We start from the raw sequence: 57326 nt of genomic DNA, 5'->3' as shown, positions 1-57326 counted from the left end.
ACTTTTATTGTTTCCTGTTGACAATATAATATTGTATTAGGACATGTCACAAAATGAAGAAAAAAGAAAGAAAAAGCAAAGAAAACATTGACATAATTTAACATAAAGATAACATAACATAACTTAAAACCTTGAGCACTTACTTACTTCTAAAAACTCGTCGACAGTGTAAAAAGCATTTTCGCTTAGAATATTTTTATTGATCTTTTAAAATCTTTGAGCGTATGCAGGTTTTTAATTGAGGTTGGGAGGTGGTTGAATAGTTTGATTCCTACAGAGTTTGGAGATTGTTTTGAGATTTTTAACCTTGCCATGGGTATACTAAGGTCTCCTTTATTTCGGGTGTTATAAGAGTGAAATTCATTGTTGCGCCTAAGTTGGTGTTTATTTTTGTAGATATGAGTTAATACTTCCAATATATATAGCGATGGAAGGGTGAGGATGTTATATTTGATGAAATATGGTCGGCAAGACTCCCGCTGCTTTATGCCCAATAAACATCGTATTATACGTTTTTGTACAATAAAAACTTTAGCGGCCAGTGTAGATGATCCCCAGAAAAGAACACCGTAACATAACCTTGACTGAACCTCCGCATAATAGAAGGACAATGTGAAATATACACCAATCAACTGTCTGATACTACGGATTTGAAAGCAACAAACATTAAGCTTTTTTATCAAGCATAAGCAGTGGCATTTCCAGTTTAATTTTGTATCCAAGCACATTCCCAGGTATTTCCCTGATTGTTGCACTGGAACATTAGCAAGAAGGGATACATCGGTGGTGGGAGAAATAGAAGAAAATAAAGTGCAGTACGTTTTGCTATTGTTTAAATGAAGTTTGTTAAAATTAAACCACCCTTGAAGCGTCGATAGAATTCCACTTGCCCGTTGATGTAGGTCAAGAATAGTTTTACAGGAAACTATTGCAGTAGTGTCATCCGCATACATGATTACAGGGTTCAAAATGAAAACAATATCGTTGAGAAATAAAAGAAACAGGATTGGCCCTAAAATCGAGCCCTGTGGTACGCCAATGTTCATCGGCAATAGGCACGATGAGAACTTTGTGATCTTGGAATTGGATTTGCACTTTATTTCTACATACTGAGATCTTCCCGATAAGTAGGATAGGAACCATTCCGAGACTACACCCCGGATTCCATAAAACTCTAATTTTTCAATCAAGACTTTATGGTTGACACAGTCAAAAGCTTTGTTAGGTCACAAAAAATTCCTATTACATGTCGCTTATTTTCAAGGTGAGAAATTACGTCGCTGAGAAATGAGTTTATGGCGGACATAGTAGAATATCCGGTACGAAATCCGTGTTGTCGGTTTGTTATGATATTATTTTTATGTAAATGACCGGTTAATCTATCGAGCATAGCATACTCGAAGACTTTTGACAGCACCGGACTGACAGATATAGGTCTATAGTTGTTACCATCATGCGTTGAACCTTTCTTGTGGATTGGATGAACTATAGACATTTTTAATTGAGCGGGAAAAATACCTTGAGCAAAAGATAGATTAATTAGAAACGTTAACGGAAAAATTATTATTGGTGCGATAGATTTCAACAAATTTGTAGGGATATCATCTGGTCCTGATGTTTTCTTTGATTTTATTTTATTTAGGACGAGTAATAGTTCATCGGTGGTGAAAGGAAGAGCACACATACTATTTGTGACAGATTTTATGTTGTTGAATTTACATCCGGTATAACTTAGATTATTGGATTGCATGGAGTTTACAATTTCCTGAGGACCATTTACGAATCTTTTATTGAATTTATCGGCTATTTCTTTAGGATCGTCTAACATATTACCTTCCTCAAGAAGAGTAATATTTTTGCTACACGCGTAGCACACGCGAGTTACCTTGAGAGAATGAAATGATATTCCAGGCTGCTTTAGTTTTATTATGGGAAGTATTAATTAGATTCTGATAGGTATCTGTGGGGATTTACGATAATGCACCCGTTTCAACCGGGTTGGTAGAAATCACCATAGAAACAATTGTCGCAATAATTGTAGCCATAGCAAAATCTACCAACCCGGTTAAACCGATTGAATTATCGTAAATCCCCTGTATGAAATCCGCATGTTCCAATGTTTGAGACATTCACCTTTCCTTGTGCAACCTATGGTTTGGTTTGGGGCAAGATGAATGTTCGTTTTCTTGCTTTGTGTGTTACAAAGTGTGGATTTTCTGGCCCACTAGTAGTTTTTTACGGTGGACTGCTGTATCCTTTAAATAAGTATCCTATATCTTTCCCGTCTTCTTCACACTTCCTTCTTTATGATTTCTTCACACCTATTCACCCCTCTGTACGCCACATTCACAGCACATTTACGTTTTCTTACTGGCTTTTGCACAGTTCCTTCCTCCACCCATTCTATACAGCTTCATGACTCGTGCTGACATGGTTTTCCCACTTCTTCCCGCCTACACGTTATCTTCGAGATTACTTCCAAGTTACAACTCCGGCATTTACCCCTCCTTTCTTCTCGACCATTTCGCCACGCTTCATTTATTCACGCCTCGTTACTCCTTTCGGTGTCTCTCACGCCTCTGCCATTGCATCCTTCCTTCGCATGTACTCATTCGTTTCCCCTTTTCCTTTTCTTTACACCACCTTGGCGCTTGGTTTCTCTCAACTTCAACAACGCTTCACACTCTCTTTTCTTGTCAGGTTGACATCTTCTTTACAGTTTCTCTGTCATTCCTTTCTTCATTGAGGCTCTTTTCTTTACTTCTATTCCACTTTCTTTTGAAGCCTTACTATTTTTTTATTTTTTATCCGTTTCTCTTCTTTCAGCCTTTTCACACTCTCTTGGCACTCTACCCCATTTAATTCTTGATTTACAGTTGACTCTTTAGATTTGATAAGGCGGTTTTTAATAAGAACTCTGAGTAATCTAAAATAAAGGTATCAGCAGGGTAAATTAAACATAATTTATTGTTTGCGTCTTAATTAATTAATTAATTAGAATAAATTGACTCAAGTGTGATGAACCTGCTGGCGCAAAAAATTCAGAGGTTAGCAAGTCAGCTGTGACAAACTTGTTAAAAGCAAATCTTTTCGTTACTACATTTATGCTGGCAATTGAATAATTTGCTTAAGACTAATAACTTACAGCTAATACTGTATAAAAATTTGTTTTGTAAACAATGCTTTTGTTCAATTTATAGCAAATATATTTGCTGGATCATAACACTACGGTTATAATTTGGAGAAAATATAACGTGGAAAACATTAGAGCGTATAAACATTGTATTTGCAGTACCTAATTTGGTTTTCTGGTTTTCAACGGAAGTGCTGGTGTTTTTATGCTCTAAAGCGTTGGAGGTAGTCATTTCTGTGCATTTAAAATATTATTTCGCTAGGAAGGTGTCGTATAAACAGAAAAATGTTATGTTTGCATTGCTGGTACTGCTGATTTATTTATGTATTAATCATCCCCTTCATTTCTTGATCCAATAATTTTATTGATCCTTAAAATTTTTAAGGCTAATTTTGCTGGTTCCGCACTTTCGAGTGCAGTAATATTGCATTATACGAAGATGGTAACGTTACCAGCAGGTGGCGGATTATATTAGTTTATTTAAGAGCGTCTCTAACCGAATTTAACATTATGAAACGAGCTTTCAACGAATCTTCTGTTTCCAACTTGTAAATAACTTATTTCTAAGGTACAGTTGACCTTATCTTGCAAACCCTGACTCGAAACACAATTGTGTGTGTGGACTCGAATTATAAACGAGGTACTGCATAATTTACAATTGATTGCATAAGAGACTGCCAATTCAGTACGCTTTTTTTTCAATCAGCTGCTGCTTGCATTAATGTATTGGATTACCGTAAAAAAAGTCATTCTCGATATATTCGGATAGGAGGTATTAATGTTAAAGTGGAATGAATACACCGGAAAACAGTGTAAATAATTTATTTAATCTACTATGTAGTTTAGGCACTGGTGAGAGTTGAACAAAAATTTGTATAAACTTCATAACAACTTGTTAGGCATAAGAAACTCATTAGAATTTCTAATGCACCTTACATTATTCTGCACATCTTAAACATCACAGTTTGTAGTTTTTCACAAATATCAAATGCATTTGCGATCTTAACTTTATACACTAGTAAGTGTATCAGATATATATGTAAAAACAATAACGACTGAGGTGCAATTCCTAATCACGTCGCTACCTTCTAACTGGTGATAGTTATCACATTATCTTGAAAATATTCCAATGAAATCAATACAATTATATGTGAAAGGCACAACAATAGTTTTAGATATAAAACGATTTATTTAATATTTGTCATACGTTTCATTTTGAGCCGAGCTAACTGTGCTAATATTTTTCTGTGTATCTTTCTCCATCGGTTTTACGGCTTTGGTGACAGACATAGAATCTCTATTCTTGTAATGTAAGAATGCGCCGACACCAATTCCTACCAGTGACAGGATCAGTATTAAAACCTTGACAATTTTAACGATCTTCAGCATTTTAAAAATTCCAACCAGTTGCTTGGCGAAATCGTCCGGTAGGTCTGCACCCTGTACACATCTATTAGTAAAAGAAATCTGTCAGTGGAAGTATACCTCTTCAACCCATAAGAGCGGTAGCAGAGCGGTTGGAACTTTTTTCATTACGGCGACCTTTTCAATGGGCTCTAAGGGCAAATTGAACTGCAATCGTTTTTTACCCGAAACTGGGGTCCCCGTCATCTGAAAATGACGTGTTTAACTAATACACTTGGTTGAAAAAACGTTACCAATTCAAAAACCAAAGAGATGCCGTGATCGGGTTCGTTTGGATGTAATCCGCGTACCATATTTACGTACATGGGATCGGCGTCGTAAAAGTGGGGCATGGATGCAACAATTGGGGCGCCTACGCACTTGGTTAAATCGTGCAACCCTTGTTTCCAACAAGACGCATTCGCGGGGCAGTAACACTTGAAACGCTCGTCTGTGGACATATCCCCAAACGTAGCTATGTATCGATTTACTTTAATACCACGATACATTTGCTCTTTTTCGAAAGTAGCAATAAGTGATCTGGAAAGTTAAGATGAAATACTAGGATGTTAATTTTTACAGCCATACCTGCATAAGTCTGGTGCATAAGCTGCGACACCTTCTTCTCTTGTCATCAAAGGTGGGAAAATAGTGGAATCTGTACCCACGTATTGGTTGCATTCTTTCGTAGGCCAAACGGACATCTCCTTAGCGCCATTATAAGCTGTAACCTTACCAACGTCGTGCGATTTTTTTATTCCTCTTTTAACAGTGAGTGTATTCTGGTCAATTGTTCCATTACGCTGCGAAAACACGATTAAAGCTATTCCCACCTATACCGTTACTTACCATTCCAAAGAATGAGAATTTAAAAATCGTGTCTGATACGTGATGCAAATCTTTCGCCTCCGTACGAAGCTGTGTACAAACGGCTTTTCCCGAAAAATCGGTTACGGAGCAATTGATTACCACTCCTCTAAAAAGAATGTCCATTACTGGCGCAGTAACAAACGGATACGGTGGATTTCGGAAAATCGCATTAATGGCCTTGTTAATCAAGTTCAGCATTGCGGGTTTCTCTCTGGCGAGTAGTACCGGCATCGCCTGAAATACATACTTAACGACTGGTTGGTGGAACAGATGAAGCTTACAATCATCATCGGGTGTCCCATTGTAACAATCTCCTCTCCGGTCAGTCCTGGCTTTGATAGGTCTTTTCTGAATACCCATGTAATCCTTTGTTTGTAAGTTAGTTCATCTTCAGCTTCGTTGTCAATTAATTCAACCTTCTCCTTCCATTCTCTAAAAACATAGTTACTGTATAATAGTTTAAGCTTCTTTATTATTGACAACTGTGTTTTAAGTGCTAAAAATCTATTTTGGTACCTATGTAGTTCGCTGTTAGCAAGTACTCGTGAAATGTATATAATAATGCATTTAGGGAATACTAACATGTCGCTTAGTATGCGTGAAGTATTCATTGCAGTAATGTCGTATTCGGTCAAGGACAGATTAACTAAACGCGCTGCGTTATTTTTGGGTATAGATATATCGTCGTTAGTGAACAAAAGGTGATTAAACTTTATTGTTGGAATACATATCTCCAAAATTAGTATAAGTGCCCGCAGTTAGTAACGACCCTCGATATCGTTTATAATTTATCCGTCCGTCCGTCTGTACGTATGTCTGTCCGTGTGCACGATAACTTTGTTTAACAACACATTTAGGACAATGTGTAAAAACGAACCCCAATAGAAATTTAGTGGAAGAGTTTTGCAGTGCAATAATTAGCACTCGAGAAAAAGACGGGCGAAGCTAAACGGCGCACCAGAGCGAAACGGAAGAATACAGCTGTGATACCCGCGCCGCGCCGCCTCTATTCAGAAAAGGAGAAGGGGTTTAGTGGGTGCAAGTCCCACACTATCTCCACACTAGACCCATGTGGGGAGTGAGGGTGCAGATGCATTCCCCAATTCCTTCATAATGAATTAAAAAAATAATAATACTCAAAATACTAGAAATCAGCTTGGGAGTCCTAAAAATCTTCTTGAAAAACATATCCTCATTGAAACCTTGTTTGGATTTCAGAAATCTTACAAACTTTTTTAGAAATATTCTTAGGAGGAATATGTCCAGGAAACTCCTTAAAATTAATCTTTTTGAAACTTGAGAAGAAGGTTTACTTTACTTTATTGGTAGTCTACAAAACTGAATAAAAACCTTCCTTGTAAACTTTTTTAGAAATAGAATTCTTCTATCAACATTCTAGAAACTTTGCAGCACTTTCTCGAAACCGTGCCTCCAGAAAAATTATTACTGTTACATTTTTGTAGGAAGGGTATTGCAGGTAACATTTTTGCATTACATAAAGTTATAACACTGTTCAGTTTTAACAATAGTTTTGATGGAGTAGAGTAGCATTACCAGAGATAATGATACAGCTCCGAATTATTAGCTTGTCTAAAATATAAAATGTGTCGCCATTTTGACACAAGTGGTATCTTCGAAATTAATATTCAATTTTGCGCAAATCGCCACCTATTACTGACCTATTTGTCTAGGTAAAGAGCCTCAGAAATATTGGTTCATGAGGCTTTCTAATTCATATTCTTAGCTTTTTGGTTGTTAAGTGAAAGTCCCGGAATTATCTCCGTTATTTATGAAGCAATTTTTTTAATGGTTAATGTTGTATATAACAAATAATATTAATGCATTTAATAATCGGAATGTCTTCTTCTATCGTCTTCCAGTTTATCCGGAAATATCCTTAACTTTTGTTTTTAAACGCAACGCCTTGTATATTTTAGTATTATCGGACACAGGATAAAATAGTATATTAAGTATGGAAACGGTAAGGGACTTTACCGTTCGAAGACAATTATTGTCTGAGAACGGTAACCCTTAACGTTCGACGTGCTTATAACATTTTTTGCGCGATCGAAATTAAAATTATCCAACCAATATAAATATGCACTAAGAAATTAACGAGCAGAATAAATCGAAATGATCAAAGTGGTATGGTGTACATCACTAGGTAACCAGTTTAAATGTCAAAATTGAAATAATTTCATAAAAATGTGCATGTGTCTGATGTAGTTTATGACTTTATGAGCGTCTTGCTATAGGAAACAACAGCACAAATTGTACGTTTAATGTACCTAACAATAATTAAAGATTAAATGTAATGTAAGACTGTTGATTTTTAAAAAGGCGTCGGTAAGTATTTTTGCTGTTCTGTTTTTAGATCGGTAAGTAATTTTGGCGTCGTCGGAATCATAGCAACTGGTAAATTCTACGTACTGTCATGGAAACACCCATGGTAAATAGTCAGAAATGACCGATCGCGCAAACTACATAAGAACAACTACTACTAGAGATAAAAAATTAAAAAAATACTTGCGATTTGCTGCAAGTAAACCGGAAGTCCAAAAAAAGATGGCTATTAAATGTATTTAATATTTGTTATATATAAGCACACCAACTATTAAAAAAATTGCTTCATAAATAACGCAGATAATCGATTGTTCAGGAACTTTTTAATTGCTTTGTATACAATTAACACTTTTCTTTTAGGTAAGTAATCTGAACTGCCGCAGAGCTAATGAATTTTAAAAGGCGTATTTATTCTGTTATAAAAAAACATGAAAAACTCAATAAGTTATGAATAATTTGGTAACTACAATGAAAGTTATAAGTTTTTTTTATTTGTTCTGGGAACGAAAGTGTGTACTTAATGATACTTAAATGATATCTCTCGTGAAAAAGAGGGAAATGTTTATGTGTGGTAGCAATCTTAGTAAACGACCATAATTTTTCTTTTAGGTTAAATGAACTAATATCCCGCAGAGTTAATAAGTTTCATTCTAATATAATTAATGAACCTGAAAAATTCAATAAGCTATGAATAATTTGGTAAGTAGATACAATTGAAAGGCTATAACTTTTTGTTGGTTCTGAAAAAAAGTGGACTTAATGTTACCTAAATCATACCTCTTGGAAAAAGTTGGAAAAAGAAGAATCTTATTTATGTATGGTAATTGCCACTAAATAGAGTGCTCAGTTTCATTGGAGTCTTTTATTGTCTCGTACAACTTATAATTCATAACAAAATTGAACCGAAAGTAAATTATACGATTACATGTAAAGTTAAAACGCTTTTGGACAAATCAGATATCAAATCAATTAGGTATAAGTACATTTTTATGAAATATTTGCTGGCTGCTCAACTTGTATTACAATCATGCTCCGTTTTAGTAATTCCTTATAAGTTGGCACGATTTCAAAACGTCCCGATTCCGCAAGGTACAATATAAAACGACTTTTTTGTATTTTGAATGCAAACTCGATGATCGATGAACTGTTTTATTTTGCAACATGAAAGCACCGCAACATTATCATAAATTTAAACTAACTCACATTTCCCTTGTAAACTCGTGATGCTACGCTAGCTCCAAATTGTGATTTAAACAGACAACATTTCTTTCATCTCCAAATTTTCAATAAGACATGAATAAAAGTGCACAGTCCAATCCACCATGACAAAAAAGTGACGAATCAATTAAATTACAAAAATCAAAAGCGAATATTTTCAATTGATTCTGGTAAGCACCCAACGAGAAGCCTCTAAAACCCCACTTTACCGATGGTGTGTCCTCCCTCATTTCATAATTCGTTTGCGTGTACTTCTTAAAACGTGATGAAAATCACAATGAGTTCGATAGTATAAAAAATCGGTTCTGTTATGGTAACTAATTATGTATCATAATTTCAGTTGTATACCACTTGTGGTTTTACCGGAAGTTGTCCGACACTACGCTTTTATAATGGGGATGCCCCAGATTTTTTTAGGTTGTGCGTAGTATGACCTTAAAATTGTATCATGTCAGTCTGTTCGTCCTGTCGGTGTCCACGATTACGGGAAAAACGACCTTTTTTCAAATCTGTTTTCGCTATCTTGTAATAAAGCTATCGAGGATTACTAGTTTGAGCGTGATTGCATGCCTGAAGCGAAGTCAAAGGATAAAATCAAACATGTTTCACTAACAGTCCATAGCACAATGTTAGTATCGTATGTCTTAGGCTCGGTTGTAATGGGCGATCAAAAATGAGCTGCTGTCGAGTCGCCTTTGGAAGTTAAAGTTAAATACGAATTCCCATGTAAACAAAAATTCGAAAGGTGACTCGACAGCAACTCATTTTTGATCGCATAGTATAATGTCAGTTTAAACTTCAGTTAATAATTGAATTGTGTGTTAAAGGATTTGATTGGCTAATACTCACAAGTTGGCCAATCGTATTTCTCCAAATCTGTCGGTTAAACCAAACTGAAGTTTAACCTGACATGGTACAACCGGACCATGGAGAGTTGAAATATGTATCTTTTTCATTTCAAAGGATCAACTATGTGAAAAAAAAAGATTAAAATATGTCAACGTCGTTACTTATTCGCAAATTTGAATGTAGGAAAACTCTGCATCGATGTCTAACTCATAGCGAAAGCTTGCTTGAGCGAGTTTATTCTCCTTCTCTCCGTAGCAATCGATGGATGCAGAAAAATTTTAATCCTAAACAAGCAGTGCGACATTTTCTCATAACCTGATATATTGTTGCGAGGATTCATACATATTGTTTTTCCGATTTTTTTACCTGGTGCAATGTGCTATACGTCTTTCGCTATAAAAACCGGTGCACGTCATTGATTTATGAATCAATTTCAGACAAGTTTTCTATAGATTTCGCACACTTGTTTTTTTTTGTACATGTTGCAGTGTTGCAGCATATGTCTAAAATTGATACACAAATCAATGACGTGCAACGGTTTCTATAGCGAAAGACGTATAATTAAAAGTTCGTGTAGACAATTTGGGAAAAAAGTGTCAGATTAATATAACAAAACACACTTCTCAGTTATGAAAAACTTTTAATGTGAAAGTTATTCATAGCGATAAGACAAACCCAAAAATAATATCAAATAAATATCAATATTGAAGAAGGGGGTTGCATATGACTTTACATTTACATTGAATTTCTTTAGGTAAATAGTTGCAATTTAAGATTTTTTGTTCGTTTACATCAACGAATAATGAATTATCAAGTTGAATAAAAAAGTTCCATGAGCCTATTTGATTAAAATGCAAAAATAATTAATTTTACTAATATTCTTGCTTCAATTATGGGTTGTCTTCCATCGTTGAGACAAATTAAGTCATACTAATTAATTTAAATATTGTTGCTTTGGCTTCACAAAAAATAAATCTCTTACGCCACTTATGACTGTTTTCACCGACAACTTTAACCCGAGCATAGCTTAAGCGTAGCTTAAGATCCATGGGAACGATTATTGAAACAATGGTATCATATTAGTTTATTTTTTTATTTGCACGTTATAACCTAATGTAATGCTATTTGGTATGGTTGGAAAGCATTTTTTCAGAGCTTTCCAACGACGTATCACACATGGGGGGTCAGGGGTTGGAGGGGGTGCGTCGCCAACTATGTCATGGTGATTCCCCCTCCGAATTACCGAAACGGATTTTGATTTTTTAAAATATCTCTTTTATTTAGTAAGACATGGGGGTGGTTAGTTTTCAAATTGTCACAACTAAGGTACACAGTTCATTTATTATTTGAGTTATGACATAGGTTTCAAGCCCCTTTGTAGAAATTTTAAATTTCTCCAAACCAAAGGCGCACAAAACTTGAGTATCGGCGCACAAATGAACACAATACTTTAGCGGTGTAACAAATTCGGGTGCCGATTTAGGGGTGCTAACTTAATCCACCTAAAAACGATGACAATTACAGTAAAATATGTTTCATTTAAAACAACGTGTTCTACGTTTATTTATTGCGATACTTAAAGTTTTTGATGACTGAATTAAGACATCCACCCTACAAAGCCCTGCGACTACTACCTTTTCTCCAAGTTTAAAGAACCCATTTTTTTCCTTAAGTTCCTTTTCTTTCATATCCCGATAGAATGCTTAAATATTTTCCCTCGTACGTAAATGTCAACGTACTCTTTGAATGAAAATGTTACCCCCAATTCGCTATCTTGGTGTCTATTTGCATTTAAAAAAAATGAATCTATAAACGTTTTGTCAGTCCGCCGGTTTATCCTTACAATTAATTAATTTTTTTTTAAATAATAATAATAATGTTTATTGAGCATACATACGAAACAAAACAATAAAAATAATAATGTTGTACAGCTCAAAAGGTAATGAATTCGGCCTAAAGCGGTTTTTCAATTCATCCTGTAAGACACTTGGGCAAAAGATTCATTCGTCGAGGAAACAACAGAGCACATAACGTATAAATTTCTTTTTCTTAGTTGCCCTAATTGACTTTCACATGATTTTTAGTTAAGTGCTCTATAAACTTTGTGTAAAAATTGTGTGCGTCTGTCGTCGTCTGTGGACGTATTTTTGTATTGAAAACGAACATAATTAAAGAACAATTTTTGAGTCTTTCAACGTTAGAGAGATTCGTTTAATATAAATGTTTTGCAAGGCAATTTTCTTGGGCCGCACAATTCCCAGGAAACGGACTCAAAAAAAGTAGAATCGCCCCCATTAAACCAAGAAAAGTGCCTAGTTGTTTAAGTGAATTCGCATAACACAAAGCTATAGTTCGTTATTAAAGCTCAAGAAACAAAAATGTGTGCAACTCGTTACTGACTGCCAGGAAATTTGGAAAAGTTTGGGATGATTTTTCTGTTAAGGTATTTGATAATTAACGCTGAAACCGACCAATAAATTTTCGTTAACATAACAAGGGTGCTAACTCTTGCTTTTACTTTTAGCTTTTACTTTTTAGAGTGCTAGATGTACGACAAAAAATTCACAAACACATAGGTGTACTTACTCAAAGTAATAAGGTCCAATTTCATCCAAAACTGGTGTATCGCCATTGGCAACATCTACTGGATTTGTAATGTTAAACATGTAAACTTTAAAGTCAATTGCAAAAGGCACTTTAGTATACAACCCCCTTACGTCGCCTCCTGGTTTTAACGTTAGATTCTAAAAAATTTCAATTTAGTGTATTGACGTCTCCACAGATGTCAAACTTACAGATTTAATTTTACTCTTCAGCAAGATTGGCATTAGTATAAACCCAAAAATTACAATTATAACAAACACAGAACCGCAACCTATCATAATTTTGGCGGGGTACTTCATCTTGCCCATTTTTCTGGATGTTTTCAATAGCGATTGTAAGAAAATTTGAATTAGGCGTAATTTTGGAAAGAGTACAAATGCGAGATTTTGTGTTCGACTACGAATCGACATTCACTAGCAAAGCATTGTGCAGGTGTTTGCTTCATAGACGAGTTGATTGCTACTGATATGGTACTTTATAGTAATGAATGACAACCTTTAAAGAGAGAAGAGTGGGGATAGGTCATCTGGTAAGGATTAAATTTTCAGAGCGCTTTTCAGATTAAATATTTACCATTTAATAGCAATCAAATATTTACTATTAGAACAGAATATTTCTAACCAGTAGGGAACAGTTTTATGTTACCTTGAATGTTAGAAAACGAGAAGGGGTGGTGTCGAACGGGAGAAATAACACGTTGATGATTTTAATTGGAGTGTTACTTCTTCACACGTCACGCATTTACTGTCACAATTTTTGAGAGTATGTAACAAATTCACGTCGCGTTTTAGTAAATGTAAATGTTTAATTTACCAACCAAGAAATGCTAAGTCATAATAACGTATTTCCATTCATGAAATTATATAGATATCTACGCAGAAAAAAGCACGGGAATATTATTTAGCTTGTTCAACATGCTATTCTAGTAAATCCTCTCTAATTCCAGTTGAAGAACAGAATATTTCCTTTAACTCCGTGTCGTACGAGTTCATGCCCTTCAATAAAAACGCACCCTAAACAATGTTGTAAATTCAACTTAGGCAAAATTTTCTGATATAGATCCATTTGTTTATTTGCGCCGTTCGCTAAAACATTATATAAGCGTCGGAGTATACATATACATGTTGGACAAACGTAAAAAAAAACTAGATAATATTCCACTTATCTATCTTTTCCTCTTTCCGGAAATCCTGAATCGTGCTCCTACCCCCATCTCGCTGTTCCCGTTGGCTCCTTTCCTTTTCTGTTTTTTTTTAACTCAATTTCGACATCATGTTTTATGTGCATTCTTCTGAAACGCTTACTCGAAAACTGCGGTACCTAGAGATTCCGGATTTTCGTAGGTTGGTTCCTTAGAACTCGCTTGTTTATGCAATCGGCGCTCCCCCAGGCTCCCTCAATCGAAATCCCCCTCTGACACTATCGGGTTTTATTGTATAATTTCTTAATACATTCTTCATCCTCTCGTGTTTCTTTCCTGTTTCTTTCGTTTTTTTCTACGTCTCGGCTTTCTTGCATGAAATGGTTTATATTCTCCTCTTTTTCACCACATAGCCTGCATTTTCTTGTTCTTCTCTCTCTTTCATTTCCACCTCATTCATTTTCACATCTGAACTTTGCTATTATTCGGTATCAACTTCGCTATCAGATCGTTTGTTTTCCTATGAATTTCTCCAGGTATGTCTCAGTTCTTCTCATCATTTTCTTTCTCTGTTTTTCCTCTATTGCTAACGTCCGCGCATGAATGTTGGATTGTTTCTGCTTTCTTCATGCTACCATTTCGCGCTTTCCAAATTTTGCCATCCTTTATGAGGATTAGGATTCTTTGGTTTTTCCCAGCATCCTGTTGCCAGTATGGTTCGCGTATGCCACGGATCTAAATTATCTTATCGTATTCTTTCACATTTAAAATCCCAACTATTTTCGGTTTCTCAACATTTATTTCATCGTCTTTCTCATCATTCTCTTCATCTGTTTTCCTATGTTAGCATTACTTTTTCGTCTGTTCCTTCACTTTTTCCTTTTCATGCACATTGTCTCTTCGAGATGTTTAGACAAACATAATAAATAAAAATAGACATTTTTCCCTCTTGGAACATTTTCTAAATTTTTTCTTTACTAACATGAAACGCTGACAGTCAAGTCAAATCACGCCCATGACTTGTTCTTTTTCTTCTTCTCCTCTCGCTCTTCTAATTCCCATTTGAGTTTTCTACAGTATACCACTTCCACTTCCTTTATTCGCCTCTTCTCACAACTACCTTTCGATATTCCATTTAGTTATTCAATTTCTTCCTTGCCGTATCTATAGCGTATATCCATAGCTCTTGTTCTCGGTTTTGACCACCTCCTGTCCGCTAATTTCTCCCCCATCTACTTTCTCTCTTCGTTATATCGTATAGATAACTCCTTTTTCATGTAACTTTTTTCCAACCGTTCCTCTTGTTTTTTCTCCTTTTTCCATGTATTATCTCCACTTCTTTTATTGTTTGCTCCTCACTCACTTCCTTTTATTTTATCGTTTTCTTCTTTTTGTTTTGCGATCTTTGCCATCATTCCTTCTTTTTCCTTTTGCCACTGCTCTTCCATCTTGTCTTTTCTCCCATTTCATCCCTCAACTTCTTATTTCTCCTTTCGCCTCTTCTGTAACCTTCTTTAAAGGATTGCTGGTTTTGGTGATTGATTTACTTCGCAGAATACTATATTATGGCTTATTGAAAAATCGAGAAGATAAGATTACTATAATTTAAGGTTTTGAATATACAGTAGTTCTGTACGGTACTAAGGTTGGGCTGCAAAGCATCTACGGACCCCTTAATTAATCAGTTTCTTCAAGATGTATGCAAATAAGCGCTGGAGAAGATGTAATGAATGACTGGTAAATGACATTACTTCTATTTTTGATACAAAATTGATTTAGTGTAGTTGATTTGCGAAGGTCCTTACATATGAAATTAGCGTTTTATACGGACAATTCAACTCATGTATAAAAAATCGCATAAGCCGCAGTGAAATTGTCACTTTGACAGCGGCAAAAGTTACCTGCAACTTTTCCAGCGACAAATGCACTAGTGGTTTTTTCACTTATTCATTTTCGAACCAATTATCGCATTACCCTTTCCCATATGACTAGTTTGACGTCTGTCAATAATTGATTAATTTGGTGAATTTCTTGTTCGTTAAATTGTCCTGCCGAATTACACTCGAGGTTTGTATTTAAACCGAGTAAATTTGGGTTGTGGCAATTCAAATCTGTTTCCTTTTAGCAATTGGACTCGAAAAACTGTCAACCTAAAAATGCTCCACCTGCGGTGTCGCATTTTTATTAGTTGACAGTTTTTCTCGTCTAATTACTAGGCAACAGATTTTTATTACCTAAACAACCCAAATTTACTCGGTAAAATACAAACCTCTTGTGCAATTATAAGTGAAAATGTAAAACGAAAAAAAAAATATCTATGCACTTTCGCCATTTTTATTGATTCCATTGCTCAAAAAATGGTGGGAGTGCAACCTCAACAAATAGAATGATGGAACGTGTGACTTCACCTAGATAGATATTAGGATATCATTTTTCGATTTTGTAGAACTATTTCCAAAACTCCTCCGGGCTAGAAAAATTCTGATCTTGAGTGACATAGGTATCTGGGGGATTTTCAACATTAAATAACGAACCCAAATTCGTTTTTCCAAAGATTATTAAATTATAAATATTCATTACTTCGTGAAGGAGTATTATAAAGACACGGCGGTCAAGATGACAACGCGGGCGTTTTACTTTATAATTATTGATCTATTACGTAATATTACAAATTATGTCGGACATAAAGACATTAAAATAAAATAAATAAAAAATACATCGCGATAATGTAGTCTTCATCAATGCAAGTCACGAATTACTTACTATTTCTAATGAACTCGTAAGCCATGATATAAAAAACACGAATAAAACCACTTAAATTAAATTGATTTACAAACGAACTAGGTACGCAAACTGCGTGACCTGCTGCACTTAATAAGAGAGAAGGAAGGCGGATATCCAAGGATTCGAGGGATGGTAATTATACAAATCTGTAAGAACAACACCAAAAAAAGCTCCTACTCCTAAAGTTCTTCTAACATTTCGACATTTCGGTCCAGCTAAAAGAAAATGCCCAAGTTGGGAATGTACCAACCAAACAGTTGATCTTAAGAACTTAACGTTAACGTAGGCCACCCTTATTGAACGACACTCAAAAGTACACTCTGAAATATCATTTGCTAAGAAAAGATCTAATTGTACTTCCTTCATTTTTAATCGCAGCTATAGCGTGTGAATATTGGAGTTACAATTCCAAGAGTACCTACCCGCGCGGTTTTCCTTTGTCTGGAGGGTTGGAATTTCATCAGATATTAATATGTTAAAAAATCGATTGTCTATCGCAGCGGTGCCCTGTCGAAACTTTCGAAATGAGTAACTTTCGGGGCGTACTAATTGGAAATAATCCCTTCCTTAGATTGGAGTTTTCAAATCGTGATGAGCAAGGGTAAATCCGTTAACTATTTTGGTAATAAACGTACCTCGGTTTTCAAATGTGTTGCATTTGTTCCCACGTTGATTTATTCACGAGTGCAATGTAATCAATAAATTAACGCTGGCATATCGGTACCGTGTGGTTTGCATCTTTTTATCAGAACATGTAATTATATTGAAAATGACATGAAGTTATCAGAGCACGCGCCTTCCGATATAGACCACGTCACATGTAAATGGATGTCAAGAATAAACGTTCTCAATAAACCATATTATTTAAATAGGTTGGAAAAGTAGTAAGGTACAGGTACATTCTCATGACTTATTGATGTTTAATTGGAAAAATTATTAAGGACAACGATTTAACTTACTTCATAAATGAGTAATGTTTAAATAATGACTTTGGCACGTTTAATCGTTTTGTTGAATAGTGAAATACCACCCTGTCCCATTTTTTGTCTGTAATTGTGCCACAGACTCTTCAAAGGCTCGAAAAGTGCCGTACTATAAATTTATAAAAGGCGACCTTGGAAATGGTTGATATAATCTCGTAAAATTAAACACGTGAACTTCGGTTCGTGTAATTATCAGTAATTAATTGCAAATAACATGTTTCAAATACGTTCCACTGAATAGGTAATTCTAGCTTTGCAGCTTAATTTTTATAATCACAAGTTCAACTTGCAAAAAAAGTTGTCTGGAAAATTGTTCGAGGCACGCAAAGGGATAACCATCAGGTTTTAAAGCGTGGTTAGAAACATTAATTGGCCAGGGGAGACGTTTCTTAGACGCAGTTGATCAATAGGTCGCTCTGAATGGTTAGGTGACTTCCCGTCGATCTAGGGCAATTTTTTTCGATCAATTTTAGAGGCGAGGCTTATAGTTTGTCCTTTTTTTTACAAATGCGTATCAGAGCTTATCTTGTTTGTTGTATGATGCACATGAACTAGATTTTGTGTTTTTTGCGACTCTCTGCTCTGTTTCTAGAACAAAAATCTTCATTTATTCAATAATTTCATCGTGGAAACTGCAAAATTCATTGCCTTCATGCAAAATAACAAACTATGTGTTCTTTCGGTCATGGTTAATTTTTGGTCAATTTCGTTGAGACCGCAACAAAAAGGGCAAGATACTATAATCCACGTATGAACAAGATAGGAAGAATCGCATACATTTTCACTAGGGGAATTTTTCGACACTCGGACTCATATTCAATAGCACTGATCCTTGAACTCGTAGAGATCGATTGGCGAACGGTTGATATGGCTGTTTCTTTTCATTCTCGAGTTAGACGAGGAAGAGACAGGAAATTACTTTTGAAAAATTCACGTAAAATTGTAAGATCTTAACAATTATTACCTTTTTAATTCTACAGAGGAAAATTCATTCTAAACTGCCTTCTTTCGTCGATCGAAGTAAAAAAAATATATTTTTCTCGTCTGTTAATTAATTTTAAACTTTCTCTCTGGTGTTTATCCAAGTCATTTAAGAACGGCAATTTTGGAACCATTGTTAAAAAAGGCGATCCTAGTGAAATATGTAATTACAGGCCGATCAGTTTGTTTTCCAGTTTTCTAAAGTAGTCGAATTTGTAATGATTGTATTGTACATTACTAGAACAATCTGTAGTACGCAATATTTATCATCGCATGTTATATGTTATTCCTTTTGGGACACATACTCTCCCGAGACGACATCTGAAACGACGAACGCAAAGTGCAGGCTTTCGACCCCATCCATAAAAGAAGAAAGACGAAGCATGTTGGGTCTTGGTAACAAGTCACTTTGACGAGCAAGATACACCTGGAGGCCAGTTGCAGTTCTTCAAATTCAACGGAACGACGCGCACGCACTGCCAAGATTTGATAAACAAACCCACTCAAAACCATTCGATGAGCACAGCGAAAGGCACATACGAACCCTTATCTCAACAACAATCGGGTCAAGGTTGTTCGAATTTGTCAAGTATTCAGAGCAGTGAAGGAAGCAGGAACGAACATTTCGAACCCCTATTTCCCATTTCGGATGGAGCTAGGAGTCCGGTCCTGGTGTGGAAACACAAATACAGAGTGTGAATACGTACCTCGAGATCATAAATTAACGGGTTTAGGAAACCAAATTAAATGACATAGTTAAGTTTAAAGGGACATTACGTGGAGGAAGATCAAAATTAAGGTAAGATCCATCACAATATTAACTAATTAAAAAGTAAAATAGACCCCGAGATCGGCGGGACTTTTCGAGAAGTTGATTCGAAGTCAGTCGATAACGCGGCAATTTCTTAACACGGGCCGGCGAGAATTATCTTATCGTCCCGCACGCAGTCAATATACGCAATAGTTATTTACGTTATAAGTCCGGTAGGTTACTTGTAACAGTACGAGTTAGACATTATGGACGAGGCGACGTCAGGAGCCGAGTCAAGAATGTCTTAAACGAGTACTGTTACAAGTACTACCGGACATATATCGTAACGTATTTTATTTCATACTGTAAGTCTGTTTTGTATCATTATTTCATTTCAAAGATTACAAAATTTCATCATATTGTAAAAATCGCATTACCTTGTTTCTGTGACAACGGCCGTTGCTATAGTTTGTAGTTTGTTGACAATTGAATTTTTTTCACTGAAAAATTGACGTTATAAACGTTGTGGGATGTTGCAATGTTCCCGATACAATCCTGCGAAATCTCATGAAGCAACCGAAAAGTTGGTTCCTAAGAAGTCGGCAGCAAGGTATGAAAAAGAGTACTAAGTGTTTTGCCAATTGAGGAACGAACATGGGGCGAAACAAGTAGAGGAAAAAGTCATGTTGGCATACTTTTTGGACGCAGTAAGTTTTTGAATTGAGATTTTTTTGCCTGGGTTTCGGTGTTAAAGCGTCATGGAGCATGGAAAAGCTCATCGACGGCAGAAAAATACATCGAAGGCTCGGTAGAAGGAAAAGTTAAGATTGCCCGTATGATACAACTGATACAAGGCGGCGAAAATTTCATTGAAGTTTTACAGCAGAAGGAATCAAACATTACTAACTCGACATTCAGTAATAACCCAGGCGTAGTGTTGAGGGCAATACAAATTGTTTCATTACAATCAATGTTAATGTTTGAAATAAAGAATTACAGCCAAATTTATGTTGGGGTTTTTAATTAATTGTGTGAAGATGTCAAATTTGATGTATACAAATAACAGTCCTGTAAGTGTTGCTTAGCGACACTTACCGGCTCGGATGCTGTAATAACTCACCTACCGGACTCAAAATGATAGTGTAATCGAACATCTACCGGACAGTATGAAATAAAAGTAAACAACAAACTGTGATGAAACTAATATCCATATTCCAGCAAAAATACAAACAAATAAAAATAATACCAGATGATAAAACGTGACATCCCGATCTCGTACGAACCAGTGGCGTAACGTCACAAAACAGAACCGGCCTAAGGAAAGTCTCTCAACAAAGAAAGGAATTCACAGATTGAGGTAGAAAAATTAAAGAATAATGAAATGGATAAAATGAAGGAAGTGCTAAGGGAAATAAAAGAGAAGCTAGACATAATGGAGGAAAGAGACCAACGTACGGAAAACAAAAGGAAATACCAGGAAGCAAAGCAGTGAATGAGCCACTCACGAAAGAAAACTAATACCTGAAACTAAAGAATACACAACTCGAGAGGCAGAGAGAAGAGAAATGGTAAAAGAATCAGTAGAAACGGGTAAATACCGTACAGGAAAAACTACACCATTCTACAAGTGGAATTTGGAAAATGGGAAAAGAAAATGGAAATATTGAAAGGAACCAAAAAGCTGAGAATTTCGTGGAATTCTCTCCATTTTCATTTTCCGGCCAAGAATTGTAGGGGATTTTTTTTTCGAATTTTCAAAAACTAATTTCAGATTCGTGATTTACATGTTCAAAAAACCCCAGATACCAAATTTCCACCCTTTCGTTGTAGGAATTTTAAAAAAATCGGAGCGGGCATATTCAAAAACGTACCATCGGTCTTTGTAACTCTAATGGTTGCTGAGAAAAAAAATTAAAAAAGAAATGCAAATTTCACCACTGTTATGGGGGTGGCTCCCAAACGAAACCCTCGGTTCATTTGGAAAAAGTGCTTGTACATATTTATATGTAACATCCGCTAAGTCTATCTACTTGAAGCATTAAATTAATTAAAGACCTTAAATCAACCGACTTGGGAACATTAGAGAGAAAATGTAATTTTATCGCTACGCACAACCCTCCTCAATGCGGTCTATGAGAAAGTGAACTGAATGCGTTAAAACACATTTAAAGAACCCTCACGCACCTGGACATTTCTTAATTTCCCGCTCCTTATTATACTGAAAATATTATTATACTATTATTATAAAAGCTACAAGCAACTAAGGCAGCACTTTTGGAGAATATGGAGCTGCGAGGTAGTTCCAGAACTACAAAAAACAAATCGGTTCAGACGATTGTCTGAGCTAATCCAGCAAGGTACCCTCGTTCTCTCAAAGAATCACAACGCCCATGCAGTGGAGACTGGGAAGAGTAGTCGAAGTACTCAAGTACATTGAGCCTTGCCCGGGGTACATAGTCAATAGTGCATTGATACGATTCGTCGATTCGTTTTGGTCGGTGCAGTGCGTGGTGCATTCGCTCTATACATTATGCATAATAATTAATAATGATGCGACGATTTGATTCGAGTGCGATGCACAAACGAAGCCTAGATCTAATAGACTGGGAGGCAGCGTACGTAGTAACTAAACCATAAGCTACAAAATATTCGACAATACAGGCTGAAAGTACGTTGAAAACTAATTATAAAATCACTCGTCTGCCAGTCGTAAGTGGCAGCATTAACTTGGGGTGGCGCTGAATAGGTGACTTCTTTAGGTGATCAACTAAATTACCAAACTATAAGGGTCACGGAAAAGATTTGTATAATGAAATCCCATTTTTTCCATAGTTTTCAAATATGCTATGGCAGACGATTTCAAGTGCAGCGTTGATTGCGAAAGACGCCCTTCAATGTAGGGAAAAACACCCCTGAACTAAACCATGAGGACCGTATAAAAATTATACATAAAAAATTCCTCTTTTTGTCACTACTTTAAAATATAACCTGGCAGACAATGTTAAGTGTAGCTTTAATAGTGGCAGACGTCTTAGAAGTTAAAAAATTTAGGTATAGTAAATTCCAGCGAGTGCGAGCGTGTGAGAGATAAGCGCGCGAGACGTCATCGTTCTTACTAGCAAATGAGAAATTTGTGAAAGTATTACACGATTGTGTAAGGTCAATTTCCCCATCCCATCTAACGTTCTGGTTCTTTATGATTTCATTTTTTATTTATTGTTACGTAAGTTTGAAGCATAAATGTAAGCAGTTCACACCTCATGAGCCGGTAAAGATCACCAAATGTGAAAGTCCCGTTACTTTCGTCGCGCAAAATTTAACACTACTTCTCTTCATCTCAAAGCTATTCCTCCAACCCGTTCAGCCAAACAATTAAACACGGCTACCAAAAATTGTTGAACCTACCCACACTCCGTTCACTTCGTATGCTAAAGAGAGAGCCGACCTACGGCATACAAAATTTAGTTCAAGAAGCATAGGTTTTACGCTTGCAAGTATGTCGCTCCCAAGTTTCGCCTGCTGACGTAGTCCGGCAATAATCCGGTGCAACCAAATGTGACGCTGTTTCACCAGTTCGTATAATTTTTTCAAATAACACGGATTGGTTTATTTTGCAAAGGTAAAGTTTCCATTTGATTTATCGTAAACAATCGACTTTTGCTTTTTTTTTAAGCTTCGAAATGGTGGTCGAATTTCCAGATTTTTGCTGCGGCATTAGTTTGAAAACGGGAACGATCATTATTGGGGTGATCCAGAGCATTTTATCGTTTATGTTTATGGTTCTTTGTGCCGCGTATGCAGAAAATCCTCACGAACTGGTAGATATGACGGATAAATCTCTACTTCCGGATACGCTAAGTACCACTCTTATCTAATAACTTTCACATATTAATGACAGACGATTTTAGCGTTGCGGTGCCTCCTGATTGTTATTGCAGTTGCAAGCGCTCTACAATGCATTTTTTCAATTTGTCTAATTTTTGGTGCAGAAACGGTGAGGAAATTTGTTATTAACGATGTCAAGGTGAAAGTAACGGGTTATTATGAAATCATTGCTTTGTCTTGGTGGCTGGCACGCAAGTTGCAATAAAACTTGGGCTTAGTGTAAATATTACCTTGATTTGACTATGGCTATAGGACTAAAGTGGGGTGGTGTAACGAATTTGGTGGCATTGTTTGAAAGTAACACAATTTCCTTTATAAAAAGCAATCAATTTGTAAATACATTGATTAGTAAAATTAAAAAAGTCATTGCCTGAACCCACGCACCCTTGAAATTGTAATTACTTTTTACTTCGTTATTTTAATCGCACATGTTTCAGAACCGACCGCTGCTATTTTTGCCATGGTTAATTTTTAATCCCATTTCAATTGTGGCATACGTTATCACAACAATAATAGGAATGGTACAACATTCGACCATTAATAATACATATTTCATCGTTGGACACTTAATGGTTGGACTGGGAGTATGTCGTAAGTATTTCAAGATACTCTTCAGAAAATAATCTGTTTCCGGTTTCCGTTGCATTATATGTTCGTGAGAAGATCGCATTACTTGGATATTTTGTACAAAATGCCCCGAAGTAAATGCAAATTCACTTAATTCCAAGAAGTCTTGAGTGTTATGACAATGCAAATCAAAACTAAAAATTAAACGGAGTGGGTGAATGAACCAAGACAATTCTTTGAGATTTTTGCCAAGTGACTACACTTTAAAACTACTCTTAACCTCCTCAGGTGCTTAATCACCTTCCTCTTTGCCAATTTTGGTTTTATTTTGCACATGAGTCCCCACGCAACGTAAAGGTTGAATAAAATCTCGCAAAATTAGGTATGCGAGGGGTGCGTTTATGTTATCTGGCTAGATATGAAAATAATTAGCGAGAGAATATTCTCACGCCAAATGTCTGTCAGATTTTACAATACCACCTCCAATTTTGATTTTCGCCGGCCGTCAACTTCTCCTCTCGCCAGTAAAAACTCACTCACTTATTGGGGTAGCTAATGCCAAATCCAATTTTTTACTTTTTGATAATAATAATAATAATATTTAATAAACAATAATATTTAATAAATAATATTTAATAAATAATAATATTTAATAAATGTCCAACAGAAAATCTTTCCAATTAAACGACAAACTTAAACCATTCATTAAGCACGTAGTGTTTCTTATAGCTAAAGTAATAACTAAATTTTATTTAACATAAAAGAACTCTAATAAAAAAATTAACATTAGAAAAGTAGACAAAGATTTACTTTACAACATGCCGGTTACCCACAGTAAAAACGAAACAAAAATACTGACAAAACAATGCATTTCCGTATTGTGTATGTAACATAAAAAAAATTAACGGATTTCGCAATCCTTGCAACCATCAGAGACATTGGGCTTATAAAAAATATGTTAATGATAGTGAAGCAAGCATCAATGCTGATCCAAATCTATTCTGGGCGTTTGTCAAATCTACCAAGAAAAACCTAAATTCGGGTAATCGTGTTATGAAGTTCAATAACCAAGAGTATTCCACTAGCAAAGACATTGCGAATGGATTTGCGGATTACTTCTCGGGCGTGTACGACCAGATAGCATCCTCATACAACATTGAAACGGCTATCGAGCAGTCGCATTATGAAAGGTTGCATCTATCTAGTATCACTGTTGCTGATGTCTCCGAAGCGTTAAAACGACTAAAGCCCAAAAAATCAGTTGGCCCCGATAGGGTGCCTCCGTATGTATATAAAGCTTGTGCGGAACATTTAACTTATCCTCTCTTGGTGATCTTTAATTTGATGATCAAAACTGGCACATTTCCGGAGGCATGGAAGGTAACAAAAGTTTGCCTAGTATTGAAAAGCGGGGATAGTTCTCATATCACTAATTACAGACCCATTGCGTTGTTATCGACACCGAGTAAGATATTTGAAGCAATCATCTACAAATATTTATATTCTCATATGACTCCTTATATAACCCCGATCCAACACGGTTTTGTGCGCAGTAGATCAACAGTCACTAATTTACTTAATTTTACACAAGATGCTGCCGAGACTTTCAAATTGTCATTTAACGTAGACAAGTGTGTTGTCGTCAAATATAGCCGAAAACACAAAATATTTGACTATAAATATAAACTGAACGGTAGCGAACTGACAATAACGCATTCATTTAAAGACCTTGGAGTCATATTTGATGAATATCTTACATTTGGTAACCACATCACTCATATTGTCAATAAGAGTCTTAAAATGCTGGGATTTATTTTACGAAATTCATGGTCATTCACAAACATTAATACATACACAAATTTGTATAATGTGTATGTAAGGTCTCATTTGGAGTACGCTGCCGTAATTTGGTCGCCATATTACAAAACACACATCGATCTAATAGAAAAAGTACAAAAAAAATTTTTAAGATTTCTATACCTCAGGAAACATGGCATTTACCCAACATATTACCCAACATATGTACCATCATCATCTCTGAGAAATGAATTTGGTTTTATAGAATTAGAAAAACGCAGAACTTTAGCGCTATCGCTTTTTGTACATAAACTGGTTCATAATTTAATAGATTCTCCTAACTTCCTACAGAAACTTAAATTCTATGTACCACAATACTCGCGCCGTCATGTTCCTCTTTTCGTAACAACTAGAGCAAGAACAAATTACCTCATAAATTCTCCTCTGCACAAAATTTCCCACACTTTTAATAAGTTATCCGAAATAGACATATTTTCAACATCTCTCCCGAAATTAAAAATCAAAATCAAGGATATATTACGACAGCAGCTCTGATATTAATTACAAGCTACCCACAGTAGCATCCCACAATTGATATTGGTATTATTCTAACCTAAACCTAGTCATACAGGCATGTTACGCAGACGCAGATCTTAAACCAATACTAATAACTCTATGTATAGTATGCATAACTATGTAGGTATATAAGTGCGTACTTAGTTTATAATGTCTTTATATTTAATTTATAATGTCTTTATATTTTTCGCAACCAATCATTGGCCTAAACAGCTGTAGGTTGCGTTTATTATTAAATAAATAAATTAAATTGGAAATGATAACCGTATAACATAAAGCCATAAATAACCCTTATTCCACGGAATAAGCACACTTTCTGAATAATAAGCGGCGTAACATGCTTGTAAGTAATGTGCAAGAATTTTAAATTTAAAATGCTCATTAAGTCATTAATGTCACGTTGGATAATATTGATATTAACATCTAAAATTATTTCAGTAAGAAAGAATTTTGACTAACAATTTCGAAATGACATCAAAGTGTCTTTATTATACCAAATTTCATCAAGGGAACGATAAAACACATTGCAATGATGTGTAGCAATTCAACTCTTCTGCATTTATACAACAACTTCTCTAGGATCCCAGCAAATTGTGCGATAATAGGAAAAAAATTATGTGCGCTTCCAATCCTATTACTCTTTGACAATTGGCTAATAACTATCAATGTCGCATTTTACGCATACGTGATTGGTGGGCCTTAGCAATGAAACAGTTGAATAGGAATTTAACACACTAAACCTTCCCCATACTTCTTTATTAAAAATTGTGAATAAAATCACATAGCGACTATAGTTTCGACCTAAGTCATTTTCAAGCTGTAGGAAAATTGTAACTAATAACGAGTAACAATCTTGAACTATACATACCTTAAAATTTTTAACATCAACAACAGAAAATAGGAACTTGAAAGTACAAAAGTTACATTTTTTATCAGTATGCTGGAAAGAACATGTGTTAACCACTAGTTGAACATAATTAATACTTACAGGAAAAAATTTTTATCCAATATAAAACAGTTGGTGTTAGGACATAGAAAAGTGGAACAAAATTAACATAGTCATGATACAACGACGATTAATTAATTAATTCATGCCATTAGAAAATGGACGCAGCCATCTTGTACAAATATAGTCAACGACTTAACTCGAAAAGTAACGAAAAGGGAAAGGTTAAAGAAGGAAATAAAAAGCGGGAAATTTATTTCCTTCTTTAACCTTTCCCTTTTCGTTACTTTTCGAGTTAAGTCGTTGACTATATTTGTACAAGATGGCTGCGTCCATTTTCTAATGGCATGAATTAATTAATTAATCGTCGTTGTATCATGACTATGTTAATTTTGTTCCACTTTTCTATGTCCTAACACCAACTGTTTTATATTGGATAAAAATTTTTTCCTGTAAGTATTAATTATGTTCAACTAGTGGTTAACACATGTTCTTTCCAGCATACTGATAAAAAATGTAACTTTTGTACTTTCAATTTCCTATTTTCTGTTGTTGATGTTAAAAATTTTAAGGTATGTATAGTTCAAGATTGTTACTCGTTATTAGTTACAATTTTCCTACAGCTTGAAAATGACTTAGGTCGAAACTATAGTCGCTATGTGATTTTATTCACAATTTTTTAATAAAGAAGTATGGGGAAGGTTTAGTGTGTTAAATTCCTATTCAACTGTAACTGTAACCCCGTTTTGAGCTTTACCACCATGGATTCCCACCAAGACTTAGCAATGAAGACGTAACGGTCCATGTAAACTTGAAATGAACTTGGGAGGGACATGAGAAACATGTAATGAGAACTTTACGAAACGTTGAGGGAAATTTGATGGGAAATTGGGGGAAGTGTAAAATGTTGTTTTACACACAATTGCTACGACAATGGATCTGCATCACAACCTACAAAATGAATGAAGTTAAGTATCGTAAAAGAAGACCATTTTAAGAAATATAACATGGTTACCACCTATGAAATGTCATTCTCGTTCCTTCTGTAGGTTTTGACTTATATTACACGATTGACAGCTAACCGTTGTGTTTGACTTTACCGTAAATGTCAATTAATTGTCAAAGTAGTCCTATTGTTCTGACAGGGAATTAGATTTTATGTCTTACTAACCTATCACAGCACATTTTATATCTGTGATACGCGGGCATAAAGTACCACTTTATGCCCTAGGGCATTAAGATTCACCATAGTAACTCATTTATACTGAATGACAAAACAAACACATATTTGCGACATTGAAAATTAGAAACGTCAATTATTAATTGTCAATACCTACTAAATCACAAGATTTAAAATTGCGTTTGACGTTTGGATGGTTTCTATCACATAAACAAATTCGAACCACGCATACTCGATCAAACATAATGAATTATTTTGTAAACGAATTTTGACGAAGAAAACTATTTGTAAAACATAAAATTGTGTATGTACCACGGGCATAAACTGATGTTTATACTCTCGGGCGACTAAAACATAAAATTGTGTATGTACCACGGGCATAAACTGATGTTTATACTCTCGGGCGACTAAAAAGCTCGCGGGCCATAGGCCCTCGAGCTTTTTAACTCGGCGCCTTCGGAATATAAACATCACTATTATGCCCTTAATACATAAATAACTATTATAACTCCCGTTGTTATGACAGCGGGAATTATGGGTCTGTTTATGTGGCTATAGACTAGTATTTTAACCACCATGTAAATTATCAATAAAAAATAATTGTCATTAATGTCCTATCGACCGACGCATTCCTTAAGGAACTACGTTTTAAATATATGGATTATTAAGGAAATGGGCCGATTATACGAGCACTACAATTTGGCGTTTGAAACATTAAAATTTTATTGAGAACCGCTGACTTTTAGTTAAATGGGGGCTATTGTCCTATTGTTTCAAATGTCGCAGTGGGAATTCCCGCTACTTAACGACCTAATGAGAAATGTTAAATTATTGGTGAAACGAACTATATGTAGTGATTTACCAAAACTATACCTTACGTTTGACAATGCGTGTAACAAGCATCTTTGCGATCGTCTCGTAAAATATAATGCACAACGGAACCATAGTCATAATATAAGCTAGAAGTAAATTTTTGATTAAATTGTTTCAGTAATTGGAGGATACAACATCATTAGAGTATACAGATTCTACAAACATTTGAGAACTCTAAACTTTTGACCGAAAACATTATAGTTAGTTACTTAATAAATAAATGTGTAAGTGTATATTCAATGCAATAAATTATTGGTTATCTTCACTTGTTTGAGACTCGAATTTGTAATCCATGTACAGGTAATAAATGATTAATATAGAATGAGTTATCCACGCTAAAATCATTATTTTGCTTTACAATTCAAATGGGTTGTAGACGCACCTAGGAAGAGTATGGAAACAACAATCGCAGAAATTCCAAATATATAATGGCGTTCCGTAGCGAAGTATATACCCGAACCCAGATGGGCTACAACAATACCAGCGGAAGTAATCGACGCCACAATTATCCTACCCAGGACAACTTTATAATTTCCCTGCATGCAAACGTTAGAATAATAATACGGTTTATTCACTTACGTAGATTATCCCAATGGCGAGGACAAATGAAAGTATTATCATTAGCAAAAATGATAATGCTGACGATAATATAAAGTACCTCTCGACTAGAAGCAAAGGAGTTAGGTGTGTTATTTACATTTAATAATAATAATAAAGAAACACCATAAATACAATTAAAAAACACAAAACTCCTTCTTCACAGAAACACACCACGTTATCACAACCCACTCGTATTCAACCCAAACGCAAAGCCAAAGAAACACTTACACAATAAACTCCATTTAATAAAATTACAGGAATTATTATAATGATTTTTTTGTTTGTTTTGTTTTCCTCTTTCCTGATAGCGTTGGCTATTGTGCCCATCAATAGCTATGTTGGTAAGTATGAAATACATACTATCTCTAGATTTTCAATGTGAGGGTGTGAATTTTTATTTTATTTATTTATTTCTTTTATTTTTTTAGGACCCTACATAACTTCACCAGACACAGACACAGACACTAATCGTTACTTGATTTTAATCCGTGCGATTAGTTAACCAGGCTAGACCTGAGTTCTCACAAGAAACACCGACCATAATATATATTCATTGTGCTAGTACATTAAAAGTAATATTTACACGCGTCATAAAAGCAGAACAATACATATAAATATAAAACACAGAGACTTGCTATAACATAAAACATAAAACGTAAACTTTAAGAAATATTAAAATTTATAATTTAACGTCAATGTTAAGAAAATCTTTAATATTGTATAAGGGGTTTTCAGTTAAAAATGCCTTTATTTTGTTTTTGAAAATCTTTGTATTTTCTGATCGAATGTGATCAGGCAACCTGTTATAAAACACCGGCCCCCAGTAGTTATAATAATAATAATAATAATAGAGATTTATTGCCCAACAGAACAGACCTTCCAATTACAGGCAATACATAATAGTTAACGCGCAATGATTTAGTGTAATAAGAAAAAAAAAGAAAAAGAAAGAAACACAACAAAAAACTCAAAATCTTAACATAACTAAACAACAACAAAATAATTAAATTCATGTTATGTTATGTTATGTGCAGCTTGCGATTTTTTAAGTCTAAGTTTCGCGCATACAAGATTATTGCTGTTACGTGTGTTGTACCTGTGGATGTCTGAATGGGCTACATAATTTAATTTATTTTTATGAACATACACCAAACATTCTAGTACGTACTGAGAAGGCGCTGTAAGAATTTTGAAAGATTGAAAAATGTAACGACAGTCTTCTCTGTATCCAGCACTAGCTACACTTCGGACACGCCTTCTTTGCATCGCAAATATTCTTTTTCTCCAACCACCTGAATAAGACGCTATTTTTTGACAGTGTTCGGTACCTAAAAATGACGTTTTGCGGATTAATCGCTTTCACCATGGCAACTGTACAAAAAGTGGATACTTTTGGTCCTAGTACCAAAAAGAAATTGACCTTGAAAGTTGGCCAATTAAAAAATTACAATCACGGAGATATGTCACATTGACATCGTTTTACATTGCAGGTTGTAAGATATTTCTATACATACAAATCAAATATTTTTGCATATTCAATGCAAATAATGATGTTACCTATACGTATGTACATGTATTGAAAATGATTTACGCTCGCTATTTTTATTTAAACCATGTGTAACGTAATTTACATATTCCGTGAACGTAATTTTAATACGTATACAACCCGCCGTCGCGCGTAACGCCATCTACTTCAGACCCATTGCACTATTATCTGTCATTTTGAATTCAAAATTTGAAAAAGTTAAATGCAATTAATTTTAATTAAAAAACTGTATGGTTTTTTATTTCAATACAAAATATAACAATATTAATTGTATATACAATAAAATAACTGAAACTGATAGCGACATGGATTGCACTCCGCCAGAGATTATAGAAACGGCAGAACATGCTACCTCAAGATTTGCTCCCTACAAAGTCGCGAGAGGTGAGAAGTAAGAAGTAAGAACGAATAGGTTATAAGTTAACCTAAAAACTAGAGTGGCATGACACGTGAGGACAAGAAAGCAGAAATTCTTATACTATAGTAGTGAAACTGTGACTGAATCTAAATTCGAATATAATTTGAAGTAAAGGAGGTTGGAGAAAAAATTTTATGTTTTATTCGTACAAAAAATGCGTTTTCGGGACTCGGAAGGTTCTATCTCCTCGTCCTAAAAACTGACATTTTTTTGTACTAATGAAACAAATAACTATTTCATTGCAGTGGAGTGGCCCCACGCTATTATTCCATAACAAATTATTGAGTGGGCATAACTGTAATAGACACATTTTAAAATCGGTTTCGACACCATGTTAGATAAATGTTTTAACAGATACGCGACTGAAGCCAGTTTTGCGCTAATTCTGTCTTCGTATTGGCCCCACGTCAGTTTCGAATCAATAAGGACGCCAAGGAAATTAATGGATACTACTTCTTTTGACGTTGATGAAGAGAACTGAATTTTTTGTGTTTTACTAATATTTAAAATTAGCTTATTAGCACTAATCCATTGTTTTACATCTAATAAAGCCTTACTTATTTTTTCTTCATTCTGCACGAAATCGGAAGAAATCTAGTTAACGTTATGTCGTCAGCATACAGCGTGAATCTGGCACCTGGACTAGAGAAACAAATGTCATTAATAAAAATTAAAAATAAAACAGGTCCAATTATGGAACCCTGCGGAACGCATAATGTTACAGCTCGACATTGAGATTTTTTATTGTTGTACTGTACAAATTGCTTAAGTAAGATTGAATTAAGTTTATGCTATCCTGCGTGAAATTATACAAATTTAACTTTTTTAACAGTAACTTGTGAGATACCAAGTCAAAGGCTTTAGTTTGATCTAAAGATATAGACGTACAACTTCTACGTGCCTCTATACTGTCAATAATCTGCGTAGTGAAATTAAGAATGGCAGTAGTTGTCGAAAACCAAACTGATTACTGCAAAACAAATGATTCCCTTCCATGAAATCTATAATCCGATTCTTCAGAATCATTTCAAATACTTTCGAAAAAATTGGAAGGATGGATACCGGTCTATAATTAGTAGTTACGTGAATGTCTTTTTTATGAAGCGGCAGAACACAAGCAATTTTAACACATCCGGGAAAATGCTGTAATGTAGACATTCATTTAGCAAGGAAGTTAATGGTGATATGATTATGTTTATTATACATTTAATTATGTCCAAATTGTGACCGTACGCATCCCTGCACTTACTATTATTTAAAAGTTTGATTGAGTCTCTAACAACTATTTGTGATAAAGGTGCACATAGATGCAGTGGGGATTGAACCTTGGGGACAGATGATAAATATGTTAAAGGATCATTTAGGTCATTACTGTCTATATTTTCAGCTAGATGGAATATTTAAAAACTCTTCATTGAATGTCTCTGCGTCAATATTTGATGGGTTCACATCATTTTTGCAATACTGACCTTTAATAACTTTCCACATGGCCTTTGAAGAATTTTTACATTTGGAAATAAATGTATCATGAGCTGCAATTTTACTCTTTTTAATAGCCAAGTGATATTTATATCTAAAAGATCGTAACATCAATTTTACGTTTTCACTGCGCGACTGTAAATACAATTGTTGTAAAAATTGTAAGGTATTTCGCATCCTTTTTAAGTCCTTGTTGTACCATGGAACATTGAGAGATTTATTTGTACAATTCACAATTTTTTCAGGAAATGCTATTTCACAAGCCCCAGTGATAGTATTTAGAAACAAAATCAAAACAACAATTCTCTAAAATATTATTCAAAATAACTTTTCCGTGTTTATTTATTGGACGGTGTTTTCTAGGACTATTTATTCTGATTGGAGCATGATTGAGGGACATAATTGCATGTATTCCGAGATGGTGGCCATAAGATCTATTACTTCTACAGCGCCTTTATCCGCCCCCAAAAAATTTATATTAAAATCGCCAGCGACACATACATACCTGTATTTCACACATTGACGTAAGGCTTTCTACATAGTGCTTGAAAATATTTTAAAATCACCTTGCGGTGATCTATAAATACATAAAACTACTGCTTCTAAGACTGGTAGGTACACACAGGATCTTCGAGTGTGCTATCCTTTTCTGACGATGGCATTTCAGGGAATTTAATTTGTGTGTAAGCCACGCATAGTAGAATGAAAGCTACCCTAAAACCCCGGTTGGTGACTTAGCGTACAAAATCCAATTACCAACAAATTGGCATACTGCCGTAATGAAGCATGATTTGCAAATTTTTTGAAACAACCTTTGTATGATCGCATCTAGTATGATTTGTTACTGACTCGTGTGTGAACTTCACACAGACTGATATATGAACGGACAGTGCTTAGATAATGGATCATTAGTTTATCAATGCATCATAGTAAATGGAAAAAGTATATTAACAACATAGATATGTTTTATTGCCCAAGTATGTCCTCGTCCTGTTGCTTTATAATGAAGAACCTGCGTCAAGAACAAGGCCGGAAGTTGGCATACAATAAATAATCATACCGAGTGGTTTACCGAAAACACTTGACGCCTATGAGAAACGTACAAAAAGGTCAGTTTTTCTTTACATTGCATTTCTCAATCCATTTTTAATTTTTAATTGTTTTTTCAAATATTTATAAAGGAACCGTATGATTGTCATGATTACTACTACAGACACAGCTGACTAATAACATTTCGTGATGTATAGTATTTATAAATGTGGCATAATTACATCCATCTATTCGGATCTGATGTTTTGGCGGTCGTCAACACCTCCATGCATTTCAAGGGCATAAAATTTCATATTGTGCGCCCGCTACACCTTTGGAATGCTCAAAATTTTTGCACGCCTTAACGCACTTTTGAATTTGAATTAATTTGGGAATTATTACAAATCAGGCGTGGCGTTTGCTAATTCAAAGTATGTACTCTCAACTCTTAAAACATGCTCAAGATGGAATCGCAATTTATCCTTCTAAGATGTGGTTATATCCAGAAGAAAGAATGTAGAATTCCTAGAAAGATGACATCGTTAATGCATTTGTAAGTTACTTAAAAGTGTACGCCTTCAATATAAGGTATGTGGCTATTTAATTCTCAGAAGCTATATTTCAACCATTTAATATAGATATTGAGAGGTTCCACCCTGTATATACAACTTACGATGATACATACATTTTTGAGAGTTGGCAACCATGCAATTTCCAGGTGGTGAAAAAGCTGCCTGCGCCATCTAGAAAGCAATATAGAATCAAAGATTTCAACTTCGGGAGTATCGCAGGAGTCCAACTTTGGGGGCCTTGCTGTTTCTACTACCATGCGATCAAAAATGAGTTGCTGTCGAGTAACCTTTGGAATTTTTGTTTACATGGGAAATCGTACTTAACCTGAACTTCCAAAGACGACTCGACAGACATTTTTGATCGCCAGTATTAACTGATGCAATATTCTGGAAATATATTGGAAAGAAATTGCAAATTTCTTGAATTGGATAAAGAAGAAAAAACCATCAAAATCATATTATGCCATTTGCTTATCTAACAGATTAAAAGATTCCTTATCTGTACAAGGACTCATCAACGTATACTATATCATGGAATACTCCATTTACCTACAATTTATCAATGTAAGGAAACGACAATATTAAAAAATTATTTATTGTTCATGTTTTATAAGATTCTGTGCTTTGTTAGTAAAGGTATAAAATTGTGTGCTTGTTTGGTTAATGGAAATTTTCTATATATTTGAGTTTTACCAAGTTTTTAACTGGAAGTTTATAATAGTATCTAATTAGCTTTATTATAATGACGTGTTCCGCATCCACCTTTGGATTTTATGAACAAATAAAATAATGATGGGAAAGATGTGCTAATTCCATGCAAGGGTTAGCAAAACAGCTTATTACAAGGTTCAATTGTATGGAGAGTACACCACATCAGTAAGTTCAAAAATAATCTGCCAATGAAAATTTTCAGGAAGTCGTAAGACTTCATTACAAGCAAGCACCATTTCGTATTACAAGTGGCCAACGGTATTCCGATCCATTTGATTTGGAATACCATGAAAAGTGTTTTTGCTAATAATAAAGAGCAGAAAAAACTGCGTTGTCCCACTCTTGCGATAACAGTCTCGAAGTTTATTTCTTTGGGCAAGGCAAATTTATTCACCGGCGACGGCGACCCTCACGGGTCAGGGCTAAACACTAGTAATACAATTGTAATTGTTTATTGAGAGCTTTATTAGCGTATGCGTATCAAAGTACGTAGTAGGCTAATTTGTTGGTAATATTAGTTTAAAGCATACTTAACATCTCGAAAAACAGAAGTCGTCTCAGCTACCCTGCTATGATTAGGGCATTCAGCACAACAAGGGAAATACTTTCCCACTTCCCTTTTTATATCAAGCGAATAAATAAGATCATTAGGTTGTAACTCTACACTATTAATACACGTGAAATGAAATCTTTTTTAATCTTCGTTTGCTTTCTCGTGTGTTCTTGGTGTTTATAGCATTCTACAACGACAACGGTATTGTCTGACATCCACCCTAAAATTTGTAAGTCTCTTTATGGATAGCAGTAGACAAAGTTAATAAACTTACAAATTAGTAAAACAGGAAGTACATTCAAAAGTATCGCCCAAGGAGCTGCAACGAAGCGTGATATACGTATCGAAGCTGTTAACAGGAGGCAGAAGAGGAGAACTGCATTCAATATACTTGATAAGATCCACACCCTCACCAACAGGAGTATTTCCTAAAGCTTATCGGTTACAAATCCAATGATACTTGTGAACCAACTCACCTTTAACACTCCCAACAAAAGAATAACAGAAAATATCAGAGGTACCAGAAAATAACCGGCTGTTACGTAAAATACATTCCGTTCAACTGTAATTTAGCAATTGTAGTATGCGACCAAAAGAAGTATTGACTTACTGTGATAGTAGCTTAAACTCTCGGTGGTAAGTGTGCAGCCCAGTGTTACAAAAACGTAACACAAAACTGAGAAAAGTACCTGAAACAGCGGTTATTAGTTTCCGGTTTAAACCAAAATGAAGAACTTACACATTGGCTGATGCCAACTCTTAACAAAATTGTGTAAGTGTTCATTGTCTTCACTGAAATGCGGCAACTGACTATTACAATGCAACAATCACCTATGTTGACGTATAATTGACGCATGTATGGTATATTTTGGGAGAATTATCTAAATTATCTATCGAAAGGTACTTCAAAGTTGTAAATTTTTGCGCGTTAAGATTAGACAAGGATCGATTGACGCGCATGCTGTAGTACTTATATGTTTTACAAAATTTATTTAGAAATAAATTGTACAAAGCCAGCAAGGTACTATTTTCTGTACACGAACTTAACTAACAGTCAATGGTAAATCACCATACATGGGAGCCGTGACCGAAACCAATTGCTCCATGTCCTAAACTTGCACCTCCGTGCCCCAAAGCGAATGAACCATGTGTTAAATCAAGGGAACCATAACCAGCTGCCAATGCTCCATGGCCCAAACCGGCTCCTAGTTCAGCTGCAAGCCCAGCTCCGGACAGTCCGGGGGCCGATGCGAGTCCAGCTCCTAACAATCCGGCGCCGGCTGTAGCTACTGGTTGGGCGAGTTGTGGTACACTGACCGGGACGGGTTGGGGAACTGGAACAGGCACCGGTTGTGGTACTGGAACTGGGATAGGTTGAGGTACTGAAACGGGAACGGGACTCGGTACCGGTACCGGAACTGGACGTGGTACTGGAACTGGAACAGGCCTATTAACGGGAACAGGAATTGGTTGAGGCACAGGTACATGAACTGCTCTCGGAACATCAACCGGCACTGGGACTTGAAATGGCACTGGTATGGGGCGGTTAACTGTAACAGGTACCGGTTGTGGCACTGGGATGGGCACAGCTCTGTTAATAGTCGTAACGGTATTGACTCCTAACGCCAGGCCTCCCAAACCAGCCGAAATTAATCCGCCTGCACCTCCTCCAATACCCAAACCATTGTGACCTCCCAAAACGTCTAACCCGCCGAGCCCTAATCCATCATGTCCATACCCCAATCCTAAAAGACCACGTTTTTCCTGTTTCTTCGCTTCCTCCCCAGATGCAACTGCAATCAACACAATGGCGAATACCTAAAGGGAACGATTTCATTAGCACAATATATACATAGACACTAAAGGCTTACCTGTATCTTATTCATGTTGGTGTGCGCAGCTTTGAGTGCTTGAGTCCATTTTCCGTTTTGCTTATATATTAAAATCTTAACGGCTCCACCTCTCTACGGCGGTTTAAGATATATCATCGGATACTGCGTTTACTTTCACTAATCTGCAATACGCGTGATACAAAGAATGTTTAAACGTATACTGTTACATTTATTATTTAATCGTGAAATTTGTTTGAAAAATTGCAATCTGGCTCACAGAGAACAGTTTTACATGATTTCATTTCGGAGCATTCAAATTATGGGTTTAATTACCACAATAAATTTTGTTATTCGGTGTGTTGCTTCATTCAATCCTTAGTACCAAACTGCATGTTCGAAATTTTGCATTTCGGACAGCTCCAATTTTTCTTACGTGTTTTATATGTTTTAAAATCCTACATTGCATACGATCCTTCAGCTATTCCAGATTCATATGATTTCTATGGATTCCTCCAAACTCTTCCGATTTTTTTTATTGTTACGTACATTTGATTCCAAATTTTTCCCATCGCTCATTATTCAGACTTGTATTATTCACTTTTTTACATGTATTATATTGATGAGATTCAGATTCTTTAAGTTTGTGAGTTTTCTCACGTTTTCATACAATTGAAATTCCTGGCTTTTCGGATTCTTCCGTTTTATTATGTTTACGTACATGAAGATCCTACATTTGGAAAAATGTTCCCCCCTTCCGACGGCCAGTCGTTTACAGTATGCACCATAACGCAATCCAATCGTTTGACGTTGAAATCGAATACGTTGACACTATAATACCAATCATTTGTAGGCGTTTAAAGGGTAAAGTAAATAATTTGATAAATAAAATCGATGTTCAGCTAACGTTTTTATTCCATTATCAATTTTCAAATAAAAATGTTGCAGATGGTGAAAGCTCTCACAATAAAAAGTACTAATCCCCTGCATTGTTAAGAAGGATGAGTATTTAATGCAGGTTTTAAAGGTTTTCATTTAGATAAATTATGAATAAGAAGGAATTATGCATTAGCAAAGTTTCAATTTATCAATCTTACGCGTAATCTAACTCAAAATAGACTAGAGCCTGCACATCTACGCTATAGCAGAAGCTTTTGGTGAATATTTGAAGTCTCTAGCTTTGTAATTATTGAGATCTTTAACGAATATAATGGCGTATTTTAGCATTGTTTATGTTTATGTTTTGTATGGGTTTACCAGGTTTGCCGAGTAGAAAAAATTCACAGATTTCCCAATCCTTGCAACCATCGGAGACATTGGAAATGATAACCGTATAACCTATAAAGCCATAAATAACCCTTATTCCACGGAATAATCTTGCTCCACTCGCGTAAACTTTCTGAATAATAAGCGGCGTAACATGCTTGTAATGCTACCACGGGTGATGTGCGAGAATTTTAAATTTAAAATGCTCATTAAGTCATTAATGTCACGTTGGATAATATTGATATTAACGTCTCAGATTATTTCAGTAAGAAAGAATTTTGATAAACAATTTTGGAATGACATCAAAGTGTCTTTATTATACACAAATTTTATCAAGGAAACGATAAAACATATTGCAATGGTGTATAGCAATTCAACTCTTCTGCATTTATTAAAATTATGTGCGCTCCAATCTTATTACTCTTTGACAATTGGCTAATAACTATCAATCTCGCACAGCATATGGGATTGGTGGGCCTTAGGTAATATACAGCAATGAAGACGTAACGTTCCATGTAAACTTGCAATGAACTTGAGAGGGAGATGAGAACTTTACGAAAGGTTGAGGGAAATTTGTTTGGAAATTGGGGGAAGTGTAAGAACTTAAAAGTGAGGAAATTAAAACGAAGCTTATTGGGAGGAAGAACAAACATTGAGCGGGGGAAGTCAAGGTAAATCAAAGAGGGATCAATGAATGAATGAGTGGAATTTTGCACAAACTTGAAGGGAACTGATAAATGAATGGGATACCATGGATATAAAACGTCTACGAAAGATAAAGTACGCCACAATATACACAATACATCGATTCTATAACAAAATAAATAATTACCATAAAATAAGACATTCATAATCGTAATTTTAAATATAATGATTTTTTAGTTTTCAATCACATGTTAATGATCTTACAGAAACAACGCATAGCATATCTAGGTAAATTCAGTTGATGATGTTAGATCTTTGGAGGTTTTGAGGTGAGAATTGATATGCTTACTTTCAAGTCGATATAACCATCAATAAATTAAGAAGTGTGGGAAACATCAAAGTTCATTTTTTATTAGGAGGATATTAAATTATTTCGACTATAGATAGATATTATTTATTGATATTTCAATTACAGCCGTACAATAAAGTTTATCAAACTAAAATAAAAATTTAAATTACCCGACGTAAGGTGGGACAGAGACATATTTTTGGCTGAGCTATTATGTGTAACGTAACATAAGCATGGTATACGGATGTAATAAGATTGTTTGTTAAAATATTTCTTTTGCGCAGCCTACTAATGCGAATTATGGGCTTAAAATTTGTACTAGTAGTCCAGGGAATAAAGGGATTTTAACTTGCAAAATGAGAAGTAGTTCCAATTCGTTTTGCATGTAATATAGACAGTCATCTAGTGGTTAAGAATGTAAGTTTGAAACCTTGTGCTTCCCCCGTGCCACCCCCAAAACCAAAAGTTGATTTCTTAGTTTTGCAATCATATCTTTTTTTTTTATTATTCGAAACCAGATCAGCATTTATTTGCTATACATGGTTGGGTTACAGTAATGTAATTGGCAATAATCATAGCAATGCTTATGAGATTTACAATATTCATCACTTCACCGTTTTAGTCTAGTATGGATGTGTGTCTTACCTAGGTGATACGTTTCAGCATTTGGGCACAAATTGATGGAGGAATAAAACTTGTCACACAGTTTATTTATGTAGTCGCTAATGAGTGGTTGGTTGAGTTCATGGTGAATTTGAGTGGTCCTAATAAACCAGTTGGCTTTCACAGCTATACGCAGCACTTTATTTTGGAATACTTGTAATTTATTCAGTTGGGTTTTATTAGCAGCTGCCCAAACTGGACTTAGTATAGGGCGTAAAATGGATTTACATGAAGGGCGCATTCGTTTGCAGTGACAATTCAACTCATGTATAAAAAATCACATACGCCGCAGTGCAATTGTCACTTTGACAGCGGCAAAAGTTACCTGCAACTTTTCCAGCGACAAATGCACTAGTGGTTTTTTCACTTATTCATTTTCGAACCAATTATCGCGTTATCCTTTCCCATATGACTAGTTTGACGTTTGTCAATAATTGATTAGTTTGGTGAATTTTTTGTTCGTTAAATTGTCCTGCCGAATTACACTCGAGGTTTGTATTTAAACCGAGTAAATTTGGGTTGTTGCAATTCAAATCTGTTTCCTTTTAGCAATTGAACTCGAAAAATTGCTAGGCAACAGATTTTCATTACCTTAACAACCCAAATGTACTCGGTAAAACACAAACCTCTTGTGCAATTATAAGATAGAACAACAAACTTAGAATGGAAACTCTAATGTAATGTAAAAATGACGCGCCATCTCGTGTATGTTCTCAGCAGCTTTTGCGTGAATGGCGCCAAATTTAAATATTAAAATGTAAGCTACGTCCGCATTTCTCCGGATTTGTAACAATAACATTGGATTTGACTAGCTGAAACCTAAAACGTAAATGAATCCAGCCAGTGAAGTCCAATTTTGTTTGATAGGGATCCAGATAAATTCAGTTTAAGGCTCCTCTGTAGTCAATCCGCCATATTGGAAAAATAACTAAACTTTCTTATGAAATGCTGCTTTTGTAGTTGAAGTCTAACAAATTCTCGATAGTGGATATTCTTTGCAATGATGAAAAGAACGGCGGTACTTAAAAAAAGCTGAAATATCGGTCTTGGTTTTTTAGGAAGATCGTTGAATAGAAAAATCGTAAATAACAGCCGTTGTAATGGGAGTAGAAAAACCTACAGCACCAATTTGGAAATCCGACAGTATTTTTTACGGCGGTACTTAAATTATTTCTATCTTTTATGATAAGGCATACATTTAAATAAAATAAGTTCCGCGATTTTCAGAAAAGAGCGCAACGTTAGCATAAAGGTAGGCAACTCAAATTGTACTTACACCCCTAAGGCGATATCTCATTACTTGCAAGGGAAAACAAAAGAAACTACCTGGCATTATCCTGGCACATTGTTACCTCGTTCCTAATGACATGGATTAGATAAACTACTATATAATTAGCTAATGTTTATTTTTATTTTTATAGAAATACTTTTTTATTTCTAAAACATTTTTCATTCTATCTAGATTCTTCAAGAAATTTGTTTAGGAAGATATCAAATAGTAGCCCCATTTTTTAGCTCAACCTAAGCGGAATACGACCACTTATGTGTTTTAGATACATAGTGAGACGATTATACCAATAATTTGGTGGCTTCTTGTCGCAATTCAGGTGTGGTGTAAAAATGTGACTCCTTTTTGTTTTTTTTAACATTTTGTACCATGAAACTGCTTATCTACGTGCATAAAAACATTAAAAAAAATGTGGTAGGGCAGGACAAACGCATGACCTCGACATAAGGAGAAAGCACAATACCACAATTAGCATCAATTCAAAAGTAAAGTTTGTCAAGTTAGCGAGACACCAAAATGAATATCCGTATCAAAAAAAGCGGCATAATTCGTTGGTTTTCCCCGTTATTAGTGGCAGATATAAAAAATTCTCGCACTTTTAACAAATTTCGGACTATTTACTTTTTCCGTTTGAGTACCTATGCTTTTTGCGAGTCCCGCAATCTTCACATCAACTTTGCTGCGATTTTTTTTAATTTCCATTACTATGTGGCAACAGAAAACGATATGTTCCATATACTGTGTACTTATTTTTAGCGGATTTTTTAAGAAATAAAAAAATGTGTAATTGTTTGCGTTTTGCCCGTCCGCCCGGGCCCACTTTTTTTAACTACTATTAGAGGAATGGTAATATATATAGTCTTGGAATTTTTTGCAATAAGTAGCCTATACCTTGGAGGTCCGCCAGACGGCCATCACTTTTAGATGTTTTAAGGCCCCCCTCTTTTTTACCCTTATCAGAATAGGGAGTTCGGGGAAGAGAGGGACTAGTTTTATCCATACTCTAATGAAAGGTCTCAACAAAAGGAATCCATTTTTACCTCTTCGACGCTTCATCGTGATCGGTTATAATTTTTATCTCTATAGCGAATTGCCGGAGGAGGTACTCACAAAGAGCGATTGGGACGTGTGGAACAAATATATCCATTGGTAAGATCAACACGATAAGAGCGAATACAGTTTGTCGGAGGAGAGGCAGAATGAATCGTCTGGACGAGACATCTATTGATAAAGTCGCAGCGAATATCTTGACAACAGAAGAGCCTTATAACCCAAATATTTACTAAGCTATTTCGGTTCAAAAAATGCACTTTATCTGCACAACAGTTGTGCACAATTTATAATTGTTTCAATATGATCTGATATCAACAAGGATGAATACTTGGTCGTCAAAGAAATAGAGGAATGCCCAATTTCAATTTTCACTACTGAATTAAGGATTTAATAAACCGAATTATGATACCGCACAAACGATGCCAATATCGATACTTACAGACCAAAAGGTGTAAATTCGATTGCTTGATGTCCATGTGATATCTCATGCTTTTTGGTGCCGAATATGGTTCTACCCATAAAAATGGAAGATAGGTTGCAATGACAATATGTATAGACATGTGTTATTGTGTTAGTTACATTTTTACCAGCAGTTTTGTCTGTTCGTAAAAAACCTTCATGGGCCGTGCATAAATAAAACGAATACGCTAACTGTACAATTATTTTTTGAAAAGATAAGAACTTTTTTTTTAATAAGTAAATAATAACCTATTAATTATAAAAATGTCTAAATCAAAGTTGATCAGTAAAATTGATTAAAACAAATAACAGGAAATAATAATAAGGTGTAATTAACTAACAATCTATTGGGAAATTGGCAAACATTGCGAATTTTCTCCACTAATTACCTTAGAATCAAGTAATTTACAGAAGATCTCATTATAGACAAATGGAGTAAAAGGAACAGGTATTTGTGTAGCTTTATTCGAATATTGACTACACCTTTTCAATAAACTTGTTTACATAATTAGTCCTTGATCATTATACCTGGTCTATTGTGTTTAACAATAAATGAAGAAAATATGCAAAACTGAAAAGGATAGAAATATACCGTTTTCGCACTCCACGAATATACGTAGAAATGTGTATTGTTGGTGGTCTAACCAATTGCAATAACATTGAAATGCAAATTGACTACAGAGGAGCCTTAAGGGTGTAATCCAGTAGTACAACATTTATGCGAAAATAGTGCGATTTATATTTCGTCTCAATTCTGTAAAACATGAGATGAAAGACGGGGCTAATTTTTTTCGTGTAAATTATACATTTATAAAGTATGCTACAGAACAAAATTTTAATATTTAAGAACAAACAATTTTTTAGAGCACTGCCAATAAAAAGTGAACTTTTATAGGTAAAATGGCGTCAACACAAATTATTTTAAAAATCTCCCTGTAGCATACTCAGAAAAAACATTAGCAAACCATAGAGCCATCGACCAACCTTTCACATAAATTACAAAAAATTTTAGACGAAATATTCATTCGAAATTTTTTACGAAAACATGCAGCGTTTAGTGAAGTCAGTCACCATTTATAAATGTACAGTAGGCAACACATCATACAGCAGGCCTGACTTCATTAGCGGCATTGTTGCGTTTATCGGGACTAATTTACAAATAGAAACCGGATTCATTAGAACGTATTATAATTCCATAATATACTGGGTAATAGAATTCACACGAAAAATGTGATTTATTTTTAGGTGAATTAAAAGTTTGCGTCTTTTATGGCGTTTTTTGTAACACGCCTAAAATTTTAGTGTGATAAAATTTTGAGATTATTACCATGTAGCATCCTTCGGAAAGAGATATAATTTGCGTAAAAAGCGTTAGTTCTCATTTATTTTGTGTTGTTCCCGAATTAGACGAAATTTTGAAACACCCCTAAAATTTTAGTGTGATTCAAATTTGAGATTATTTCCCTGTAGCCTCCTTCGGAAAGAGATATAATTTGCGTAAAAAGCGTTAGTTCTCATTTATTTTATGTTGTTCCCGAATTAAACGAAATTTTGTAACACCCCTAGAATTTCGGTGTGATACAAATTTGAGATTATTTCCCTGTAGCATCCTTCGGAAAGAGATATAATTTACGTAAAAAGCGTTAGTTCTCATTTATTTTGTGTTGTTCCCGAATTAGACGATTTTTTGTAACACATCTAGAATATTAGTAAAAAAAATGTACATTTTTTTTTATATCTAATTTATAGCCATAGGTACTTATTCGCTTACATGGGTTATTTTCCAGATAGGGCTAATACAGTTCATGGAGTAATTACTGGGTTAAAAAAAATATACGTCTTATTAAAAACTGGGAAAAGTGAATTTATTGAGGATTAGCCGTTGTTACAATGATTTGCGTTTTCTAATCGATGTTTAATTATATATGCATATTCGTCACAATGACTAATGACCTGGGTAAATTAGCGTAATTACTTGTTTACTTTATACAATGGTTGGGCAGGTAAATTCTTGAGTCTTTGGTTATTCGTTACCATTTCATTACAAGTAAATATTATGCAACCCATCATACGTCAAATAGAATTAAAATTTAAGTGGAATACACCCTTAATAAAAAGAAAAATTACTCTTTAAATCCGTATACTTGGCGAAATGATTTAGTCCTTTGTTCAACTCCATTTTCTAGTCATTCTTGTAAGATCAGCGTGAATATTTTTACTTCAACGCGAAGTGGGTTAGGATGCTGACTTGCTTTTTACTGACCTAACATCGCAAACGCTTTTAAGAACATTGATTAAAATTCTGCAACGCATTTACCTCGTTATAAAGTAATTGTTCACTACTGTGCATTTAAAATGGCGGGGGCCATTGTATGGAAGATCTTAAAAGAGTAATCTGCATCGTAATGAGTAATGACTCGGTAACTTACGATGTACCTACCATTTGTTCTTTACACTCGAAACGAAACAAAATACAAAATGTAACAAGTACCTACAACATAAATTGCGTTTTAGTGTTGTACACTCATATAAGAAGGGGAAGGGGGAGGGGCACGTTTTGGTTCATGTGGCAGTTATGCTTCCTGGTATTCCAAAGACTCAATTCCTATGTAAAAGACAAACAGTAACTATTCGATTGGTTGGTTGATTTAATCATAACCAAGCGACACACCGATCACCAAGTGAATTATGAACTGATGAGTGACCCTAATCGGAATGAAGATAGCAGCCAAAAATACGACAACACCCGATCGATCGTGGAAGTTTGTAACTTTGGGGTCTTTGGCTTAACCACAATAATTGGTATTGATTGTTCCGAGGATTGTTCGGTGTACATACAGTAAAATAAAGTAACAAGATATGAAGAAACGGGCACGATTATGAAGAATCGCTCACGATTTTCAGTAGGGGAATTTTTGCCACTCGGCTCGTATTCGGAAACCGGACTTTTGCTTCGGCTCATATTCAATAGCCACTGACTCATAGAAAACAATTGGCGAAGGTTTGACATCGCTATCCGTTTCGTTCTCGAGTTAGAAGAGAAAACAATTACATTGGGGGAATTTCCTCAAAGTGACATTTGCCCCTTAAAACGAGGACAGTTATTTCCAAAGCGATTATGACACTTTTTGCACTTCTGATATATGGGAACCGGGACATTATTTGAATATGGTGATCTACGGACACTAGATGAAGGTCATATTTCTCAAAAACTGTGCATAAGATCAAAGTGACCCCAAAAAGAATACAGACAGATCTCTTCAAACGCCAGTACCTCTCGTCAGGTAACACAATAATTTAGTTCCGACTGAAAAAACATAAATAATTTATCCTGATAAGCGAATACTCCTGCCTTGACGATCTCTCCTCACCATTGCTGCTCCTCTGAGTACCTCTTACCAGATGTAGTGGCGGTAAGTTCAAGATGGTCGTTATCATTGCCCCGGTAATTCCAAGGTCTTCTAGGTGAAGATATTATTCCACCACCTTCCATACCTAATGACTGGTATAATCGTTTTAGTGTATATTCAGTGGGTCATTTTTGGAGATGGACCTCACTTCCTCTTCCGAACGCTCACCTACAGGGCCTTGTGACTTTGTTCGCTATTTCTTCCAGATGTGATTTGAAAGTAAGCCCTTGGTCTAACCTGATGCCCAAGTATTTACATTCTCTCTTTGATGGCCATGCGAAGGTTTGATTCCGCCAAGTTATGACTCCTGCGGGACAGTTTTCTAGATTGACCTCTATAAAGGTCCCAGTTGGTTCTTCGCGGATTTCTATATACGGCTACAGCCACTTCGCTTGATACAATGTCAAAAAGGTCAGATAGCGATGGCTCTTCCGCCACATGCCAGTTGTGAGCTGAGCTGCAGGCGGTCACAGTTCCAAACGTTATACCTCCCTTTGTCGATTATTGACGAAGATTGGCTCATTGTCTACATTCGCTATCGCTAGAATATTGTTGATAATATATTCTAGGAGAGACTCACCTTTCCTGTTGATGTCGGTGCTGCTCCATATAGTGTGGGTGCGTATTGGCATCACATTCGAGAAGGAGTTGCCATCCTTTCCGCTGACAGTGTTCCCCCAGTTTGCTACTTCTGTGGCTGGCGGTGGATAAGCTCTCGCTTCCATCCCTTTCCAATGTCAGCATTATTCCCACTAAGTCTCGGTCTCTGTATCCAAAATGAACGCTGATCTAGGATAACCCAGTATCGGCGCAGTCGGTATACGCCTTTTCAACTCCAGAAAAGGAGCGAAGCACTCTTCTGTCCAATAAAAAAAACGTTGGCATCTTCAGTAGGACGAGTCAAAGGTTTAGCAATGGTAGCAAAACCCCTCACAAATCGTCGGTAATAGGTTCACAGGCCGAGAAAACATCTGACCTGAGATCTATCAATTGTAATTCGCCATTCTTTAACGTCTATGGCCAACTAAGCATCAACAGCAACACCACGATTCGGCACATGTCCCAAATATTGAACCTTACTCTGGAAAGTATGTCACTTCTTTGCGAAAGTTTTAGATTGACTGACCGATAATTGTTTTAACCAAAAACGGGGCGCCATTATCTTCCTTGTCACGCCGGTATCTATAATTATGGACACTGGTTTTCTAACCAGTAAAGCCAAACCATCTACATAAATCGAACTATTAGTATTGAGTGCAGATACAGTAGCTTTTGGTGGCTTAGCTTAGCGATGTTTACCCCTTTTCATCGGCCTGTGTTTTTGTTGTTGACTATTTGGCCGGTCTCCGGCGAGCCTTTCGGCATCGAATCTGGAAATGCCCAATTTTTCCGCAATCCCAACAACGGAGCGGTTGCTTTGTCACCGTAGTCTTGTCAGCTTGAAGTTCAGCAGTAAATTTCGTCAACAATTTATTTTGAACGGTGTCTTCATTCTCTACAGCTCTAATGCTATACTGCTTTTCTTCGTCGTACCTTGAGCTGGTTTTACTTCGAGAGCTCGGGCTAACGCGTCAGTCAAAATTCTATAGGTGCCGTTAAACAAATAGTTTTCTGGACGTCATCTTCACGGATTCCGCATCTAAAGATATCGACTGCTAACTTATTCACAACGGAGTCGGGTGATAAACAATGCCACACAATCTTGCAACATCCAAGTCTTGCAAAGTTTCATTAACCTTCTGGAACCCTATTTTTAAGTTTAGTATGATTATCATCCACCATCTGAGAGTGACTGTAGGTCATTTACATCCCCTTCATTAGTTCCGTGTAATTGTGCAAGATGCAACCTTTGTAGTGTGTCCACACTGGCAACTCACTTGATCTTTACAATATACGTATAGATTTAATACCAATCACGCTTGATATGATTGGTGTTCCAACACCCCTAAATTAGGCTTGTCCGTTATATCTAGAAAAACGAATATACCATCTATTTCTAAAATTACTTGTATTTTTGTGATAATGGCACACTATACTGTCTTGTCACAATAATTACATTGGAAAAACATTAAAGATACATTAAGAAATTCTAAAATCTTTAACAGTAAGGCTTAAATAAAATTTTAACGTGGCACGTACTAATTTGTCACTTTTCTCCTATAAGCTTAGTTTCCTTTGTTGTATTCGTATATCGCCTTGCGTGATAACGTAAGGAGGGAGGAAATAATAGATATTGAAAAAAAATCGAGAGGAATTTATTCAGCTTACGTCGACGGGAGTTCTAGGAACAAATTACCTAAGAAATGTATTTAGATTAGCAATCGCGATTGCGATTATGATTGCGCGGAATCCATTTTAAGACATCTGTAAAATAGTATATTTAAACTAATGAGGTCTATTTATAAAGGACAACCTAATTTACATTGTACATCACGTCAAGGTATGCTAAATAGCGAAGGCAACTATGTAAATGAAGCAACTGACGTTAAAGATAGACCTTAAATTTAAATGTCTTTATTTTTTTATGATAACACAACGTGCTGAATTCTTTACGTGCCCGTATATCTATTCCTTCCGCGGTGCTGCACTCCCTTCTTTTTGTTTCTATAAATACCGATCACTAAAACAAATCCGTTGAGGTTATCTTCAATTAAGAGCAGGCGACCCTTGCTAACCCCTTGAGAATTGAGTAGTTTTATTCTTGGATGCAATTATGACCTAATATCTTTTGTAATAAATTCTTATAAATTATGTATCCTCTTCGAAACTATTTAGATCAATTGAGGTACGCAATGAACCTGTATATCCTGTGGCGAGTTGAAAATTATTCAACTTTCCTGAGCATTTACAATAAATTGTATTTCTTTTACTTTTATAGATACATTTCAAACTACCTTCTGTAGTCTTACAAAATGGTTCTTACGCATTTTTGTAAAGAAACGCATTAAAATGTCAATTTTATGTTCAGCTTTTAGAAACATCTCTTTCGGGGCAGTTTGTGATAAATGTGTAAAAATCGAAGATACCTAAATAACAGTAAAAGCTGCAATATAAATATTAAAACTTGTATAATTTTTTTAATATTTCTCGCGTTATTGTTTCTGAATTTGTTACTAAAGATTGGTAGCTGAAGTGGCCATGAGTTTGTCAACACAAAGAACGCGTTCTTTTTAAATAAATTGAAAAAATCGCTTTCTGTCAAATTGAAACTTCCGCTCCGACAATGAAAAATGCTGCACAGATTTGAATATTTTTTTTAAATGCGTGATTGGTATGAGATCTGATTGTTGCTTCCAAACCGGAATAGATAAAATAAAATTTTTGTAAAAGTTTCAGCTACCGTTCAATAAAACAGTGGTGGATGTTAAGGAATTTGTATGTCGTGTATCAAATAAATTACAGTATGCGAGTCGCACTCGATTCAAAAACGCCGGACTCGAATCTCGTGATACAATTTAAAAAGCCGTTATATAAATCTTGCTCTTGAATTTCGGCCGCTATATAATTTAAAAATAAATGCCAAAAAATAAATTGGGACAGCATCATCCGCGCCAGGTCATGTGAAAATAGTGAAAGTTTTAGTTATCTCACTCGTGCCGCTTTTATATTAAATCACGCTTATTCCCGCTAATCTGATTACGTAATTGTAAATAGTCTCGCTTTCCGTCTGATGGGTTCATCCTTGTTCTGTTTATGTGAAAATTTAACCGTTTCACTTGTCCGTGGTTGACTGTGACCGAGTTCTATTTATTTTTCACTGTCGTTTTGCAATATTAAACGATATTAAGCGGTTTCGTTTCATTTCAACTATTTATTTATGATGCTTGTTGAAAACTTAGAACTTTCAATTACATTTTGTCTCATATTGTTTTAACAAAGTAATTAAAAGTTTCTTTATTACTAATTTAAGTGGACAAAACGTTTCAGTTCTCATTGTTTCTGAACATAACCCTACATTTTGTCATAACACGGCCTAATCATTCATTGGCGTCGTAAAATGTAAATGACCCACGTGGCACGCGCATTCCCACACCTGAATGTTTTACCAGAACATATCAAAAAGTTCATATGTAAACTGATAGGTGGCGCTATCTGTTCCTAGTGCAATTATTTAACCTTTACTATTAGTTCCACATTTTTCAAACCGTGAAACAAAACTGTTTTGATGAATTTAAAATTCTATGGGTCACGCATGCCACTTTTGTGTTAATTTATTCTGGCTTCGTTGAAACGCCATTTAAATTAATCACATTTAAGGACTAGCGGTAGGTGTTCGATTTTAAAATGTTTATTAAGTAATTTCATCATTTATTATTTAATTACCGTGTAAATGTAAGTGCAATAAAAATGTTAACCGTACTGTAAAGCACTCATTTTTTATTTGAATTAGCAAATTTCAATGTGTCGTTAAATTTTATGCCTTTCTTCGTCGCTTTTTATGACAATTTCAAACGGGCTTATATTGACGTTTCCATAAAAATTAGAAATATTTTGGTTGTTAAAAGGGAGCACGAACGATATGTCTGCTGAGGAAGGTATTGGGAGAATGTCTTTATTTTCTTTTCGTGTGTTGAAATAGATCAATCATTAGGTCCATAACTGCTAACTCCATTAAAACAGTCAAATAAAATTTATTCATTCACAGACAGTAAATTAAATGATTTTTCTTAGAAATTATAGACGTTATACACGCAGATTTGTTTTTACTTTATCTTTAAAGAAAGATTGCTTATAAAAGGCATGCAGCCTGTGCCGAGATCTGAACTCTCAGAGGGATGAACTTTATGCATTATTTTACGTTTAATTGAAAAATGCCCAAAAAACGAACTATAGTCCAGATTCGTTGTCCATTGCATTTCCTTTTGGGGAAACATTGAAATTCTTCTGTGCCACTTGAATAGCACCCTATATAGTCGTTCATAATTTACTATAATTGTCAATCAATCAATTCACTAAATACCTCCAGACAATTCATTCATGGCTCGTTCTTTTTCCTGTGCGATCACAAAAGATTTGCTTGAACTTCCAAAGGCGACTCGACCTCGACGTCATTCCTTTTTTGATCGCCCGTTATTTCTTGGGTTAGGTACTTTTCGCTGTGAGACAAGATTCATTGTTACACGGTATTAAGAAAAATGCGACAATACTGCAGGTTGCCTCCCATAAACGATATCCATATCATTGTAAAAATCTTATTCTTCTGGTAAAATGAAGAGACTGTGTCTGAATAAGTGTTGTTCATGAGCTTCTTATTTCCTTTATTTTCTTTTGTGTGGTTCGAAACACCTTCATTTCTTCAGGAATGTTTACTTTTCAACGTTTAAAAAAAACTGACCATTGCGTATTTTTAGCGCATTTTTGAAAAAAATACGCTATTATATTCGTTATTGCTGGCAGGCCGGCTGTCCGCGTTAGATCTCCACAACTACAATAGCTAGAGACTTCAAATTTTTACTAAAAGCTTTCTGCTATAGTGTAGATGTGCATGCACTAGTCTATTTTGAGTTAGATTACTTGTGAGATCGATAATTGAAGAAAATAATGTCGATATGGGTTTCGGAGGTGCTATAATTTTACCGTTAGATAGCGCTACTACTTTAAAAACTTATTATTTACTTTGTGATTTGTTTTACAAAATGAAGACGTACGGTCAATTGAAATTAAATAAAATTAATTATTTAACGCAGCCAAAATTACTCGTGAGATCGATAATTTTAAACTTCGCTAATAAAATAATAATAATAATAATAATAATATTTATTCGTCATGCTATACCATCTGGTTTACGACACGTCCAGTTCTACATACAAACATAATATAAAATACACAATAAAATTACCGATGGACCAAACAATATAATATGTGACTAACTAAACGTAAAACATCTAACATCTAGGAACAAACAGTCATCTTAGTGTTTAAATATTCGCGCACGGAGTAGAAACAATGTTCAAGCATGTGGTTCTTAACATTCTTTTTAAAATTAATGTAGTTAAGCGCTTTTGTAGATTCGGGAAGAATATTGTAAAACTCTACACGTAGACTATTTTTTTTTGATATCTCTAATCTGAAATATGGTGTCCTAATATTTTTAGCTCCACGGGTATTGTAAGAGTGAGCAAGGTCGTTTGTAACAAAATTAGCTTTATTTTTATGAATTTCCAATAGTGTCACGAAAATGAATATGGATGGTAATGGCATAATGCGCAATTGCTTAAAGTAGGGTTGACAGTGCGCACGATATTCAGCACCTACCATCATGCGAATTACTTTTTTTTGAAGAATAAAAACTTTATATGCTTTAGATGAATTACCCCACAACATAACACCATACTGCAGATGGGAGTGAAATAGTGCGAAGTAGCAGGATTTTAAAGTATCTGCACTGATTGATCGTTTAAGATTCCTTAGTACAAAGAGTGACTTTGACAATTTCTGTATAACATGGTCGACATGACTGCTCCAACTCAACCTATCGTCTACATAAACTCCTAACACTTTAGCACATTTGCCCGTGACAAGCTTGCTGTTTGTTGAAAAGGTAATATGTGTTTTGTCTTTATTTAATTTTAAGTTATTGTGAGCGAACCAAGTAGATGCTCCGTGTAATAAGTTCAGGCTTTTGGTGGTATGAGTTGAAGCATCTTTGCCTGATACGATTAACGAAGTGTCATCCGCATAAGCAATGCAGTCATTGAGATGCACAAATTTAAAGAAATCGTTAATGTAAACAATAAAAAATAATGGTCCCAAGATAGAGCCTTGTGGAACTCCATGCTTCGTATAATTTAATTCAGATTTAGCGCCGTCGATTATAACACATTGTTTACGATTATTAAGGTAGGATGAAATTAGTTGTCCCACAAGCCCCCTAATCCCGTATAGTTGCAGTTTGTCTATCAAAATATTAAAAGAGACACAATCAAAAGCCTTTGATAAGTCACAGAGAATAAGTGAAGCGTGTTCGCCCTTTTCAAATGACTGAACAATGGTACGTATCACTTTAGAAACTGCCTGCGTCGTGGAGTGGTTCTGACGAAAGCCAAATTGAGGACAGTTCAATATTTTATTACCCTCCAATTAGTCATATAGCCGACGGTTAAGAATTATTTCAAAAATTTTTGAGAAGACCGGTACGATACTTATTGGTCTGTAACTGTTCATATCCTGGGAATTTCCTTTCTTAAATAATGGCACGACGACACTGACTTTGAACACATCGGGAAAATTGCCTTCTGAAATACATGAGTTAAATAAAGTAACTAAATATTCGATGTAAATATGTACAGTTTCTTTGACTAGCCTACTATTAATACCGTAATAATCAGAACAACTAGAGTTGCTAAGCTTGCTTACAGCCTGTAGTATCTCACTTTTAGTTACAGGGTATAAGAAAAATGTACCAGTCGGAGTACCTTCTCTGTGTGTAGTTTGGGGGATATTCAGAGTAGGTTTGACAAGGGTATTTATTATTTGATCGGCAGTATTTATAAAAAAATCATTAAAATCCTCTGACGTGATTGAAGATTGATTCTTCTGTGAGCTATGTTTATTACGTTCAAAGTTAACTAGTTTCCATGTATCTCGGATTTTGTTGTTGGATTTATTCAGAAAATTGTCATATGCAATGTTTTTTGCAGAGATGATAGCTCTGATACTGACCTGCATTACCAAAAATGCGCTTTAATCGTGCATATGCTGATTTACAACTTGTTTGTAGATCTGTCTCGTGCAGAGTGCAGGGGCGAAATTAATCATCAGGGACTAGCGGGATCGTTAATGTCAACCTACCTTAATAATCGCAAGCAATGTGTTTTGATTGACGGTATATATTCTAAGTTAATTAATACTAAGCATGGAGTCCCTCAAGGGTCCATATTAGGGCCTTTACTGTTCATTATATACATAAATGACTTTTTCGAATACATACATCCTAATCACGCTGTTGCATATGCTGACGATACTTCATTACTGATTTCGGATCAAAATATCGAAACTCTAGCCCTTAAAAGTCATAATTTAATACAATTAGGAATAACCTGATTTAATAAGAACAATTTAAAATTAAATGAAGATAAAACTCACATAATTACCCTCTCCACAAACAATAAGGTTGCAACCGGCAGGTGTGTTAAAGTTTTAGGCATATATATTGATGAAAAACTCACTTGGAGCAATCACATTGACCAAATCATTATTTATTTTAAGGAATTTAAAACGATCACTTTGTATAGCCACCCTAAGATCGTGCTATTTTCTTTAGTTCATTCACATTTACAATATGGTGTAATTTTGTGGGGTAACTCTTCCAAAGCGAGCAAGGCGTTTTTATTGCAAAAAAAAATAATCCGTATAATCGTAAATGCTGACTATCGTGCTCACTGCCGACCTATTTTTAAAAAATTAAATATTATGCCTCTTCCATCTATTTTCATATATCACACCATATTGGAAATTCATAAAAACAAAAATAAATTTGAAACCAATGACTTCTCTCACAACTATTCTACACGAGGAGCAAAAAAAATAAAAACGCCCTATTATAGACTAAGTAGGTCTAAAAATAACAGTCTTAGGGTCGACTTATACAATATCGTTCCTGATTGTATCAAACCTTACAATTTTTTTAAATTTAAAAGAGTCGTTAAGGCGCACTTATTAAGTCATTCTTTTTATAACGTTAGTGAATATTTACATACGCCTTGGAGATCTATTCAATAATTTTAATGATATTTATTTATTTCATTGTTTGTTTACTTGAATTTTTTGTACCTGTGTAGTAGTATTCTCTTTAGTCATTTTTACCTTTACTTGTTTATATTTTATCTCTGTTTTGTCTCTTTTTAACTAAAATTTTAAATTGTTTATAATCTATATTCTGTTTTAGCCACATGGTCTGTCTAGCTTTTATTTATTTGAAATTTTAAACTGTTTTTATTATTCTTTTTATATATATATATGCATTGTACTAATTTAATATTTACCATATTTTCTGACGTGTCAAAACCTATTTTTGGTATACGGACAAATAAAGATTGATTGATTGAAATTAAAATAAAATTCCTGAAATAAAGAAGAGAAGCTTACAAATTATTTCTTGAGATGATGTTTTTGAAAGTAAAACCTGCATTACTTTTACATACGACAACCAATTGGTCGCAGATTTTGCATACGTATGCCTTTAGTGGTGCCAAGTTAAACATTTAGAAAATGTGGGGGGGGGGGGAGGTAAACACATGTTCTACCCTTCTTGATATTCTAATGAAAGGTCTCGTCGAAATAAATTGGATACAAATTCTAACTTTCCCGTGCGACTCTTTTTCGAGATCAGTGAGCGACAGGGGGGGGGGGGTTAAAAATTAATTTTATTTCTCATTGTATTCTAATTAAAGGTCTCAACGAAAGAAACCGTTTTCTACCAACTACTGCCCTTCTTTCTGTCCTCTTATGAAAGTACGGGATGGAGGGAGAGGTGGCACTAGTTTTATCCTTCATGGTACTCTAATGAAAAGTCTCAACGAAAGGAATTAATTTCTACCAAACTCCTCCTCGATCCCTTATCGTGATCGGGTATATTTCCTTATACCTCAAGAAGGGATTGTCGGAAGAGAGTACTCACAAAGGGCGATTGAGACGCCTACAAGAAATATATCTATTGGTGATGTCAAAACAAAAGCTATCTCGGTTAAAAAAAATGCGCTTTATCTGCACAACACTTTTTATACTTGTTTTATGTTTTTTAACTTTTCTGTAAAAATTATTTTTGTTTTTCCAAGATGGGCGCCGTACCACAGCCTGCACGAGTGTTGTTTTTTTTACTCGGTTTTTTATATCTTATTAATGGGTACTAAGTAGTACAACACATATGCAAAGTATTTCACTTTAGGGAATTAGATCTAGGTAATATCCTAATATGACAAATCACGATCGTGTCCATTTAATTCAAAACGCAGTGAAATCCATACGAATAAAAATTGTATAGTCTTAAATCATTTTGATAAATTAAAAAGTTGCAATTGCGACTTCCTATTAAATATTTTGAAACTGTTCCAGTCTCCAGCAACTATAGTTATATCCATTTTTTTAATTTTTAATTGAACGAACTTTTAAATGTACTCATGTTAACACGTTTTATTTTCTTGCAGGTACGTTTTCAATCGCAATTTATGAATTTGTTCCAACTTTTGATGCAGATCATGTAAGTACCTACGTTCTCTCTTGTAAATCGTACTCTCCAGCGTGCATACAAAAATATACAACATTGGGGAACAAATTGCAGTTGGTCACAGTGTTGGTTCACCTATTTTAAAAATAAGTCTATGACAGTGTTGCCCGATGCATATATTCGCATTTAAATAAAGAACACTCAGAATAAATTCGCACACGTTTGTGACTCTTGTTGGTTTTATTTCTGTTCTTTCATGCAGTGCAGCGGTAAAACACTTTTGATATGTAAATTTGATTTTAATTTGCAGCTTGCTATATAAAAACTGTATTATAAAATTCTTAAATCATACTTTCCGTAGCGTGAACAGTCGAAAATTGTAATTTATTGAGGGCAGATGTAGACT

General features: G+C 35.1%; 4 protein-coding genes and 1 long non-coding RNA gene across 5 annotated transcripts; 2 read left to right on the top strand and 3 right to left on the bottom strand.

Moving 5' to 3' along the window:
• Positions 1-3939: 3939 nt before the first annotated feature.
• LOC116168667 (sensory neuron membrane protein 1-like) lies at positions 3940-12964 on the bottom strand. Its single transcript, XM_031484609.1, has 8 exons — positions 12613-12964; positions 12404-12561; positions 5689-5839; positions 5387-5641; positions 5126-5340; positions 4792-5077; positions 4619-4744; positions 3940-4573 (listed from the first exon to the last, which is right to left on the bottom strand). The coding sequence occupies exons 1-8, from the start codon at positions 12829-12831 to the stop codon at positions 4325-4327; spliced, it is 1659 nt and encodes a 552-aa protein (XP_031340469.1). The 5' UTR covers positions 12832-12964; the 3' UTR covers positions 3940-4324.
• A 9559-nt stretch (positions 12965-22523) lies between these two features.
• LOC116168668 lies at positions 22524-29150 on the top strand. The gene is made up of 5 exons (XM_031484610.1): positions 22524-22680; positions 22735-22919; positions 22970-23055; positions 23384-23537; positions 29004-29150. Exons 2-5 carry the CDS (start codon positions 22742-22744, stop codon positions 29069-29071), a joined length of 486 nt encoding a protein of 161 aa, XP_031340470.1. The 5' UTR covers positions 22524-22680; positions 22735-22741; the 3' UTR covers positions 29072-29150.
• Positions 29151-33871: 4721 nt separating this feature from the next.
• LOC116168809 lies at positions 33872-35130 on the top strand. Its single transcript, XR_004144846.1, has 2 exons — positions 33872-34037; positions 34676-35130. It is a non-coding gene; the product is annotated as an uncharacterized LOC116168809 (long non-coding RNA).
• A 546-nt stretch (positions 35131-35676) lies between these two features.
• LOC116169814 lies at positions 35677-36629 on the bottom strand. The gene is made up of 5 exons (XM_031485992.1): positions 36533-36629; positions 36404-36482; positions 36270-36355; positions 36068-36221; positions 35677-36013 (listed from the first exon to the last, which is right to left on the bottom strand). The coding sequence occupies exons 1-5, from the start codon at positions 36575-36577 to the stop codon at positions 35901-35903; spliced, it is 477 nt and encodes a 158-aa protein (XP_031341852.1). The 5' UTR covers positions 36578-36629; the 3' UTR covers positions 35677-35900.
• A 141-nt stretch (positions 36630-36770) lies between these two features.
• LOC116169713 (tetra-peptide repeat homeobox protein 1-like) lies at positions 36771-38363 on the bottom strand. Its single transcript, XM_031485865.1, has 3 exons — positions 37959-38363; positions 37665-37807; positions 36771-37611 (listed from the first exon to the last, which is right to left on the bottom strand). The coding sequence occupies exons 2-3, from the start codon at positions 37677-37679 to the stop codon at positions 36859-36861; spliced, it is 768 nt and encodes a 255-aa protein (XP_031341725.1). The 5' UTR covers positions 37680-37807; positions 37959-38363; the 3' UTR covers positions 36771-36858.
• Positions 38364-57326: the final 18963 nt, after the last annotated feature.

Source organism: Photinus pyralis, unplaced genomic scaffold, assembly GCF_008802855.1.
Source record: "Photinus pyralis isolate 1611_PpyrPB1 unplaced genomic scaffold, Ppyr1.3 Ppyr1.4_LG4, whole genome shotgun sequence".
NCBI classification, from domain to species: Eukaryota; Metazoa; Arthropoda; class Insecta; order Coleoptera; family Lampyridae; genus Photinus; species Photinus pyralis.
Note: the sequence above shows the minus strand (reverse complement) of the source record. Positions and strands in the feature narration are given on the sequence as shown.

Excerpts from the sequence above, each read along its gene's own strand:
- LOC116168667 (XM_031484609.1), bottom strand. The coding sequence starts at position 12,831 with ATGTCGATTCGTAGTCGAACACAAAATCTCGCATTTGTACTCTTTCCA. Across the intron at positions 5,341-5,386 it reads AATTCTCATTCTTTGGAATG|CGTAATGGAACAATTGACCA; the intron begins GTAAGTAACGGT and ends GTGTTTTCGCAG. Across the intron at positions 4,745-4,791 it reads TCTCTTTGGTTTTTGAATTG|ATGACGGGGACCCCAGTTTC; the intron begins GTAACGTTTTTT and ends CGTCATTTTCAG.
- LOC116168668 (XM_031484610.1), top strand. The coding sequence starts at position 22,742 with ATGGTGGTCGAATTTCCAGATTTTTGCTGCGGCATTAGTTTGAAAACG. Across the intron at positions 22,920-22,969 it reads TCTACTTCCGGATACGCTAA|CGTTGCGGTGCCTCCTGATT; the intron begins GTACCACTCTTA and ends AGACGATTTTAG. Across the intron at positions 23,056-23,383 it reads TAATTTTTGGTGCAGAAACG|AACCGACCGCTGCTATTTTT; the intron begins GTGAGGAAATTT and ends CACATGTTTCAG.
- LOC116169814 (XM_031485992.1), bottom strand. The coding sequence starts at position 36,577 with ATGAACACTTACACAATTTTGTTAAGAGTTGGCATCAGCCAATGT. Across the intron at positions 36,356-36,403 it reads GAGTTTAAGCTACTATCACA|TTGAACGGAATGTATTTTAC; the intron begins GTAAGTCAATAC and ends GCTAAATTACAG. Across the intron at positions 36,222-36,269 it reads TTTTGTTGGGAGTGTTAAAG|GAAATACTCCTGTTGGTGAG; the intron begins GTGAGTTGGTTC and ends GATAAGCTTTAG.